A 72,089-nucleotide genomic window follows, 5' to 3' on the forward strand; every position below is an offset into this window, starting at 1 on the left:
GTTACGCATCTGGTGGAAGGGCGACGGTGTGGTGTACTACGAATTGCTTCTCCGAGGTGTAACCATCTCTGCTGTCATTTATTGTCAACAGGCGAGACGCTTTGCAGACGCAATCCCAGAACAACAATCAGGAAGACTGAGTGAAGTGTGCTACCCCACGGTAACGGCCGCCCACAATCCCTTAGACTGATAAATTCTGTACGGGAATTTGATTGGTAAGTCATTCCGTGCCCACCTTAGTCACCTCATCCTGCGCCCTCAGATTTTCACCTTCTTCGCTCTCTATCGAACGATCTTCAAGGAGCTTCCTTTCCGGATGAAAATGCGTTCTGAACATGGTTCGACGAGGTCTTCGCCTCAAAACCTCGTGCTTTCTAAAGTCGCGGAACCAAGAAGTTACGCGAGACTGCTTTAAATAGTGAAGGAGAATATCTTATTCATGACTATAGTCTGTGTTCTGTGTATCTGGAATGTAAAGTTAATGTACTGAGCAGTGTTGGGTTTGTGTCACTTTCCCGGAGTCATTTTAAGTCTCTTTTTATTGTCTACGATAATGATCGAAGCATACGACATGAACTGTCGTAGACAATAAAAAGGGACTTAAAATGTATCAGGGAAACAATTATAAGACCTGTAAGATCACCAATTACGTCCAATGCTGGGGTGCTTGCCAATATCGGAGAGCCCTGGCAGGAGGACTGCATAACTACCGCATTACTACAACCTACATCCATTTGAGCTTGCTACTTCGTTCGTGCCTCGGTCTCCCTCTACAGTGTTTAACTCCCTCCTTTCAATAATGATCTAAGCAGACGAAATGAATTAAAATTTGTGCTGTGGCCGGGACTCGAATCCGGGTCTTTTTGCTTGGTAGTCAGAAATGCTAACGATTACACCACTGGAGTACGATGGTCAGCATTGCTGCAGGAACTACCTAAGCTGAGTGCCCTCCCCAACACAAAATTCAATTCATTTTTCCGTTACATATTGTCACTCCTGCCAGGGCTCTCCGATATTGGCAAGCACCCCAGCATTGGACGTAATTGGTGATCTTACAGGTCTTATAATTGTTTCCCTGATACATTTTAAGTCCCTTTTTATTGTCTACGACAGTTCATGTCGTATGCTTCGATCATTATCGTAGACAATAAAAAGAGACTTAAAATGACTCCGGGAAACATTTAATCACACTTCACTTAATTATGAAACTACGTATTCCTTGATGCCACAGGATAAATCGTATCAGTCAATTCCTTCTCTAGTCGAGGCGTACCATGAAGACCTCTTCTTCCTGGCCCGATACAGTACCTCTTCATTTGTTGTCCGAACCACACACCTAACCTTCAAGAGATTCCTCGGAACTCCAACGTGTGAATTTAGGGAGACGGTATTTGAGGTAGACTGTGTGATCATTAATCGGCCTATATCTTTTAGTTAAGGTAGAGTTCAGGACACTATCATAGAAGAGAACAGGGTGAGGGCACACGTTTACTGTACAGGCAGTCATTTCTCCCTCCATAAAAGTGCAAATGGAATTTGTAGGGATATACATAGTGGTGCTAAGAAGTATGCTCCGCCACGCACTGTACTGTACCATGCTGTGCAAAACATAAGGACGAAAGTACCTTTAACATGATCCCACACTGCCAAGCAATATAGCTCGATGAAAGTATGACCTTATGTAGAAAGAACTGCTACAGTATAGAACAGAAGGTAACTGAAAGAAATACGCAGTGAAACGAAAAGACGTGGCACTTTTATTTAAAGACAAGAATTACGCTGAAGTCACCTAGATTCGTGATGATTTCCTCGGCATTATAAAGGCCTAATAGTGTGTGTCATCACCATGGACAGCAACGTATGCTCTGCAACTTGCTGTCAACCTGGCCACGATCGCTGCTGCATGTGGATGTGCACCAGTCCGTCTTCCCAACTCATCCCACACTAGCCCGATGGAATTTAAGCTGGGGCAATCGGCAGACCAGTCCTTTCTCCGAATATTTTGTCGTTCCAAGAGCACTCCCACCTTCGCTGTTCGATTCTATCGCAGACTGTCATCCATGAAAATGAATCGCGGCCAAAATGCGTCTCTGGAAGAACGCACACGGAGCAGGATTACGGTATCACAATAATGTAGTATACCGTTTTCAAATATTTGGAAGTCCGTACTTCCGCATAAAATGGCTTTCTCTCATTATAACGCCTGGACTGTCAAAGGAATCCTACTTAAATAATGCTAAACGCATCGTCATAGGGCTAAACGTGGGAACAGGTTATGACCTTATGACCATTGTGGAACAAGAGTGCTCTACGTTAAAATCCCTGCTCCAACCAATTGTAGCACGCCTCAAGAAGGACCCAAAACTACAAGAGGAGTTCAGTAAGCAATGTAGCCAACGTTCTTTCTCGCTCAGTTTCAGTTTAAAAAATGCAGAATTCGTAGTGGGACATAGCGGAATATTACTGCTTCAGCCCTTGTACTTTAATCAAAGTTCCAGTAGATGCGGCTCTATACGTAGCCAAACTGGTGTCAGTAACGGAGATGCACTCCAAACGATGGGCTGTCAGTTACTTTATTTTCTTTTAGAAAACCGGAGCATCGCAGTTACTCAAGGGCGCCTACAAAGTGTATACGGAGACCTGGCAGTGAACAAAAGCACGGTGAGTCGTTGGGCGAGGCGTCTGTCATCATCGCACCAAGACCACGCAAACATGTTCAATCTCACCCATGCCGGTCGGCCGCACACATCCTCGGAATGTTGAAGAGACGGCTTTAGCGTGTATATGCGCTTTTCATCTCCGTTTTATCAGTGTACTGAGCTATTTTGTTTTGGTTCCCGGAGAGGTGTGCTGAAGTACTGTGGCCTGGAGATTTCATTGTGTACCGGGGCTGCAGATGGGTGCCTGCAAGTAACCAAAAAATTAATTATGGTTAAGGGAGGTATATTCGTGACAGATTTACATCTACAACACTTTTGACACTCTAACATAAAAGCATTTTATTAATTTCTATGTCACATTAACAGAATTTGTTACGAAAAGACATTTAAAAATTTTCATTTTACGAGTGGAATATGAATGATGATTAAATATCACAGTCATTACTAGGTAATTTCGTGATATGCTTAGGTAATTTCATGACAGCTGTAAGGTAATTTCGTGATAGTTGTAAGATGCACCACGAAAATGCCTTCCTTTAACTCGCGTGACTAAAACCTTAAGACAACCCCTCGGGCCTCACCAGGTGTTAGCAAAAGACGTGAGTAGCATGGAGCAGTTCCACCTGTTAGTGTCGCTAGTGGTGTGTCTAGAAAGGATTCTTCAGTTCCAGGTTCACGTCATAGGCCCACAATCACGATGCTCAGTCAGAAAAGTCGGACTCTCTTTTTTCACTCTAAAAAGATACACTAGGAAAGAATTATCCGAATGGGACAGAGATCGGTAGACAGGATATATATGTACTGACAAAGAAATTATTATGGATTCAGAAGAATCGGATGATTTATTCAAGAGAGAGAGAGATTCTCAAACTCAGAAGACCCCAATAACGCGTTGGTCCACCTCACGCCCTCGTGTCCTTCTGATGGATATCGTGCCAAATTCTGCCCAACTGCAGCGATGGATCATCAAATTCATGAGATGATTGGAGGGCCCTGACTATAATGCCCGAAACGTTCTCAACTGGGGACAGATTGCACAAGCTTGCTAGCCAAAGTAGAGCTTAGCAAGTGCAAAGACAAGCAGTAGAAACTCTCGCCATGTGAAGGCGGTCGTTATCTTGCTGAAAACAAAGCCCACGATGGCTCGCCATGAGAGGCAACAAAGCGGGGCTTATAATATCGTCGACGAACGGCAGAACTGTAAAGATGCAGCTTTTGATTACCAAAGGTAGCCTGCTATGAAAAGAAATGGGACCCCAGAGCATCACTCCTGGCCCTATGGCGGACGACCGTGAGCTAGCTATTCTACCACTGTCCAGGGCGTCTCTAGACACGTCTTTGGTCTGGAATCTCATTGTCTTCAGTGTCCAGCTTCACATCGAAGTGAGCCCTGGTGATCAGCGAAGTGTCTTGAGGCGCTCTGGACAGCGGTGGGATGTCAACCCGATTCATGGCAAGCCATCAAGGGGTTAAATTTCGGAAATATTGTGCCCGCCCTCACACGGAAAGTGTTTCTAGTGCTTGCCTTCGTGCTTGTCAAACCGTACCTAAGCCAGAGAGATAGTCTGATCTCTCCCCAATTGAGAACCTTTGGAGCATTATGAGGTGGTCCCACAAATCATCTGGGGATTTTGACGATCTAATGCGCCAATTCTAAAAAATTTGGTACGATATTCCTCACGAGGACACCGAAAAACTCCATCAATTTGTACCAAACCGAATAACTGATTGCATAAGGGCCAGGGCTGGACCGACGCATTACTGGCTTGTTCAGTTTGTGAAGCTCTTTCTCTTGAATAAATCATCCAATGTTTCTGAAGCTGGAGTAATTTGTTTGTTTGTACATACACATTAGATCTACCGATTTCTACGTATAGCGTGGATTTTTCTTGTGTTAGAGTGTGTTATGAATTCAGTGACTCTGTGGTCTTCACGATCGTTACAAATTTGTCTGACGTTAGCTCGGGTGTAGAACAAATTCAAACCGAGTTTCTCTTCTCAACTTTCTTAGACTTCCTCGTTCAACTGTTTTTATATTAAACACAACAGGAAATGTCCGTTCTCATGAATATGTTGTATAAATATGCAGCAAAACGATGACTGCTCTTTTACTCATGTGATAATAACCTTGATGAACAGAAATGCAGAAATGGGGTATAAGCGTTTCTTGGTACTTACGTCTTAGAGTGCGGTTGCTCTTCAGGTTTGCCCGTTCCTCTTATTCAGCAAGTTGAAGTCCACAACTACCGGTAGGCGGTAAAGGATTTCTTATCCATTTATTCTGATTTGTAGCTATTGTTGATAAATATCTATCCAAATTCCGTTTCATTTGCACCAAATAATTACGAATCATTGCTCACATTTTGTCACCAACTACAGGTTTAGATGTCAATGGAAGACGTTCTAAATTGTTTTCCTCAACCACATTCAATTTTATCTCGTAAGGTAGCAGTTTTGTCTGTGATGGAAAGCACATTTAAACACTTACTTTGTAGACTAGCAATTGTCTTCTTGAGTGTTTGAAATAAATCAAAAGGGAAGCTAGCTCCGTGTTCCAAAGCTCGTCTCCTAAAGCATTCACAAACTTGATTTTGTTTTCTTGCTCAAATAACTACAGCACTGCATTCTCAAATTCATTCACCCCACTTCATCAGTGTGAGGAAGAGGTTCCAGTGCTGTGTTCATTTGTTTTGCATTGTGACTTTACTAGTCTCGCGACACGTTTTATGCTACTATGCGACACCCGGGGTGTCGAGATACCCTGTTTTTCAGGTATATATGCTGCTATCTCTTAATTGGACGCTGTTAGCAGACTCGACTGTAGATGCAGTTTTTGTAGAAGCGCCAAAATCATGACTGCTAGATTAGCAACATAATGAAAGGGAAAAAATAATGGTACGCATAACTTTCTAGATGACTCTCGTAAAAACGCGGAACGCGACGTGAAGTGACAATATACACTCCTGGAAATTGAAATAAGAACACCGTGAATTCATTGTCCCAGGAAGGGGAAACTTTATTGACACATTCCTGGGGTCAGATACATCACATGATCACACTGACAGAACCACAGGCACATAGACACAGGCAACAGAGCATGCACAATGTCGGCACTAGTACAGTGTATATCCACCTTTCGCAGCAATGCAGGCTGCTATTCTCCCATGGAGACGATCGTAGAGATGCTGGATGTAGTCTGCGGGACGGCTTGCCATGCCATTTCCACCTGGCGCCTCAGTTGGACCAGCGTTCGTGCTGGACGTGCAGACCGCGTGAGACGACGCTTCATCCAGTCCCAAACATGCTCAATGGGGGACAGATCCGGAGATCTTGCTGGCCAGGGTAGTTGACTTACACCTTCTAGAGCACGTTGGGTGGCACGGGATACATGCGGACGTGCATTGTCCTGTTGGAACAGCAAGTTCCCTTGCCGGTCTAGGAATGGTAGAACGATGGGTTCGATGACGGTTTGGATGTACCGTGCACTATTCAGTGTCCCCTCGACGATCACCAGTGGTGTACGGCCAGTGTAGGAAATCGCTCCCCACACCATGATGCCGGGTGTTGGCCCTGTGTGCCTCGGTCGTATGCAGTCCTGATTGTGGCGCTCACCTGCACGGCGCCAAACACGCATACGACCATCATTGGCACCAAGGCAGAAGCGACTCTCATCGCTGAAGACGACACGTCTCCATTCGTCCCTCCATTCACGCCTGTCGCGACACCACTGGAGGCGGGCTGCACGATGTTGGGGCGTGAGCGGAAGACGGCCTAACGGTGTGCGGGACCGTAGCCCAGCTTCATGGAGACGGTTGCGAATGGTCCTCGCCGATACCCCAGGAGCAACAGTGTCCCTAATTTGCTGGGAAGTGGCGGTGCGGTCCCCTACGGCACTGCGTAGGATCCTACGGTCTTGGCGTGCATCCGTGCGTCGCTGCGGTCCGGTTCCAGGTCGACGGGCACGTGCACCTTCCGCCGACCACTGGCGACAACATCGATGTACTGTGGAGACCTCACGCCCCACGTGTTGAGCAATTCGGCGGTACGTCCACCCGGCCTCCCGCATGCCCACTATACGCCCTCGCTCAAAGTCCGTCAACTGCACATGCGGTTCACGTCCACGCTGTCGCGGCATGCTACCAGTGTTAAAGACTGCGATGGAGCTCCGTATGCCACGGCAAACTGGCTGACACTGACGGCGGCGGTGCACAAATGCTGCGCAGCTAGCGCCATTCGACGGCCAACACCGCGGTTCCTGGTGTGTCCGCTGTGCCGTGCGTGTGATCATTGCTTGTACAGCCCTCTCGCAGTGTCCGGAGCAAGTATGGTGGGTCTGACACACCGGTGTCAATGTGTTCTTTTTTCCATTTCCAGGAGTGTAGATTAATTCCTCATTCATTCGTATGTAGTAGTTCTGTTTCAGCTGTTACACAGAGTGATTCAGCTGCCCCTAACGATGTCGCTTTACTCAACGCGTTTTAGGAGGAAGTACCATCAACAGCATACACTACTGGCCATTAAAATTACTACACCAAGAAGAAATGCAGATGATAAACCGGTATTCATTGGACAAATATATTGTACTAGAACTGACATGTGATTACATTTTCACGCAATTTGGGTGCATAGACCTTGAGAAATCAATACCCGGAACAACCACCTCTGGCCGTAATAACGGCCTTCATACGCCTGGGCATTGAGTCAAACAGAGCTTGGATGACGTGTACATGTACATCTGCCCATGCCGCTTCAACACGGTACCACAATTCATCAAGAGTAGTGACTTGGTATTGTGACGAGCCAGTTGCTCGGCTACCATTGACCAGACGTTTTCAATTGGTGAGAGATCTGGAGAATGTGCTGAACAAGGCAGCAGTCGAACATTTTCTGTATCCAGAAAGGCCCGTACAGAAGCTGCAACACGCGGTCGCGCATTATCCTGCTGAAATGTAGGGTTTCGCAGGGATAGAATGAAGGGTAGAACCACGGATCGTGACACATCTGAAATGTAACGTGCACTTTTCAAAGTGTCGTCAATGAGAACAAGAGGTGACCGAGACGTGTAACCAATGGCACCCCATACCATCACGCCGGGTGATACGCCAGTATGGCGATGACGAATACACGCTTCCAATGTGCGTTCACCGCGATGTCGCCAAACACGGATGCGACCATCATGATGCTGTAAACAGAACCTGGAGTCATCCGGAAAAATGACGTTCTGCCATTCGTGCACCTAGGTTCGTTGATGAGTACAACATCGCAGGCGTTCCTGTCTGTGATGCAGCGTCAAGGGTAACCGCAGCCATGGTCTCCAAGTGGATAGTCCATGCTGCTGCAAACGTCTTCGAACTGTTCGTGCAGATGGTTGTTGTCTTGCAAACGTCCCCACCTGTTGACTGGCTGCACGATCCGTTACAGCCATGCGGATAAGATGCCTGTTATCTCGACTGCTAGTGATGCGAGGCCGTTGGGATCCAGCACGGCATTCCATATTACCCTCCTGAACCCACCGATTCCATATTCCGCTAATAGTCATTGGATCACGATCAACGCGAGTAGCAGTGTCGCGATACGATAAACCGCAATCGCGATAGGCTACAATCCGACCTTTATCAAAGCCGGAATCGTGATGGTTCGCATTTCTCGTCCTTACACGAGGCATCACGACGACGTTTCACCAGGCAGCTGTTTGTGTGTGTAAGAAATCGGTTGGAAACTTTCCTCATGTCAGCACGTTGTAGGTGTCGCCACCGGCGCGAACCTTGTGTGAATGCTCTGAAAAGCTAATGATTTGCATATCACAGAATCTTCTTCCTATCGGTTAAATTTCGCATCTGTAGCACGTCATCTTCGTGGTGTAGCAATTTTAATGGCCAGCAGTATACCTAAAATAATGACCATTGGAGACCTGAGTGTGAGAGTGGCGGCGCGTTTCAAGGTCAGTTTTGTGCGTTTTCCTTGAACAACTCGAAAACTACGGCTTCTGGCTTAAACGTATCGCCGTACAAAATTTAACTACAGTAAATTTCCTGCAGAATGGTCCTGTTCACATTTTCTGTAAGCCTAGAAGCTCGTGCATATCAAGCAAGAGAATATTAAAACATCGCACGTGATTTTTGAAGGTGAGTTATAGCACTGTGGATTGCAGAAAGCGACATCGGTAGGGGCAGCTGAGTCATCTTGTATAGAATCTTAAACATCGCAGCCCACCAGTTGTCGTTGTCAAGCTGGCCCTGACTATTCCGTTCCCAAGACCAGTTATTGATTCTATTTTAGTGAATGTTTTATTCAGCTGCGCAAGACTTTGCAGTCACGTGATCAGAGTCACTGGTACGTTAGATTTGTACTGAAGCTCCATTCTGCCATACAGTATACACGAGGCAGAATCGACGTTGCCACCATCTTCCTTGCCTTAAAACATGACCACGTAAGATAGCCCCTACAAAGGGGCGGGTAGGGAATGATGCGTACAAATAACCATAGCTATAAGATCTGGAGCTATTTTAACTGAATTTTGCATGCCTGAGCATTACTATGTGAAAAAATATGCTGTGGGGATTAAAATACCTACGGGCAGCGTCGGGTTTCAAGTGGTGGAGAGAAGAGATTACATTTAAAAGTACCCCAAATGACTGATGTTAGTCGAATTCATAGCTTTCGGACTCCTCAGACCACAAGTAGCACTGACTTAAGGTTACGATTCGTGAAACAGAATTCTGCAGAAACTTTCCAAAATGTTTTTAAATTGATAGAATTCTCACCTGCGTAGTATATAGATGAAGTGACTGTCTCAGCGCGAGAATATCTACGAACAAAAACTGAACTGTCAATGCTGATAACAGCAGACCGTTGTCATGCAGTCAGAGCACTGATTGAGGAAGTCGTCTGATTGTAAAATCGTGTTGTGCGCTTTTCTGTTTGAAGGTAACTTTGCGCCTTCGTAATCGCACCGCGCAAATTGCAAACGGTGTTAAGTGGAAGTCCTTGTCGCAACTGTGTCCCCTCATTAATCACTGGCCATTACTTAGCTTAGCTGTCGCTTGCAGTAATTACGCTAGAGAACAGGCCCAGAGAAGGAGCTGATGAAATTTCTACTGCTACCCATTAGTCACAATGTACTACTTGTCGCAAAGTGGATCACTTGACATATATTACACTGCTTATTATTTCAAATGAGCTCTAATTGCAGCCACGTGCTTTCCAGAGCGACAGGCCGCATGAACTGCGGTTGTGGCGTGCTGTCACGGCGTTGAACCCAGGACTCCACGTGCCTCTCTCACAAGGTCGACCTACACGGTTGCACAAAACGTTTCCATCAGTATGGTGAGATGACAAAGGATTGATTACTCGCAAACTGTTGCAGATAGACGTAATTATAGTTTGACTATTGTAATGAAACTTTGTTTCGCAATCACTATCATCTGGATTTCCCACGTGTTGACGATCGCCACACGGCACGACTCGCTTACAAAGGTGCACATAAAAGGAACCGTTTGAGTAATGGAGCGCAAGTTCAGTCTTTAGTACGGCTCATTTCAAATTTGTTTTTTTGAGGTCATCAGTGTTGTGACTGGTTCAAATGGTTCAAATGGCTCTGAGCACTATGGGACTCAACTGCTGTGGTCATAAGTCCCCTAGAACTTAGAACTACTTAAACCTAACTAACCTAAGGACAGCACACAACACCCAGCCATCACGAGGCAGAGAAAATCCCTGACCCCGCCGGGAATCGAACCCGGGAACCCGGGCGTGGGAAGCGAGAACGCTACCGCACGACCACGAGATGCGGGCAGTTGTGACTGGTTTGGTGTGGTCCGCCACGAATTCCTCTCCTGTACCAACCTCTTCATATCAGAGTATTATGTTGACAATAAGGACAGGAAAAATATTCGCTACCAATGTCTCAACATGTGCATCAGGAGGGCGACAGAAAATGAATGTGTGGGAGATGCAGAGATCAACCCTCTGTGGTATGTATGTCCTACTCTTCACATAATTTTCATCGTCGACATTCAAGAAATGTTCAAAACAAACCATTAACTGGCACCACGAACGAATGAAAAATGGCGCGTCACAGTGATCACAAAGGCCGCACCATCAAGATCGAAGGCGAGCTCAGTTACGTATCCACTCCTAAACATGGCACACAGAATCATATTGGTGTGACGGGGTGATGAGAACTGATGGAATGTGACGGCATGCAACCGAATGCGAAAGTCTGGCCTTTAAGGCGCAGCTGCAGATAGTGCGATAATATGTTTTATAGGCAAGGAAAAAACAAAAACATCCAGAGGTTGAAGTTGTCCAGTAGTTCCAGATGGTATGATCTGCAATGCCACACACCTTTCAGTAGGGATGCTTTGCCCTAAAGGAGTACGATTTTTGTACGTTGATCAGGAATCAAGCAAAAGCAAGCTATTTCGACCAGCTATTGGCAAAAAGCAGTGCTCATGCCATAGACGTAGTTCTCTTACACCCATTTTCCCACTCTTGCTTGTTGTGACGTAAATATTTCCAACTTCCCTTGTAATATCAAGCACACGAGAAAGGGGGCGGAGCACCTCCAACTTCAAGCAACACAAAAAATTACTTTCCAGCCAATTTACCGTCCAGATTAACAGTCACCGTAGTTGTATACGAATGCGTTAAGGCGTTGATGTTAGCTGATCTTCAGACACACTCTCTTGGTACTTCCAATTTCCAGGGTTCCTTCTGTAAGCCTCCTCGAATGCCGATTGGTTGAAATTGAAAACTAATTTCTTACTGGACCATTAGATAAATTTTATTATGTCATCTACAAATTTTCAGTCCGACTCCACAGTTGGCTGTCCATCGTTACGTTGACACTTCTTCTGAAATTTCTTTACTTTACGTCGTCCACTGTTGTAGCACTGTCTGAAATCATGTTGCCATCCGCCGTTTTCCTTGAAATAACACTAATCGACGTAGCGAGTAGTTTGATGTCCATATGGTAGTAAGTCACTACCATGCACATCCTGCGGATTGTATCGACCATCTTTCGGAGTCCCAAACACAACTTTTTGTGACAAATGCGACTTGCCCTCCCTTAAATATCCATTGTTTTTGTTCCGCACCACACCGTCATACTGCTGAGGACTTATTGGAAATCTGTTCATAATAATTTTTTTACTATGATGCGGACGATTTTCCACGTACTTAATTACGTTACTACTTCTACAACGATTGTCCTTTACTGCGTTTCACTGGAGACGGTGTTTGTAGCTCCTTGTCCGACTGTATGCTTAGAAATCTGTTTCAATATCACTTTCACTTGTTACGCACGTACCGCGGCATTCTACTCATCATGTAGGTTGTCCGCACAGTCGAGCATACAACGAAATCGCACATTCCAATGACTCATCTTGCAGAAAGGCTAATATTTCGTCTACCACTTTCTTACCGCTCTCAGAAATTCCTTGGGTTAATTTATGACGAAATGTCAATTACGTCAACCGTTGTTGTAGATATATTGCTTGAAAAACGAGAAAGCACCAGGACCAGACCATACGAAGTCCAAAACATTGAGCTAGGTCTCACAGAAAATTCCCCCTTATTTACTAAATTTAATAAACGACACATGATCCTCGAACGTGTGCCAGTCATCTCGAAAACAGCTAACACAGTGCTTATTAAAACCAGACACCAATAAGGATCCATCAGTACCATGTTCAAAAGTCTTCATATATATATAATCAGTTCATGATATCCAATATTACAGATTTATTCTTTCTGATGGACAAACGTCCAGATCTCCACTCTCAAAATTCTGCCATCTCTCTCCCCACATGCATCACTGCGGGCGGCTGATCTCTAACTGCGCAACCCCACGCGCTGTTCACATCCAACTGCCCGACACTACAATAGCAGATATTACAACAATGCAAACCAGCCACAGACTTCACACAGCACAGTCAGTGATTTTCATATAGAGTCCTACGTGGCGTTACTAACATAAAAACCTAAAAAGCCTACTTACATAGCCCCCATGCTCCCCACAAAAACTTTACAAATTGTTTTGTGCAATGACCAATAATGATTTGATAAAATTTTTCATAATTACAATAACAAAGATATCAGATGCACACACTTATTGATGCAATGTTGGTCAAAAGCAAAAATTGTTCTCATAAAGACAGTCCTGATCATTCATCACAATAGTAATTACAGTTTTCTTTTTTTTCTCAAAGTCTGAGCAGCAAAAGAAAATGCGCACGGGAGTAGTGGATTTTCAAGGAGTGTTGAAGAAGTAGCGTTGTCCTTCCATCGGAAAGACAATGCTGACTCTTGACATGCAGACAGGTAATGGGCCACAACAGAGCAAACCCACAGCAGAGTCAGTCGAAGTTTTGAAGAATATTGCTAGGTATGTTATCACATAGCAGACCGGCTGTAGTCCTGGTAGAGAGTATGGTATTGGCGGGCCATCAAAGGTGCAGACCCACTGCAGTCCTTGTAGAAATAATGGTATTGGTGGGCCATGAAAGGTGCAGACCCACTGTAGTCCTTGTGGAGATGGCCAGCAGCCATCTGTGGCGACTGTGCGGGTGCACAATCACCATCGAAGAGTCTTGCGGACAATATAACAAGTCCATAAACCACCACTTGTGCACTCACAAACTTTTTGGATAAAACTTTCAGGACTGACGGAGAAGGTGAAATCTAGCAATCTGAGGTAAGAGAACCTGATCTGTAAACTACAGAGTCGTAAGTTAAAATCGAAAATTGTTCTGATACCTCCGACAGTGGACCTCTGTTACTGCAAGCTCTTTGCTGTCCACGTTTTGAGAGATAGTAGTGTGGACCAAAACAAGAAAAATGTCTTAGTAAACATGGGCTCTAGAGTGCATACCTGAGCACTTACTCATCTTCGCTGCTGCGAAACACATTTCTTCTACTGATCAAGTGCTCACAGCTCGTAGGGCATGCACTACAGAGACCATGTTTACCAGATATTTTTTTCTTGTTTTAGTCCATATTACCTACTCGAAAAATATGAGAAACAAAGAGCTTGCAGTAATAGATGTCCACTGTCGGAGTACCAGAACGACTTTCACTTGTAAATTCTGACTCGGTCATTTCCGGACCAGCGTCCCTTACTGGATTCTCTCGAAATTACGTCTATATCTCTGTTTTGTTCCGTTAAGAACGACGCGTTGTGTTCTATCTGCAAGGAAGTCCTGAGGCCTGTCACTAATCTGGTCATTTATTCGGTAAGCTCGTATTTTGTGCGCTGACGTTGATGTGTTTACAAATTGTATGTGAGGTACTATCAGGAAGCAGTGTCCTCCCGGGGGTTTTAAAAAGTGGGGAAAAGAGCCAGTTCCAACGTGTGTCCTTACGACCGAGGAAAAAGCCAATCACATGCTGGTTACAGCGCTGCTTGCCTTAAAGGCCGGTATGTTTAGCAATTACTTGGAGTGACTCTGGGTGTTTCGATGACAGTCAACAGCTGGTAAACTTGTGGCTCTAGGCGGATAGTTTTTCGGCAGTTTTATGTTTCTGTAGACGGTACTCGTGGTTCAGTAGGGGGGGGGGGGGGGAGGGGGGGGAAGAGGCACACGTGCTGCGTGAGGTAAGTTAGGGCTCTTTTAGTAGATGGATAATTTGGAAAGGCTACCTGGAACGACTGGCGTGTAACCAACATTCTTCCCGTCGGAAGTCCTCGGTAAGTGTGCAGTGCTAATAACAAGATGGAAGAGGGTACAATACAATAGGAGGACTTGTATGGGCTGGAACAATATAAATAGGATGTTTTGTTAGGGGGGTGGGAACCAAATTGCTTTAATTTGAGCAGACCGCTTAGTTAGTACCCGCAGGCTGTTCTCCAAAGAGCTCCAAAGTCGTATTTTGTGGCACCCTAGAAGAAGGCTACCTAAAACGTTTTAACAGCTTGTAATGGGATTTGTTGGGATTTTTGAGTAGCAATCAGAGAGCTGCAGAGCTCACATTACTGGAGTAGGAGCTGTTGTCGTTTAGTCCACTACCGCAGGTCAAAGTGGGGCCGACGAAGCTTCTAAACGCCATGCCACAATAATCGCGTGTAGGAAATGGAGTTGGGACCGCCAATTAAGGATCAGTCCTCCGACGATGTGATAACTAGGTCGCTCCTCGCCTTGAGCCAGTGAACCATTTTAGAGGGCATTTCTTCGACTATTCGAGGGATAAAATACTATGTACATGCACAGAGTATGTGCCTGTTCAGGACAGACTCAGGTGCGACTACAACAGGGTGGACCAAAGCGGCGTACCTTGCGACCATGTTCTGTAAGAGCAACCAAGCTTGCTGTGTGCCGTCGGCCTGAGCTGATTCTAATGATTCTTCTAGACTGCTCTCAGTAGACAGCAAGTGTTGCCTTCCCGAAGTACGTATTTGGCTACACGTAGACAAACAGGTGACCATAGGAGTTTGTGCCATTACTTACTTGTAGAACATATTTGGTCTACAGACCCCTACACTTTCAATTGTCAAATGTACTGAAATATTACATGTATTTGCTCAGAACTGCATTAGTTACTACATTATGATAGTGTTTTTATATCAGCATAGTCGTAAGTATTCACATATCCTTGAAAAACAATCTTTGAAAAACAGTCTTTGTACAGCTATGAAATCTGATTAAACTGTGTAGAGTATCTGTTTACTATTAAGTTATCTGACGATGGCCTAGGAAGATAAAAGCCTGTTCGCAACGAGCTGTTGAATAAATATTGTTGTGGAACGTTATACTGTGTACACAAGTTTTTAATGTGTCTGTTCCTCCAAAAACCGACGGAATATTCCGTAAATACTAAATACAGAGGGGACCAAAAAAATGTTTCCACTGTTTAAAAGTCCATATCTGGCAAACTAACAGACGGAGTTGTTTCATCTTTGGTAGTGTAACAGTTTGTAGTTCCGGCAATCGCCACACGAGCGTTGTATTAAGTTGTTTTGTTTTGTCAGATGACAGTTGCCAGGTAGTCAGTGTTTTGTTCTTAGTTGCACCTAGTTACTCGAGTAAACATGGCTGGCGCAAGGCTTACATTCGATGAAAGGAAGTCAGTTTTGAAGTGGTATTTTAAGTACGAAAACATTAATGACGTTCAACGGCAATGGCGAAATGAGTATCAAACAGAGCCACCGACACGTTTAACGATTCCTCGCATTCGAGACAAATTTGAAGCCGAAGGCTGTGTTAAAGATGTACACAAACAACGATCTGGACGACCTGTAAGAGTAACGAGTCCATCTAACTCCCGTCGTGTGCTACAATTTACTCACTCACCACAGAAGTCTGTGAGACAGTGCGCCCTTCAAACTGGAGTGAGTCGCCCAAGTGTTCGGCGAATTTTGAAGACAGCAAAGTGGAAGTGCCACATCCCACGATTGCTACACGCAATGAACGAGGACGACCCAGATCGTAGAATGGAGTACTGCGAGTGGTTTACTAACACGGTGCGCAACGATGAACGAGTTTGCAGAGATGATTGTGTGGTCTGATGAGGCACAGTTCAAACTCAATGGAACAGTAAATCGCCACAATTGCATCTACTGGGCCGCCGAAAATCCGAACGTCCATGTAGACAAAGCTGTGAATTTGCCAAGAGTAAATGTTTGGCCATTCTTCTTTGACGGCACAGTTACGTTACCGATGAGGTGTACCTTCAGAAGCTTCAGACATCCATTTTACATGCCATCCTAGACTTGTATGAAGACGGAAGAGTTTACTTCCAACAAGATGGTGCCCCAGCCCACTACCAAAATCGTGTTCGAGCGTATCTCGACGAAAATCTACCAGGAAGAAGGATAGGCCGTAGAGGTGCTGTGGAGTATCCACCACGTTCCCCAGAGCTAACGTCTCTGGATTTTTAACTGTGGGGAAAACTACAGGACATCGTTTATTGACAAAAGCCACGCACATTCGATGAACTTGGAGAATCCATTGTACCTTCATGTGCAAATATCCAACTGAACACGCTGCAGTCAGTAGTTCGTGCTGCAGTTCGGCGGAATCGTTGGTGTGTGGATGTTAATGGTGACCATTTCGAACACCTACAGTGATATCCTGAAGTTGGACTTTCAGCTACACGTTCACCAAAACTGAGACAACTCCGTCAATTAGTTCGCAAGTTATGGACTTTTAAACAGTGGATAAATTTTCTGGACCCCTCTGAACATAAAAATTTATTTAGAAGTAACCACTTAGTGTCGGCCGCGGTGGCCGAGCGGTTCTAGGCGCTCAGTCCGAAACCGCGCGACTGCTACGGTCGCAGTTTCGAATCCTGCCTCGGGCATGGATGCGTGTGTTGTCCTTAGGTTAGTTAGGTTTAAGTAGTTCTAAGTTGTAGGGGACTGATCACCACAGAAGTTAAGTCCCATATTGCTCAGAGCCATTTGAACCATTTAACCACTTAGCTTCCTCTCCATTTTGATCATTCATTTAGCAGTAACGATCGTCAAACACAGTAAGGAGAAATCTACACGTATTATTTCTACCAGTTTAGATTTGCCGGGGAAAATATTTCCCTCCCTTACTTTTGTAGGTACAAAATTTGTGAAATTACAATGTATTTCGACTACGACAGCAATAATTAGGTGGAGACAACACACGCTAAGTGGACTGTACCTGGCTCGTAATACAGTGTGTAGGCGTTTGTGATGATTTGCATTCGCTTTTACTTTACACACACTTAAGAAACTTGTTTGTGTACATCGACAGTAGAGTACAAGCTTGCATAACAGACTATTATGAACATCAAAGTTGCGTTGGTTAAAAGAAGCTTCACGATTCTTTAGTTAGCGCTCCTCGGGCAGTCTCTGAGGACCGAGAACAACGCTTTCACGTGCACTCACTCACTGATGTTATTTGCTTTGCGATTGCCGGTGCTACGACGGATTATTTTATGACATTTCACTCGCAGCTGGCGTTGTTTCAGCTGCTATTTTAAACCTTTTTTACACAGATTGTACGCATGACTACCTGTAGTATGTTTCACGTTTCTCCGCCACATGCTGTTCCCAGGTTAGCTTGGCTAGCGTCCATGCGTCTGAAGTAAATTTTATTGATTCACTGTACTGGCATAACTGCTCTTCTTGCAATTTTCTTGAATTTCTTTCCTTTGATTTGTCAGTGTTGAGTACAGAGTGGTCAGAGAGAGTCTGAAAAGCTTGTAAGGGTGATGCAGGTTAAGCCGTGGTGAGACATAATGGTTAAGAAAAAAATTCGATAACTGCCTCCGTTTCCAAGATAATTAGGGTTGAAGTTAGTCAATCAGGCTGAAGAGCGCAAATTTAAGCGGCCCGCCGGAGAAGGTGTCGCGAAATGTGTTCTTCGTTTGGTTTCCTAAAACCGAACAATTGAGCGAAACAAAAGTCGGACACGGGACGGTAGTAGGGATCGAACCCGAGCCGAAGTCTGAGCAGTCGCGTGTGCTGTCGTCAACGCTATGAGAACAACTGGCACTAATTGCGTCTGGCGGGCTGCCTGAATTTGCGAGCGCAACGGCGTGATTGGCTAACTTCAACGCTAACGCTAATTAACTGGGAAACGGGGACGCTTATGGATTTTTTCCTTAATAATTGTTTGTCAGCACAGACTTACGAGCAACACCCTTCCACGCTTACCAGACTCTTTCTGACAACCCTTCGTATTTATGGTCAACACAGTTCGCTACAATGCGTAACAGCCGAAACTGGACAACAGCAGAAAACGCTTACACCACTACAAGGCTCTTCCTTTTATTATTTCCCGAGGTGTTTCTTCTGCCCCTCCTCCCCCCCCCCCCCCCCCATCGCTTGCTGCAGGCGTCACTAGAGAGGAATGTTAGCTCCGTTAGCAGCCACACACATGACGCACATCAGCCACCTGCCCCCAGCTACTACCGTCAGAGGAGGGACGCCAGAAGAATCTCCGGTCCGCTCAGCTTAATCAGATGATAATTGCTGCTTGTATCCGGAATGCAGCACATCTGTTCTTTCTCCTGATATTAAGCGATGTTAATGTCCCTAACACTGGCTGCAGGCACATATATGTGTCTCTTATCACATCCTGAATACCAGCATTCCCGGCACAATACCGCTTGTAAGTTCCTGTCTACATTAAATCGTTTAGGTTTTTTTTTATTTTAAAGACAAAGGCTGAAGAGTACAAAGAAGTAATAACAGGTGATTTATGAGGTTTTTCCTGCCAGAGAGAGCATTCCATTAAATTTTGGGCGAACGTCCGGGAGAGAAACACCTTCTCCAGCGACGTTACATCTGTGAGCATTATGACCATTTTCTAGTCTACTCGATGACTGAGTTCCCAGTGTCCAGATATGTCTATTTGTGCGTTTTCAAGCCAAAACCAAGTAATTCAGTGCGGTAGTAAAATATGCATGCACCACATAAAATACAGCCGCTGTAACAGATGTATGAATCGAGTGGTGGAGGAAAAGTTTCGTCCGGTGAACTAGGCAGAAAATAGGGATTATTATTTATTAGCACGCTGCTTGTGTAATAGAGAAACGATGATTGATCTGAAGAATCGCTTGTTGCAGTAAAAGGTAACTAGGTGCCAGTGTTGTAAGACATGGTGTGTGTCAAACCACATATTATTGCTTTTTTTTTTTACCATTGTCCTGACTGGTTTTATGCACTTTGCCACGATTTCCTCTCCCCTGGGTCAACATCTTTATCTCAGAATAGCATTCGCGCCCAAAGTCATTTGCTGCATACATTCCAGTCTCTCTCTCTCTCTCTCTCTCTCTCTCTCTCTCTCTCTCTCTCTCTCTCTACCTCACAGCTTTTACCTTCTGTAGCCGGCCCTTGGTGGCCGAGCGGTTCTAGGCGCTTCATTCTGGAACCGCGCGACCGCTACGGTCGCAGGTTCGAATCCTGCCTCGGGCATGGATGTGTGTGATGTCCTTAGGTTACTTAGGTTTGAGTAGTTCTAAGTTCTAGAGGACTGATGACCTCAGATGTTAAGTCCCATAGTGCTCAGAGCCATTGTAACAATTTTTTTTGTTTTTGCACTCCATCATCAGGCCAGAAGTGGCCCATCGGAACCATCCGACCGCCGTATCATACTCAGCTGAGGATGCGGGTAGGAGGGCCGTGTGGTCAGCACATCGCTCTCCCGGTCGTTACGATGGTTTTCTTTGACCGGAGGCGCTACTATTCGTTCGAGTAGCTTCTCAGTTGGCATCACGAGGCTGAGTGCACCCTGAAAAACAGCACAGCGCATGGCGGCCACGCCCGACAGCGCTTAACTTCGGTGATTTGACGGGAACCAGTGTATCCACTGTGACAAGGCCGTTACCCCGTACCTCCCATTACTTTGAGTCAAATGTACCTAGTGGAATGACCACGACACCGAAATTAGAAAAGTATACGGTCTCGCATATACATTTAGAAATATTTCTTCTTATCGGATACCATGCACAGGTGGAAAATGGAGAAGTCATAGTGGTTCACGAGATACCCTCCACAATACACCACTGTTTCGGAGCGCACCGGTCAGCGCACATTGTTGAACATGTGGCTCCGTAGTAGACGACTCCTAACTGCCCCTATGTTAACAACACCGTCCTTTACGAATGGAGTGAATACGGGGTCATTGAGATTGGACCGTGGATCAATGTAAACCAACTGTATGTCAAATGAGTTACTTTTAGTGTTCCACCAGTTCAGTTGTTGCTTCTGGATAAGCCATCATCCAGACGAACGCACCATGGACGCAGTTCTTTGGGGGCAGTATTACGCCATGGAGGGAGGGCGTTTACCTGTAGTTCAGTGAGACCTCTGTCAGTAATCGAGGACACCATGACACCTGTGGATTACATGAAAATTACTGCCGACCATCTGTATGTCCTTCTTGCGATGGCATCTTCCAGCAGCACAACTGCCAATGTCACAAAACGAAAATCGTGCTATAGTGATTTCAGGAGCGTAGTAACGATGTTTTGACTATCAAATTTACCTGCACTGACCCCGACAGGACACAGCTGGGACGGAGTCCTGTACCATCTACGCACCCGTAAACCACTTGCTCTTATAAAGAAATGATAATTAATCGAAACCCTGAGCTGCCAACAGCTCAACGGGGACAGCTGAAAATGTGTGCCCCGACCGGGACTCGAACAAAGTACCTCCTGCTTACATGGCATACGCTCCATCCATCTGAGGGCACACAGGATAGCGCGACTGTACGGACATACCCCTTACACGCTTCCCGCGAGACCCACATTCCCAACTGTCCACAATCTAAATACGTAATGTCCCTGATAGATATTTGCCCATCCACTCATTAATCGAGCACCCTAAGGTGACGGTTCTCGTAAGAGTTCGGGAAACTGCACGGTCATCAACCGTATCTGGTCTTTCGAGAACAGTTATTGTCTTCATATATATAGTTAAAAGGCTACTCAGCCATTGACTTTCGTCTGTGCGAATGCGCACAGGTTGCCAGAACTCTTACGTTAACCGTCACCTTAGTGTGCGAGAGTAATGACTGGATAGGCAAATACCTATTAGGTACATTACGTATGTAGATTGTGGACAGTCGGGAATGTGGGTCTCACGCGAAGCGTGCAACGGATAAGTCCCTGCAGTTGAGCTATCCTCTTTTCCTCGGTGGCTCAGATGGATGGAGCGTCAGCCATGTAAGCATCCAGTTTTATGTTAAAGTTGAAACAGGCCGACGGGGAGTATTCCCAAGGGCACAAGTTTCTCGCTACCGCCAATAATTTTTGGAAGGTTGAGAACACGTTGAAGATGAACCTCGCTCAGGGAGACCTTCAAGTTCAAAAATCGGCGAGAAGGTCGAGCATGTGCCATTGTGAGTTTGTTTCTCCAGGACAAACTGTGAACCAGGTCTTCACAAAGATGTCCTTGAAAGGCTAGGGAAAATGGTGAATCCAGAGAGACTGGGCACTGAAGACAAGTGGATGTTACAGCATGACAACGCCCCACGTCATATAGTCACTTCCATCACGGAACCTTTCACCTCCAAAGACATACCTGTTGTTCCACAGCCCCCTACTCACATGAGCCCTGGTGACTCTTTATTTCCCCGACATGAAAAAAAAACATATCATAAAATAACGTCATATTGAGACTGGAGAACATTAAAAAAAAATGTGACCGATGTGTTAAACGCCTTACCAGTTGAGGCCCTTCAGCGATGCTACGAATACTGGAAACAATAGCTCCGCCGGTGTATAGCTTCCGAAGGGAACTACTTTTAAGGGGAAAAATATGGTTGTTGCAAAAAAATAAAAACTTTGGTAGATAAAAAATCAGTCTCATTACTTTTCTCACATACTACGTACCTCCGGAAACCTGCCAGGGACTTACGGTCTGTTGCTGTTATTCTTGAGGTCTTGAGCCCCATGACTGATTCGATGTAGCTTTACAAGCTGACCTGTTCCGCCGAAATAGCTTCTTCTCTGCATAATTACTGCGCTATTCGTACATTTGAACCTGATTCAAGTGATGGTCTCTGTCTACAAACCCTTACATCTGTCCCCATCAGTAAATTAACAATTCTTTGATTCCTCAGAACGTATGTTGGCAACCTATCTCTTCATTTAGTCAGGTAGTGCAGTAAACCTCTTTTCGCCTCAGTCTGATTCGATAACTCTTCGTTAAGTATACGATCTATATAACCAAAACAGGTTTCTGCGTCAGTCGCTTCTAATTTTGTCAACGCGCGTTTCGAACACACGACCATCTTCAGGTGGACATATGTTTAGTTACATTGCTGGTTTTAGTTAAGAGCAGAGATACCTTTCCACAGCAGCAGAGCAAGGGCATTGTAGGTTAAGTTGCGTCTTTTGCTGACGATAAAAATTGTTTTCTTAGAAAAGATACTTTTAAAGTTAAAAAAAAACACATGAATTTATGACAGTGAATTGTACTTACAGGGACAGTAGAATTATAAAAATCCTGCGTACTGCTATTTTCTGGATGCCCTGTCGAATGCACATTATACATAGCACGTGACATTTTCTTTATTTGCAATGCGTGTACCAAACCTTCATTGGTGGTCTCACAGCAGCTGCAAGTAACGGAGAAGATCACGAACATGTCGCCACCTAGTTATTGTTGTGTCACCATCGCCGATAGAGTACAAGAAACCGAAATGCGTCCAGCCAACCTGTATCCACCGGGAAAATGTCTCCGCCTCTTTAGAAAAATATTGTTACGGAAGTATGAATTTGAGAGTTCAGATCTCCAGTGTTGCCTTAAAAGCCCTGCCGGGAGCGAGTCTGCTCGGTGGTCTAATCGGCGTCAAAGCCCTTTTTCCTCCCCTATACGTTACACAAAACGGTCCGTGGTGAACTTCTTAGTATAATTTGCCGGGCGGAAGCAATACGTATCTCCCTACAGCGAATCAGTGCCCCTGGAAGGATCCCAGATAAAATGTACCTGGCCTCAGATGCTACGCGGTCGGCCTTTGAATATTAATGAGGACAACCTCCGAATTCAAAACTGCAGCCGTAACAAATCGTGTCCCGGACGTGTACCACGACAGCGCATTCCAGTCAGTGTGTGTGTGTGTGTGTGTGTGTGTGTGTGTGTGTGTGCGCGTGCGTGCGTGCGTTTGTCTCCAGGTTTCTCCATTCCGGCGGATGTCAGCTGGCGTGAAGGAGGTGCTCTTGGGGCCGATAAAACCTGTACAAAAGTGTTATTCTCCTTACCGTAAATCTGTAAGGCCGTAATTGGGCAGTTTATTCAACGCTTGCCCGAACCATATTTCGCGTTTTCTTCTTGTTTCGTGGTCCCAACTACCTCCTTCATTACGATTCCCCCAGACATTGCATTCGTGCGTGGTAACCTTTTTTTCTGTTATTTATGCATTCGACATTTACTCTCTTTCCTTTTTCTTTTATTTCAGGTCTTCTCCTCTGTCATTCTGCATGCTTATCTGACTGTGAATTCGACAGCAACAGACTGCGGAGGGGTGGATATATATGAGTGCTCTGTCGTGGTTACAGCGCGGAATGTACGAGTAAATTGTTTGGGTGTCAAGAATACTTGGCACAGCATTCAGCTTTACTAAGAAGACGGTGTGCGGGCGAATAATAATTGAAACGCCAACTTTTCTTTATTCGGACATCGAATTTGTTATAAAGACATTAAATTACTTGAAATGAGATCAAAGTTTCTAGCAACGACGTGCTCCTCCAAAACATTCTCAGTTCACTAGTTTTATCACACCTGGGTACGATTTTGGGCTTTCGACGAAACCTCCATCGTCTTCATCAGATCAACTGGGTATCGTGGACATAGTTGTGGTCACCATTTATAGCCCACAGACGGCTTACGACTAGAATTGTAAAGTACCGTAGACTACCGTAAGTAAGTGAAGCTACCGTAGTTTTCCTAGTAGCTTTGGCGAGTCAAAATTATAACCGCCCTACTTCCACACCTATTGGGCGTTACCAAATTTCGATCGCATTTCTTGAGTATGCGGTCGGTTTTTACTAGATTCCACTAGAAACCAGAAACGGTAAGGCTCTAGAAATGGAGTTAGAATATATAAAGGGTCGCATAACCTAGGTAACATTGCTGTTCTACATCATTCTCCTCCTGTCCATCACTTAAGAATAAACAGTATTTATAGCCAAACTCAAATTATCAGTGATTAATTGCAGTTTTATTCGAAAATTGTTGTTTGGTAACGTGAAACAGAGGGGCATTGCAGTAAAATTAAAAAATATATATATGTATAATGTAGCGCTAGAAAACACAATTTCCTAAAAAAAAAAAAGGTAAACTTAGGAAAAACGCAAAATAACTAAATATGAAACATCGCTTCAAAAACTTCGTTGAGCTTATATAAAACACGAGTCTGTTATTGCTAAACAACTTTCGCACTTATCAATAATAAGAGGCAGCTTTTCCCTTTGATCGTGATGAAGAAAATTCTGCCGAGTACAAAAGCAACAATAATTTTGTCGATTTTGTATGTTAGTGCGTATAAACTTGTAAACTGTACTGCATCAAAAGTAATTGCTTTAGTTACATAAAAGTACAGAAGTAACGTGGTCAACTAAATCTTTAACTTACAATTTATATTTCTTATGGATATAAAATACAGAATCGACTACCACTGAACGATGTGCGGTTGTAATTATGTGCAAAAAAATAAACAAATAAAGAAAAAATAGAAGTCTTCGGGTTTCAGTTTCTCCCTCACGAATTCATCTGTGTTTCTTTTCGTAGGAATGCTACCAAAACTGCTGGTAATCCTACCATTTACTGCGTCATTTATGTACTGGACATAAACTACCGAATCATAGTTTCGGTAAAGAGGAATTTTATTTATGAACGGTTGGCAACATAATGTCATGCTGCCATATTGTGTCCATCGCTGCACCGGTTGTGCCAGAGCTCTTGTAGGAAGTAAACAAATCAGTATATTTTCCTGTGTGTTGTCAGTGTCTAGAGCTCGCATCCACGCATTACTAAAGATTATAGCTGGTGTTTCAGTTGAAGCTGTTTTGGAACATTCTAATGTCTACTGTTCCTTTAGCAACAGAAACGCAGTATTTTGTCCCCTATTTGTAATATGCCTTTGGTGCTGGATACACTGGACGATGGAGTTGCTTCCGCAGTCATCTTATGAACTCCAAATTCGCGGCGATCGGAAAATCTTTCGTGTTGTTGTTCCCAAAATCCTACCTATTTTACTACATGTAGCAACGCAGAAGGGAAAAAACATTACGTATATCGTTACTTTATTGTTCAGCATTTTCGTTTCTGGGAGAGCTCCAACTTTACAGTGAGGCGGCAAAAGTCATGGGAAACCTCCTAATATCGTGTGGGGCCTCCTTTTTCCCGGAGTAGTGTAGGAACTCGACGTGGCGTGGACTCAAAAAGTCGTTGAAAGTCTCCTGCAGAAATGTTGGCCCATGCTGCTTCTATGGCCGTCCATAACTGGGACAGTGTGACCGGTGCAGAATTTCGTGCACGAACTGTCATCCCTCTATGTCCGATAAACGCTCGATAGGATTCACGTAGGGCGTTTTCAGCAGCCACATCATTCGCTCAAATCGTCCAGAATGTTCCTCAAACAAATCGCGAACAGTTGTGGCCCGGTGATATGTCGCATTTTTATCTACAAAAATTCCATCGTCGTTCAAATGACTCGGAGCACTATGGGACTTAACACCTGAGGTCATCAGTCCCCTAGAACTTAGAACTACTTTACCTAACTAACCTAAGGACATTGCACACATCCATGCCCGCGGCAGGATTCGAACCTGCGACCGTAGCGGTAGCGCGGTTCCATCGTTGTTCGCTGCAAATGGTCTGCAAGTAGCTAAACGTAATTATTTTCAGTCAATGATGAGACCCAGTCCATTCCTTGTAAACACAGCACACACAAATACAGAGCTACGACTAGCTTGCACAGTGTCTTGTTGACAACTTCAGTCCATAGCTTCGTGTGCTCTGTAACACTCTCCAACCCTATCATTGGCTCTTACCAACTTAAACTGGGACTCTTCTGACCACTGTTTTCCAGTCGTTTAGATTCCCACCGTTATGGTCACGAGCCCAGGAGAAGCGAATGGGGCGATGTCGTGCTGTTAGTAAAGGTCGTCTGCTGCCATAGCCCATTAACGCCAAATTTCTCCTCATTGTCCTAACGGATACGTTCGTCGTGAGTCCCACATTGACATCTGCGGTTAATTCAAGCAGTGTTGCTTTGTTAGCACTGTCGACTCTACGCAAACGCCGCTGCTCTCGGCCGTTAACTGAAGGCCATCTACCACTGCGTTGTCCATAGTCAGACAGACTTTCTGCAATTTGGTATTCTCGGTACACTCATGGCACTGTTGATCTCAAAGTACTAACTTCCGTAACGCTTTTTGAAGTGGAATGTCCCATGCGTCTCACCCCATCTGTCATTCCCGCCGTGCGGCTATAATCAGGTCGGGAACCTTTTGACATGAATCACCTGACTCCAAATGACAGTTCAACCGCTGCACCGCCTTTCAATAACTTGTGTATTCGATACTACCGCTATCTGTATAAGAGCACAGTGCTCATATACGACTTTTGTCCCCTTATTGTATATCTCGAATCCCATAGCTATTTTTTCGGAACACGTACTATAGCTGACTAATCTCGAAATCCAGGTGGTACATGCCACAAACAGGTGTAGCTTAATATCGTGTTTAGAAAAGCTCTCTCTGGACAGCGTGGTGAAAACTCTGTGCGCTGAGTTATAAATCAGTGTGTGTCGGTTAGCTGTAATCAGACCGGTCGAACCAACCATCCCCACTGCGTTCGACCAAATCAACTAAATTCCCAGTTTTCATTCTCTCTCTCTTTGTCTCAACAGCGAACTCAATGTTCGGTTGCGTGCTATTCGTGTAACGGATGAGCCGCTCTAGTGCTCTGGCGTCATGTAGCCAGACAGTAAATAGTCTCTGTATGCCCATCTTTACACAAACTGGTGCGGAACCTCAGCTGTTCAGTACAGAATGTCGAATCAAAGCATCTTCCTCCGTCTAAATTTCCAAACTGGTTTTTAATGAGTAACGACTTTAAGCGATATATTGCGCCGTCTTCAGACCCCCTGACCGACGTGTAGGGCCGGCCGGAGTGGCCGAGCGGTTCTAGGCGCTACAGTCTGGAGCCGCGCGACCGCTACGGTCGCAAGTTCGAATCCTGCCTCGGGTATGGATGTGTGTGATGTCCTTAGGCTAGTTAGGTTTAAGTAGTTCTAAGTTCTAGGGGACTGATGACCACAGAAGTTCCATAGTGCTCAGAGCCATTTTTTTCGACGTGTAGGAATACTTCTGCAGTCAAAATAGCGGTAAGCTTTCGACGACTGGTATCTAGATTTTTGGCACAGTGATCACTTCTGTCATCACCTGCCAAAAGTGGTTGCCCGATAAAAAACAATTTGGAAATTTAGACGGCTGACAGGTGTTGTGGTTTGATACTCTTCCACACCGTAAACATGATGGTAGTGATAAAACGAAAATGGGCGAAATGGAGCAATATTTAATGTGCATTCCCAAAAAGCATCCATAAATAAGTTGGCCACTGCTGGTTACAGTGGAGAATCCATGCCCATTCCGTGCGTTGTTAAATAAAATTTACCGCCATACAAGAAGTAGGTCGCCGTCAAAGTGAGACGAAACAACTCCACATGTTCAGGAAGAAAGTGGTCTGCTAGCAAGTTTAACGTCTCTTTCACAGGAACTTTTGTGAACAGAGATATCACACCCAGAAAGACTGAAAAATCGCTTGGACCAATTCCGATTTGTTTGTCAATGAACATCTCCGAGTATGTAATGTGAGGTTCGCTGCATCCAGCGATTGGAGACACTAGCCTTGTTACATATTCGGCTAGCCCCTAGGTGAGAGAACCAATAGCACTATCGATAGGTCTCAATGAAACGCCTTCTTTGTGGATGTTTGGTACGCTTTACAGCCTGCGAGGCCTGGGAACTCGATGTCTCAGGTTGTTCACGATACTGTCAACTAGACAAGAGTTCCTCAAGTGCACAGCCGTTTATCTCCTATATGGCAGACTACTGTCACATCTTAGGCATTTCATGCAGTAAGTAAACCGTTAATGTAGATTATTTGTTTATAGGAAAGTAAGTTACAACTAGATGGAGCGTTTAATATTATCTGAAAGGTCTTATCTTGCATAATCGAAGATGGTTAAGACGTATCCATGCAGCATCTCTCTATAAGTGGCAGGCAGACAACATTACTGGTCTAGTTACCGACTTTCAGAGACGATCCACTTTTTATTGTGGAATATAGGGCAACTAACACATTGGTTTATTCTCTATGGCTGTTACATGTTTTATGAAGCTGAAGTGTTTCTCCAAGATTACTCCACTATATTTGATGGATATAGCTCAAGGAATGCTTTCATTTAATAACAACAAATGTGTTTGTAAATCATATCAGTTTTTGTAAAAATGATGCTTCGTTTTTGCTCACATTCATTTTGAGCCGTTATACTGTGAATCATGTTTCCAGCGATACTAGAGCTCGTCGTAGTTCAGTGTGGATGTTCGTTACATTGTAGTAGGTATGGTATATCTCTGTATCGTCTCCGGAGGAAGATCTTATTACAGGATCCGAGTCTCGCATGTCAGATAAATACACTGTTCTGCAAAACGGAACCATGAGTTAGAGTAAGTATAACAATATATTAACTACTCGGTGGAAATGTACGGAACTGCGGGAGCATGTTGCCAGGAGTCTCCATACCGTGCACAAAGAGGTGGACGTCAAATGGCGTTAGGTCGACGTTACTATAGCGTAACACGGGGGAGTTGAAGGAACGGTTTAAGACAGTGTGTGTCAAACAAAGAGCAGCAGTTACAATCTACTGTGATGATGATCTTCGTCGTATTATGGCCGGGAGACAACGTCTGGATGGCTTCACATATGGAATAGTCATCAGGAAACAAGAAAGAAGCGTCACGAGTGCAGCCCAGGAGTCTTGCAGTGCTCACAGCAATGTTTCACGTGCATGGGGTGCGTACTGTAACCACACGTACCGATACCCGAGGGAGTGGAGGTGGTCGAACAAGGTCAGCTACGAAACTTCCTGGCATATTAAAACTGTGTGCCGGACCGAGACTCGAACTCGGGACCTTTGCCTTTCGCGGGCAAGTGCTCTACCATCTGAGCTACCGAAGCACGACTCGCGCCCGGTCCTCACAGCTTCACTTCTGCCAGTATCTCGTCTCCTACCTTCCAAACTTTACAGAAGCTCTTCTGCGAACCTAGCAGAACTAGCACTCCTGAAAGAAAGAATACTGCGGAGACATGGCTTAGCCACAGCCTGGGGCATGTTCCCAGAATGAGATTTTCACTCTGCAGTGGAGTGTGCGCTGATATGAAACTTCCTGGCAGATTAAAACTGTGTGCCCGACCGAGACTCGAACTCGGGACCTTTGCCTTTCACGGGCAAGTGCTCTACCATCTGAGCTACCGAAGCACGACTCACGCCCGGTACTCACAGCTTCACTTCTGCCAGTATCTCGTCTCCTACCTTCCAAACTTTACAGAAGCTCCTCTGCGAAGAGCACTTGCCCGTGAAAGGCAAAGGTCCCGAGTTCGAGTCTCGGTCGGGCACACAGTTTTAATCTGCCAGGAAGTTTCATATCAGCGCACACTCCGCTGCAGAGTGAAAATCTCATTCGAGGTCAGCTACAACAGCAGACGACCGCCAGATCGTGCAACAGGCAACGAGGGACCTGCGTCAAACAGCGGGCGCAGCTGTAACAACATTACTGGTCCAGTTACCGACTTTCAGAGACGATCTACTTTTTATTGTGTTAAGTCGGCGATTGCATTGGGGTGGTCTCCTTGTCCGACGACCAGGACGTTGTGTTCCGTTGACACAAGCACGTCGGTCGTACCGTTTGCGATGGTTCCAAGAGCATAGGCACTGCACCAACGAGGATCTCGTGCCCTTTCGGATGAGAGATCCAAACTGAGTAGTGATTCTGGACGCATCCTCATACGCCGAGAGGTGGGAACACACAATGCATCCAGCAACATTGTGCGGCACGATTATTTGGGTCGTCCGGGTGTTACGGTGTGGGGAGACATAATATTCCATAGGCGTCCAGATCTCCGAACCTTTCAACATGGCACTCACACACTTGTCAATGTTGTTGTGACACAGTACTCCTTCCCATGTCCGTCTTTTCAGGGTTGCATTGGGCCACATCGAACGTCGAACGGGCGGTGGAGATCTCAGAACGGGAGAACATTCGGCAAAGTGACTGGCCCTCTCGTCCCCCCCCCCCCCACCCCGCCCCCACCCCCAGCGTAAACCCCATCGAGCAAGTGTGGGATGCCCTGGGGAGGCGCACTGCAGCTCGTCCACATGAACCAACGACCATCCATCAGTTGGTCTACCACGCTGGTGGAGGTGGAACGTCCTACCGCAAGAATTCCTTATCAACTTCGTGACCAGCGTAGGAGCACGTTGCAAAGTAAGCACCGCAGTACATGGTGACGACACACCCTATCAAGAAACATGTACAGGGGACCATCACAAATCGCAGTGACTTGTAAGGGGTTCACCACCCCGGTGGAGCAAATGTAATCTCGATGTATTGCTCACCTGCTAGAACGAAAATTCACAGATGCTGCTTGAGACATAAAATATTTTTGCCCCTGTTAAAACAGAGCTACAATAGAGTCGCAAGTCAGAGCAGTCTCTGGCGCAGTTGCAGTCGCTCGCTGCTACAGTGCAGTTGTAGTCTGTCGCTGGTATAGTGCAGTTTATAGGTTGTTGAAGTCACAGTGCAGAAAAAAATATAAAATTTTATTATATGGAACTGAATAATAATTGCGATCAACCGCAGAGCTAAAGGATACCATGGAGTGAGTTGATGATGATGAACAAATGATTAATTGTTAATATGATGAAAAATCAACAGTGTAATTAAGTCAACCATCTATTGTAAGGTAAATTTTATTATTTTTGTTGGCATGCGCATAATTAAGTCACTTGTCTGAGATGTTATTATGAATTTGTTTCAATCTTTTTCTTTTGTGATTCGTCAGCACCAGTTGACCCATATTTGTAATATATTCACTTTTCCCGTGTAATGGATTGCAAATCTTTATCAATAACGTAAAAATGTTCAGATTATAATTATTATTACCAATCAACTATAAAAGTATAATTTCCCCTTAAATCATTGCCAGTCCCGATCCAGTCATTTATCTAAATCAAAATATTTTAGAATTATTGTCACATTATAGTCATGTGCTCTTTAGTAAATCAGACGACCAGCTGTGCAGCCGTGTCACTAAGTAAAGTCAGTTTTTCTCGTAATTCAGATCTTAGACAAATGTTATCCGGTATTAGTAGATGGACCAGCATTGCACTAAGCTGTACCATTTACGAGCAGATATATAGACAGCGTTATCCGGCGACACCATCACGAGGTAAGAATTTCTCAGTTTATTTCTCACGGACAGATTGACACTGATTTGACAGGGCCATGGCGTAGCGCTGCTTACGTCAAAATTTATCAGTTTTTATGAGTTAAGATTTATCAGTTTCCATTCACCAGAATTTAACTATCCAAATGTAATCATTTCTTTTGGCAACGGCCTTGCCGCAGTGTATACACCGGTTCCCGTGAGATCACCGAAGTTAAGCGCTGTTGGGCGGGGTTGGCACTTGGATGGGTGACCATCCAGGACGCCATGCGCTGTTGCCATTTTTCGGGGTGCACTCAGCCTCGTGATGCCAATTGAGGAGCTACTCGACCGAATAGTAGCGGCTCCGGTCAAGAATACCATCATAACGACAGGGAGAGCGGTGTGCTGACCCCACGCCCCTCCTATCCGCATTCTCCACTGAGGATGACACGACGGTCGGATGGTCTCGGTAGGCCACTCGTGGCCTAAAGACGGAGTGCTTTTAAGTGCTTCAATTTTTTTTTTGTTTACATGGGAAGGTTACAGACTGCATTGTAATTATTGTCTTTGAAGAAAAGTTTCATTTCTCATCGTCAATTCCCATTGCTTTGAGTTACCTTCTGCTGTATACAGTAGCAGCACTTTCTACGTATAGTCGAAATTTCATCGAACTATGATACGTGGCAGTGACATGCGATGCGAAAGTTACTTTCGTTCCTTATCTTTGCGCACCATTGTGAATATTAAACAGCGTCGCTCTGAACAGGAGAAATTGCTTTTTAGCTGCTATCAAAGGAGCAATGGTATCGCAGTACCATGACTTTTTCACCCATCTACAAAGGATGGTCAGTCTGCCATCATTTGGATACAGAACGAATGGGTGATCTTACAGTCAGAAACTACAGAAACAAAAGCAAAGCAAAAAAAAGTAAACGGAAAAGTTGCTGTCAGCAGAGCACAAACATGAAAATGGATCCAGCTACAGCGTGTGGCGTTATCAGGCCAACGGGAGACCACAGACAGTGCCGGACGCACATAGATTTCTCAACTGGCCGACGGCGAAACAGAAACGAAGGCTGGCATTTCAACGACAGGAAGTCTCTAGAGGCGTTGGACAACTAGTTAAACCATAGATTTAAGGAAAGCATCCACATGAAGTGACTCTATGACATTGCAGGGAAAGTTAAATTAAGAATACCGGATGTGCGTTTGAACAACATTCCTTCCGAATATGGTATCAGTTTCTCGACGCCCTTGCTATAGTACTCTGCAGCAAAAAATGTGGCGTACTTGTGACGTTTTTCATTTCGTTTATTTGGTTTTTGACAAACTCGAGGTGACGAATCACCTGCTGCCTTTCATTTCGTGACCTTCGGCCGACGTTTGTCTGACGGTTCGTCTGACGTTTCGGCATCACGACTGGCTAGCCTTCTCAAAGATTCGTCCTCCATTGGTTGTGGAAAACCGGAGTCGAACCGCGGCCGGAAGTTATTTTAGGTACTCTCCGCGTAAATGTCCACCGGTGAAGTTTCCCTGGTCACGAATGCCTCACTAGTTCCCAAAACTCTAGGTCATTGCGCAAGTACAGCTGTGAGGGCGGGTCGTGGATCGTGTCTGGACGGTTCACTCGACAGAATAACTGTCCCCAGAAGGCAAAGGTTCCGGTTTCGAGTACCGGTCCGGGTCCCAACTGTAATCTGCACCCCACGCCGCTGCAGAGCGAAAATTAATTCGAAGTACTATAGCCATTTAGCTTGTTACAAGGTAGACATAGACATCTGGCGAATAGCGTTGAGAATGCAATAATAAGCAGATGAATAAAAGATGGTTTTCCAAACTTCGCTAATGCAGTGATTGAGCTACTGTAAAAAACACAATTGATTAACAATATGTGAAAAAATTAAAAGAAAACATAGTAGTCTGCGTTGTCTACACGGCCGCACAAATTATGGGTGTGACAGTAGACACCTGGGTTGAGAGAAATTTATTTATAAAAGGTATTGTTCCAATCTGTCGGCACATCCATTTCTCATTCGACTGAGGGTAGTAACACAATTTAAATATCATCTTAATCAGCTTCTGTAATTCGAACCTTGTCTGTTTAGTGTTATTTTTGTCTTTCTTTTACGAAACTGTTCTGCCGCGCCACAAATATTATTGCAATCTTCTTTTCCTGAATACGCATTATATTTCTCGACAATTTAGGTATAAATACACGTAGCCGCCCCCCCCCCCCCCCACACACACACACACACACTGTGAAATCGCACTGATTTCTTTAAACCAGGACAAATGTTGGGACCGTTGAATCCTTCGAGCTTCTGTCAACGACACAAGATAATAGTGTTTCTTTTACGTAGGAGACACGAGTTTAAGCGCGTTAGACATTAAGCTCTTTCACAAAAGTCTTTAAAGGCTCAATCAACGCCAAAAACATTTGTCTCCATTGAGAAAACCATGCATCTGTTTCGAACGTGTACGGTGATTTAATAATACACAGTATTATACTTCAAAATAGGAACCACAACAATCGAGCAAAGTACAGGGAGTTTCAACAAACATGCCGGTTTCAAATATTGGGCCCGCAGAATCGCAGAGTGAATTTGATAACGTTTAGTACAGTTGGCGATGTCGTGGCTGTAACTTCAACCACACAGTGCCAGCAAGACTTGCAACAAGTTCACACAGCAGTTTAGGAATTCTTTACAATATGGTATGCATTCGGATATAGCAGCCCTCACTATCTTTCTGTACACGATTAGTTACCATTTTCGCTGTCCTTAAATGTGTCTCATTATGACATCCGTTATTTTACGCACACCCGACACGTAGTTATAGTAGTCGCAGAATAATCGTTAGTCGCAGAATAATCGTTAGTCGCTCCGTTACATGGGCCATAGATCATATTGATGCTGATAGTGTAATGTGGACCTCGTAATTATCTTGACTCTTAGACATTCAAATATGATAACCGAAAATGCTGGTCTGAATACAAATAAGGAATGAACGTAATTAGTCGGGGTAAACTGAGGGGCTGAGCGGTTGAAGCAGACATCAGACAGACGGAAGGAAGACTTTGTTTACTTCCCAACAGTTTCTTTCTTCAAGGTTATCCAATGCAGAAAACTCTCTCTCTCTCTCTCTCTCTCTCTCTCTCTCTCTCTCTCTCTCTCTCACACACACACACACACACACACACACACACAAGGCTGGATATTCTGCTTTCTGCACTAGTTGGACCTAAAGGGGGACACTAGCACTGATTATATGCCTGTCGACCTTCAAAGCTTGAAGTATATTCCTTGCATTAACAGATTCGCGTATTCGTCTGGTAATATGAAGTCCATTCTATGAATGTAGCCGCTGACTATTGCTGTTCTATAGCGAAACGATAGCTTAGAATTTTAATTTAGTTCATTGCGACTTATGCATGTCTAAGATAAACTTTTGGATGGGCAGCTAAAAGTAGTTACCGTCCTATCAGAACGATATAAGCTCTTACGAGCTTATGTACATATATTTTGAATTAACATTGTCATATTATGTTTCAGTTTGACCACACTTTAAAATGGGGTACACTGTGGCTTAACCAAAGAAAACTGGTGAAGTCTGTACATGAAGCAACATTAAGGAAGTGTGAAATGAATAATGCATTCTTCTGAGAACGTAAATTTTTTTAGACAGTAGGCTATACGTGTCAGTGAATGCACTAGGAGAAGGAGTTGTAACGTGTATCTACTCGCATCTGCTGTATTCTTTTCCAAACATTTAATTTCGATTTCTAGCCCTTCAACGAGTATTAAGACTGTATATGCAAATGCTTTTCTTTGTTGGAAACAGATACCAAAGTAGCGTAGTACTGAAAATGGCTCAAATGGCTCTGAGCACTATGGGACTTAACTTCTGAGGTCATCAGTCCCCTAGAACTTAGACCTACTTAAACCTAACCAACCTAAGGACATCACACACATCCATGCCCGAGGCAGGATTCGAACTTGCGACCGTAGCGGTCGCGCGGTTCCGGACTGTAGCACTTAGAGCCGCTCGGCCACCCAGGCCTGCAGCGTAGTACTGACAATTTGTTCCTCAACCATTACGTGTATTCGGTGGACACTTTGCCTCACATGCTTTGCTTATAATAAACTTCATCGTAGACCAGTGAAGTTCGACAGTGTTACATGTATCTCAAATTATTTAAACAACTGACCACACGAAGGATGTGCTTCCACGCTGCTTATAATTGTACTTAATTACTCGTCAGTTTTCCGATACATTAATATATAAAAATAAGGTTGTGTCCTTGTACCTGTTTACGCGTTACTCGTTCATGCAACAACTACTGGTTCCATAAAACTAAAATTAAGGCAACCATTTTTATAATTTTAGCAGCTAAACCGTTCTTCTAAGGTCATTTTCTCAAAATAATGCCGATTTCTAAGGTAACTAACTACGAAATAATTCACATGCTTTTGTCGTGCGTCCTACGTTTTTCCACAGCAGATTTAGATGTAAAGCGACTTAAAGGATTATCCACTCGATCTTTCGAGGGTAATGCTATATCATGCACCTAATTTGTCATTTACACACACTCTATAGGTTCCGAGTATTCAGAGGGAACACTGCGAGAGAATGATCATCAGTTGAAGCTACCCGATGTAAGACGTGACAGCAGTTCAGAAAACAAGATTCATCATCTATAGCATACAGATCGAGAAATGATACCTTAACTTGCAGAGACGATGAGAGAGAGAGAGAGAGAGAGAGAGAGAGAGAGAGAGAGAGAGACTGGGTGAAATACTAAAACAGACGCCGTATGCGATCACGATTCGAGATATTTGTAGGAGATACACACGAAAGCATAGAAAGCTAACAGGAACGTATCAACAGTTTACGTACAACTTAACCGTTAGTAAAAAAGTTTTTCGTATGAAAAGTACATTCTGTTAACGCAGTATTCAGTTAATTGTAAAAGTAGGTCTTGAACGCAAGTGATAATATTTCGATCCAGAATGGTGAACAAAATGTAAGATGTAAACTGGTAGCCGGCCGCGGTGACCGAGCGGTTCTAGGCGCTTCAGTCCGGAACCGCGGGACTGCTACGGTCGCAGGTTCGAATCCTGCCTCGGGCATGGATGTGTGTGATGTCCATAGGTTAGTTAGGTTTAAGTAGTTCTAAGTTCTAGGGGACTGACGACCACAGCAGTTGAGTCCCATACTGCTCAGAGCCATTTGTAAAGTGGTAAACAAAGAATCAACAAATTCTTTGAAACGATTTTTCTTTACTGCTCCATATAGGTGCGTATATGATGAAATTGGATGAAATGTGAAATTAGACAGAAGGAAACTCGATAATTATTGCTGTCTTATCCACTGTTTGTAGTCAGTTGCTATAAAATGTTCAACTACACAATTCAACTGTACAAGCTCTTCTCACTCAGCTTGTGCCAAGAATACGTTTTTAGGTGTTGGAGGAACGCCACTTAAAACATGCACCAGTACTGTTGATTCTATGAAACAACGTTTTGTTCCTGATATATTCCACTAGTTTGCCTTAACTAAAATAAAAATATGTTGTCGTTTGTTAAATAAAGTCAATCCCTCTAACGATTACGGTACATATTACGTTTCAGTCTATGTTCCGTGCACACCACTTACCATGATGGTGCTGTTCACCTGCTTTTAAGAGACTAAACATGTATGGTCATTTGTTTCTTACCCCTCCCCCTCCCACCCCCCTCCTGTCGGGCGGTATTTGTGTACCTCATTTGTCCACATCTAGAGTAAATCACATGTCCAAGTGTTTTCTAAATGTCTGCGTAGCGTTTATTTGAGACGTGATTCGGGTACCAGCCCGTCATGTATCTTGTGGGGTGCGGGAAACCACCCAAAAATCACATCTTGGCTGGTAGGCGTACCAGCCGTCCTGGTTAATTCGCGACGCTATTTCGATGTTAGGCAAGTTCGCCTCCCCACGCTTCGGAAACGGTGCTTTAAAGCGCGTGGCTATTCGTACTGGTAGCCATTTCGAGTAGAGAAACGTTTCAGAGAAATCTGTGGTGACAGTCCTTCGCGTGTATTTACAGATACGTAGCTTTCTAGGTATGTTTCTCTTTTAATGAATTCATATTCTTAAAATAACACTCATGGCAGTGTTGAAAATCGATTAGAAATACACGAAACACTGGAGACAAAACGCTAATCCGTATTCTGCATCCATCAATGTGTCTCAGCGCTCTTGTAGTATCCCTAAGACGTCAGCACACATGAAAAACTCTTCGTCACGTGAACTCCAAAGAGAAATTTCATTACTTGTTTCTAACTGAAGAATTTTTTAAACAAGTAATTGCATCTTGCGGCTAAAATTATTTCGTTATCCAGACAGGTTTTTTTTCTTTGTCATATCAGGCGTCTTAATTTTGGTTTCAAATTAATCAACGGCTGCTTTTGCTCATGAGCTGTGTCCTATGAAACGCTATCTAACATCACTATATATGAGTAAAAACCATGACAGTGTTGGAAACACATCGAATCGGACAGGCTATAATGACCCAACGGTACCTTCCGGCCGCCGTGTCATCCTCATCCAAGGGCTTCACTGGAATGTTAAACACTAATGAAATAAATTTGATCTGTTGCATAGAAACGTCCATCTTCGCTAGAGCTGGTGACTCAGCGAAAAACGTACCGTAACGACTGAACAACGTGAAACGCATTTGGATAATGAAGACAAAAAAAATTGAGTTCTTTGAATTCTGTGAATAACTATTCAAGTAGAAAAAAAAATCCGCAGCAAATCAGTAATATTAAGCGTAACATAGATGATCCTGCATATACAGGAACATTTTGTAAAGGAAAAATCCCAATTACAGTTGAATTCGCCATCGGTGCTTGACATAACATGCTAATAAACATAAATACCAAGTTCTTGCCGTTCTGCTACAGGGTTAACCTATGTATTCAGTAACCCGTTTCCGGCTTCTTGCACTATCGTCAGGTGGTGACCGTTGCAATCATAGACAGATTAACATGCTGCTGATCCATTTCTAAGATTATGCATAAGATAGAGCAAACCGAAACAGTGACTCTGATGTTAGGTATAGGTTTCAGAGCTGTGGCAGTTGCGTTGCCTGAGAAAAAGAGTCGTTGAGTACTGCGCAAGACAGATTCGATCTATGTTGAGAATGTTTTAAGGGGAAACCATGCATATGAGTAACAGTGTCACATTCTTCGTACTCACAGACAGGTAGGAACCTGACTGCCGTAAAATAACAGAAATCCAGTCGCTTATGGCAAAGAATACGACATTAATTTTGAGTGAACACACGCAGTTTCATTTTTCCTCCGTGTTGAATTAGCGTCCATCATCGCCCACAAAAGAGACCTGGATAATTACAACAGGCAGTTCATATTTTCCTCAAAATGTAACGAAAAGTCGCAACTTCAGTTTCACCTAATGCCTTCGTGAGTTCCCCGTGCCTGTGGTTGTGAGCTTTTATCCGATGACCGCCTACGAAACCGAAAATCGGTTAGAGCCTAAATAAAAATATTTGCGAGCTGTCAAAAATAAGTTACATTATTTTTTATTTGTTAAATCAGCTTTTGAACAGTGAATTATATTTTCGCATTACAACTGTGGAAACGCTTAAGAATGCCGTAGCTTGTTTCGCTTGTTATCATTTTCTTTTTATAAAAGAATCGCCTCGGCGATTAAATAAGCAAGAATTGACATTTTTTTCAGTATTCGATGACCATGTGCGTCAGAAGGTATTTTCAGCCTGGCAATAGGCCCTTATCGCAAAATTGCTAAGCAGAAGATTGTTAAATTATGTTGTTATTTACAATATATAACAAATTTAAATGAGAAGTAGAAATAACGTTACATGCCACTGATAATGCTTAACAAGTAAGGGAAACAGTGATGACAGACCGTTAAAAGCTTTTTATTTTGTTGCAGACGCGGTCGCCAAATAGCCTACAATGAAGGTAATGATGATTCTATTAGCAATCTTTTTCTTCTCTGCTGCCTCTGAAAGGATGGGGTGAGTTTTTTTAACATGTAAAATTTAATCTAACAAATTTCACCATTTCAGCCTGTTACGTCACAATAACACGAAACAAAAGTCAGTTAAAAATAATTGTGTACGTCTAAACATACTTAAACGACAGTATGGAAATGTCGCTGTACTTCTTGGGTAGCTTGTTTGTACGTGATGCATACCAAGGAGACACTCCATTACTTTTTTTCCCTGGCCACGTTCTTTTAATCTTAACCACAAATAAATCTCGGATGATATTTGAGTTTTAAGTCATAACTCATTCGCCCTATTCACCCAATTTGTTACATTGTTGATAATTCTGTTTCGACAATCTTTGTTCGTCTTGTTTGAAACAGGATGCGAAGGGTGATTTAGCCATGAGGGGACGACAGATGATACACGCTAAACGATGACCTTGTTTCACCTTTTTACCATCTTTTGTAGAACCAATTTCCACAGATGGTACGCTGCCAAAAATCTGTTTCACGTATTAGGAGTTTACCCCTCGCGGATTACGTCTGTACGCTAGCATCATTTGACCGTGAATTGCTAATAATTCGAAGCGGGTTATAAAGCCAGTCGTGTACCTGATGGTAAAAAAATATTCTGAAAAAACTGCGTTTACAAGACGGTCATTGTCTTCCCATTAGGCAGTCTGGCCATCCTGTAATTACGTTAAGACCGTATTTGGGGTTTCTAGATCAGTTAGTCGCAGACGATTTTGCAGCACCGCTTGATGTTAGCCACATCAGCACTACAGAACGGGTTTTGGAAATTATAGATTCCGGATTTCCTATTCCACAATCGATTTTCCCGCCCATGTGAACTCTCGACCGTTTTTGAAACTTTGAACCGTTGTCAGGTTCCGTCTTGATTTTTAAAAAAAAATCTCTGCTGATCTGCACAGAGAGAGTTTTTTGTGGAAAGAAAGAGGAGAAGAATTATCAGAGTGAAGTGCTGTGCTAGTGGAAATGTCGTAAGGCTGAGAGCAGAAGTTCAGCTTTAATACCAGCAAAGCAAGCTCACAAGCTTGTAAGCACCAGTTTAGACGATTATTACTTTATACAAAGTGAGAAAGTGCCAGAACTGTTTCCGAGTTCAAAGTTCAGCGTCCAGTATGTGAATTAAAATGGTATACACGTAAATATGTATACACGATGTTTGGCTGTTACTGTTATTAACGGAAGGCGCGGTTGTAGGACAATGGAAAAAGCAAATAATTCCAATAAAAATAGGTCCCGCATCCAATGGTTTTCCCGATACGGCGCATGCACAAAAATTACTGTAATACCAATGCTACAACAGTGTTAATGACTATTTCCAACCACCGAAAATGTCATAATTTACTAAGTGCCGAACTTACCTCGCTCGAGTGTATCATTATTTCTGATATTTACGTACTAGTAAATAGTGCTTTGACGATATGTGTACCGTTCGAGGCTCGCACAATACCACGGCATTCCAGGTCTGTAAAATAACAGAAATCCAGTCGCTTATGGCAAAGAATACGAGACTAACATGAAGTGAAAAAACTCAGTTCCATTTTTCTCTCGTGTTAAATTAGCGTCCATCAACGCCCACAAAAGAGAACTTGGTAATTACAACAGGCACGTCATATTTTCCTCAAAATGTAACGAAAAGTCGCACCTTCAGTTTCCGAATGCCTTTGTCAGTTCCACGTGCCCGTGGTTGTGGATCAGTAATCAGCAAAAATAGCGTTTGATAGCGTCTTTCGAATTAAAACCGTATAATACAGAATTTGTAAGGATATGAAATGGAATGATCACATGGGATCAGTCGTAGGCAAGGTAGGCGGTACTTTCTGACTCATTGGCGGGATACTGGGAAAACACAATAGGTCTGCAAAGGACGCTAGTTACAGATCAGTTGTGTGAACGTTCCATCTTCAAATACTGCTCACGTGTCTGTGACCCATACCAGACAGGAGTAGTAGGGGACACTGAACATGTTCGAAGAAGAGTGGCACGAATGCCCACAAGTTTTGTTTGACTCACGTGACATGTTGAAAAATCTGAATGGGCAAGCTGTTGAGGACTGACGCACACTATCCCCCAAAAGTATGCTTACGAAATTTCACGCACAAGTATTAAGCGATGCACGTTCACACGTTTTTCACGCTTCCTACGTATCGCTCCCGTAGCGATCGTGGAAACAGGAACAGATCAATTTAAACAGTAATTCTACCCTCTACTACATACGCCATTGGGTCAGAAAGAAACTATAGTGTCTGACAACAGGCTAAATACCCTCCGCCATGCAATTCACAGTGGTTTACAGAGAATGTGTGTACATGTAGAAGTAGATTTAACGTTTGGTGTTTATATACACGAAAAAGCAAAGAGGGCAAGAAGGTGATATTCACGTTCATGCAAGAATCATTATTTCAGTTTTAAAAATAACGTATTGTGGGTCTAGCTATAAGCAAACATGGTTTTTAGGAAAATCCCAGATAACAAGAAGTATATAATATCCAAGAAAAATTCATTTACATTTAATTCAAATACAATATTTTCCCAAACAATCTTCGTTAAAATGAAACTTGTATGTGCCCTCACAGTCCAACTGATTTGCCCCTACATTGCATGCTACTGAACCCACTTTTAACTCCAATCTGCCAGAATTCATTTAAGCATTCTTTTCTGTTTCTTAGCCGTTTTGCCGACAGAAATGCGACACCTGTCGACGGAGCGTTAATGGAAATTTGACGCCAGCAAAGTATTGTACTGCCAACTACCAAAGAGCATTTTTAGGTACAAAAAATGTAAAATATAAAACACTGACCATTATCATATATCATTCCATCGTGAGGCCAGCCTCTGACAAAATCGTGTTTACCTCTTTATTTTGTGATAGTCAACCGTATTTCGTCGTTCTTTGCAATTTCAAAAAGAAAAAATAAGAAAAAGTAAAATGTCCTTACAACATGTTACAACTTAAACTTTTTATCTTGGTCGAATTTTTATTAACGAGTCTAGCCATAGATATTCCTTTCGTCACGTTTCCACGTTAATACAGAGCCGTTGAAGTCGCTTACAAGGGAAATTACATGTTACTGCGATGTTAATCGCAGCCTACAATAAACAACCAATGCTAATTGTCGATCGTTAGCGTCTGACGGTTGTAGTCTACAGGTAATTACCGTTGCTTCGGAGTTTTAAATAATTCATCTTTCACTGTTGTCGCAACTTTTCAAATTTATTAGTACTGTTTCGTAATACGTAGACTGTGTTGGAAAAGTTACTTTGACAGTTCACTTAGACTATGGTTAAAGTAAGCCAAATTCAGACTTGAATCCATTTTCAAATTGTAAATAAGTAATGCGATGCACCGTACCTTGATTCAGACGAACACGTTACACTGGCGAAAATGTGTGAAATACTGGATTTCACCGCCCCGTTCAAGGTATAATTTTCTAAGCCTTAAATTAGGGAAATCCTTCGCTACATGGAACGGTTAGCAACAGTCCAAGCAATATTCGACCCTGGTGCATGTCTTGATTTACTTTTCAAGGCAAAAGATCAAATAAGATGGTCTTTTTTCTAAAATCACATGCGAGAGACACATAAGAAGATGGTAATACGAAAATAGCAATTTTACCTTTTCTGAATACGTAATAAGGAATGGACATGAGCCATCTAACTTGCCACACCCTTGGAGATTGTTGGAATAGAGTCTTACAACGCAAAACCTGCAACATTATGAGAAAAATTAAGCCCATGAAGAGCCCTCACAGTGAATAAAAAAGTAGGCTAATAAATGAGCAAATCAATATGAGTAACAACTTACTCTTCATATTAAGCACTAAAACAGTAACAAACAGCAAGATACAATAACCAGACTAGGACATTAATTTAGAGCCCCATCATAGACATTATATATTACCAGTTCTCCAGAGGAATTCTCACCACACACGGTAACACACGCACATACATACAGATCAAGCAAACATCTAACTGCACGCGGATATCAAAACAGAGACAAAAGATGAACGGAAAACACACAGTGACAGGTGGGAAACACCATGTATGTACAAAGACACAGAGCCAGCACTCTGTGATTGACTGAACGAGAAGTGTTTAATTCAAATGTATTCAAATACGAAAATCAGAAATCCTAATGTACACAGGCCAACTAACATGTAAACCTACCCAAGGGAAAGACTTCTATTTTGATCGTCTTTGAATATGTTGTATCGCTCAGCAAAATAAGAGAGAGACTTTTTTTACACGTGTCAATACGGCCGTTAAGGGCGCGAGACACCCCCTTGAAAAAAATTAATATTTATGAATAAGTTCCTTTGAAGCGGTAACATATATAGAAAAAGAACTTAAAATGCACGTGACCAAGGTGCAACTTGATTTGTCAAAAAAGTTATTTTTTTTAAATCCCCGCAATTTTCTTTTTTATTTCGACAGTTGATTAGTAGATCAACGTATAGAATCGGTAATGCCGAATTCAGGCACAAATGATGAAGTGATACTCCGGAGACGCGTTCGCTAGAAATAAGCTACAAACATGTGCGCAAGCGCCCCCGGTATGTGTCCGCTTCAGTGCAGATTGCGATATTGGGTTGTTCAATACATGTTCCCAGATAAACCTATTCTGAAAGTATATACAGGGTATATCATAATTAGTGGCGTAAACGCAGACAGTTGAAAGAATACGATACTAGAAGCAAAAAAGTCTCAGCAAACATAGGGTCAAAAATGCGTACCTTAAGAGCTACAGCAATTTTTCATCTTCTATACCGTGAAGCAACTCTCTTCTACTGCAAGCTCTTTGCTTCCCACATTTTGTGAACTGGTAGTATGGAGCAAAATACGAAAAAGAAGTCCAGTAAACATGTGCTCTAAAATGCATTCCTTACGAGCTGTGAACGCGTGCTCATCTTCGCTACTTGGAAACACAACTCTTTTAATGAACAATTGCTCATAACTTTTAAGGTACATGCAGTTCAGAGCAATTGTTTACTTTACATTATTTCTTGTTTTGGTCTATACTACTACTTCTCTAAGTGTGGAAAGCCAATAGCTTGCAGCAGAAGATATTTGATTTACAGTATCGAAGATGAAAAAATTTCTCGTAGCTCGTACGGTATGCATCGTCGATCCTACGCTTACTGAGACTTTTTTGCTTCTAATATCGTGTAATTTCAACGGTATGCGTTTACGCCATTTATTATGGTGCACCCCGTATAAAATACATTGGGTTGTAAACGTTTTCCTCGGGCCCGCGTACGGTAATACAGAGATATTTCTAGCTTATTTCTCACAACGAAAAACAAAATAGTTGGAGAGGGTATGGATTTGCGAGACAATGACTTTTTTCGATAAATGTGGGCGAACCGTTATAATGCACATTAAAACCGTAAACCCTCAATTCGAAGTTTTTTTTATATCTGTTACCGTTTCAACGGCCTTCATTCAGAAACGTTAAACTCAGTTTTTCTCATCGGGGTGTTGGACTCCCTTAACACTCGTATTGATATGTAAAAAAAAGAAAAAAAAAGGAAAAAAAAAAGAAAAAAAAATTTGCTTCTCTTATTTTGCTCTACGCTGCAAGATATTTAGAGCCGATCAAAATATAAGTGTATCCCTCGGGTAGGTTTACTTCTAAATGCAAATGCAGAATAACACACATGGAATAATAAGACTACAAAATCGACAGTAGGACTAAATAGTAATTTAACCTTACGAAACTTGCGCATCAAAATTTGTTCCTTACGTAACAATTAGAGAATATTTTTTTAAAAAATGGAATACATCAAGTTATCGGAACTAATTATGTAACAATTGTTGCACACGTAAGACAAACATGGGTTACAGACCACTGAAGATTAGTTCATTAATTTAAAGAAAGTGAAAAGAGTATGGCACAAAACGTACAATCCTTTAGCTACGCAGACCGACGGAGAACATCCGCAAGAACAACGAAGAGCGATTAAATTATAATATCTCTCCTGACGCCTGATAACACGAAAGGAAAGGAAAGGAAAGTGCATTCTGATCGTTTGGTGAATACTCCGGAGACGGCGTCGCGGGAGCAGTGGATCGAGCCGGTGCGGCCATGTCGGCTGCGCCCACGCGGCCAGACCCCCGCCATCTGCCGGCATGGCGGCCGCGCCGCCTCCGCTGCCATTGGCTGGTTCGCGGCCGCTCGCCGCGCTGCGTCGTGGCCCGTCTTCCATCTTAGCGACGCCACTGCACGCTCCGTACGAGCTACGCCGTTCTCGCTAATCTACAACTACACACAAATACCGTAACTCCCACCTACCAATACGAGTCGACACCGCCTGGAAAATACTATTACTAAAGAAACGTGTATATGCGTTTATTTGGTGCTCGTGGCAATCCCTGTTCTTCCAGTCAAAAAACCTCATAATTTATATAATCAGGAATTACATTTTACCTGGAAAAATTTAATTTGCCCATCCGAAAATAAACTCCGATAAATGTTCATTAATTATGCCATAAATATTTGGAGAAGATAGAAAGAAGGAATTATTCTTGAAAAATCAAGTTCGCCAAGATCGCTAGTAATCCTTTTTATTATTGTTACCGATTTGGAGATATCTACGTATTACCGAATTTGAAAGTTACAAAAACAAATATCGCAAGGGAAGGTTTGTCAAATATATACGAATACACACAAGCTCTGTGTACACTACTAAAAAAACTTACGATGTTCCTTGTAACATCATTTTTACAGCACTAGAAGTCAAATGCTGATTTTGCGTCAAACTGTGATAAAAATGGCAGGTAACACAAACATGTCACAAATAAAATATCTCACAATTAAAACATAAAACAAGTTGAACTGATGTGTTAGCATACACTAACCACTTAACGCCACAATGGCGGCTTAGGTAGTATAATTTTTCACAGTGAAGTAAATATACACTTGTTTATATAGTGGTGTCCGATAATCGATAGATTTCGATACATGTGCCTCACTGCAATTATGTTCTCTCCCCAATCTCATTATCATTATTATTAACATGAATTACGTAACATTTTAAATGGTAGGTTTAAAATAACATTACATTTTTAAAAACTGCAGTTAATTTTTTAAATCTAAAATTTCGATTATCACCCTAGACATGTAAACTTGTAATAACTGCTGTTCAATGGCGTTTTTAAAAAATAAGTTTACAATTAACATAGTTCAGATTATTCATCGACAATGAACCATATCAAAAGCGCTGACAGAAAAAGGTCATGAAGGTAACTATATGCAATATAATATAACCCACAGGCCTGAAACATACAAAATCACTCCATGAAAAACTATAAGGTTTACATAATTCTATTGTTCGCGCCACATAAAATGAACTACACTAACTCATATGCGCGACTGATGCGGTGTTCTTGGTCTACGTACAGCGTATTCATTGAACAGTTACAGTTTAATGTGTCAGTGTAACCCCATACTGGATTACTGCAAAATGTTGTTGAGCTCTCGGTATAGTTCCCGAGGTTCACATGAGAGCCTATCCACTCACTCTCAAATGTATACAGTATTTATGTGAAAGTGGATACGTCTGAGCCACCTTCACTTTGGATGTCTGTTTTTGTAACTTTCAGATTCGATAAGGACAGCGTGGATCCGTTGATACCGCTAACCGAAATGAAAAGTTTCACTGGCGATATTGGCAAACTTGATTTTCCAAGAATAATGTAAACCTTAAACCTTCGATCATACCCAACGATTGATGTAATATAGAATATGTAAAAGAAAGAAGACTGGTTTCAAAAATGTTCGGCCAGAGAGTCAATATATGATTCGTAAATTGAGGAGCAACAAGGAGATCTAAGAAAAAGCTAAGGTTATAAGAGACGCAATGAGAAAACGTTGAATGACTTCTATGGCTACTTAAAAACATTGGATAATAAGAGGCTGACAAAAAAAAATTCTACATCTGTGACAAAAATCCAAAAACCGAAACTTAATACAAGCTGAGAAAGAAAAAATGGTTCATATGGCTCTGAGCACTATGGGACTCAACATCTGAGGTCATCGGTCCCCTAGAACGTAGAACTACTTAAACCTAACTAACCTAAGGACGTCACACACATCCATTCCCGAGGCAGGATTCGAACCTGCGACCGTAGCAGTCACGCGGTTCCGAACTGAAGTGCCTAGAACCGCACGGCCACCGCGGCCGGCAGCTGAGAAAGTTTTACCGGGGCTAGGAATAAACATAGAAACGAGCATGAATTGAGAGAAAAGGCTCAGGACTCAAGTGTTTCCAGAAGAAAACACACAAGAAAAGGACACAGACTAGGAATGCAGAAGCATTGGAATGCCAAAATTAGAAAATAACATGATCTCCTCAGTCAGCTGTTTCATGTGGTTCTTAGTTGGTCAGATTCAAATAATAAATATTGTAGCCATTCTGCCTCGGTTGCTACTTTAATCATGTTTATCGTGTAGACAGACAAAATGTTTCGAGCTGATTGTTTATTTTGTTTCTAACCAAACATATTTCGATTATTCATACTGGGCATCGTCAGTTGTCTACAACATAAAATAAATTACGTAATTATACATACTGCTAAGTGACCTGTACTGTTTCTGTATTGTTTTCTTGACAGCATACGGAAGATACATAGAAACAATAGAATAATGAAAGGAAATGATAAAGCAGAAGCAAGTAAGATAATTGGAATACTTAGTTAATTTAAAACTGCTGCCACGAAACATTATAAACCAGCTAACAAAATACGAACTATGATATAATTTTGTTTATAGACCACTGATTCTCGCCTAGTATAAATAGGCGAAACATAGTTAATTAGAAACCAAATAAACGTATAACTACAAAAGGCGAATGTTTTCTTATCTTCGTGATAACCTTCTTAATCAACATTTTTCTGGAAGCGAAATGAGTCGCTTAAGGCCTAACACTTATTTTATATCGTGAACGGTTCAAAATAGCGATTATGATCATAGCCAGAGCTGCACGTCAATATGTTGCATGGTTAAAATTACCAACTCTTCTGTTGACCTGGTTACTAAAAAGGATTACACATTTTTATGGAACGATGTAGGCCACTTCTTTCCATGTAGGCCTATATATACATGTTTCTTTAAATTCCTTCTCTGCTGCTACCAGTAAATGCGTATTTAAATCACAATCCTCGTTTCGTTATATTGATAGTCAGTGGAGTGCGATGAAAAATATTTACAACTTTGGATTACTTTCTAGATCTAAAACATTACGCTACCGGTATGAAGGATGTTAAGGCGTGAGTTTTTAATCTCGGCATTTCAAATCCTATCCAGTATTTTTTATAAGGAACTGTCTTTAAATCGAGGTAGCAAACCAGAGTTGTAAATGTGTTTCATTGCAGATAGCTGAAGATGCTTCATATAAATTACAGGAGCTGCGTTTGGTTTATAGCTTGTGAATAAGTTTTTTCTATTAATTGCGCTAACGAAATCTGAATACCTCCAATCATTGTAAAGCAACAAATTAAGGCCAGTTCTGTAATATTTTCTGATAATGCTGTAGACAATTTTTTAAAAATCATTTTCGAGAAATGTGTTAAACGTTTAAGGCAAGCCGTTTAAACACCATCACGCGCAAGAACATGTTCTGTTAAGGTAAGTATTTCACTTCGCCCTTATATAACCAGCGATCCATCTCCGCAGGGCTAGCACTAATTGCCAACGGTGGACAACTTTTTTAATATACATAATTCACAAATTTTCTTCCTGAATCAGTTTATTTATTAATGAGTACAATATCAAAATTCCTGCAGTAATTCCTAAGATTAGTCATAACAGGCAGAAAAATACGGCGAGGAACTCAAATTTGTAATATGTATATGTACATGGTGTTCAAAACGTAACGCGAATTTTGTACTTCCACATGTTTATTAGTCCCATTTTGATCACTTTTTCATTGTTGTGATGGTAAACGCTTCTAAAAAGTATCTGCACGGGGTTAGCCGCATAAGATATTTCGTGTGTTTTCACTGTCAATAAGTCACTTGTATTTTGTTAGTATCGGCAATAATTTATTTCGCTTAGGGGAATTTGTACTACATTTTGCTATAAGAAAGGTAGGAAGTGAAGTAAAGCTTCAGAAATTTTAAATACTGTTTTTTTGGTGAGTGCGCTTGATTGAAACATGAGTTTAAAAACTCGACAAATTCGGTAAAATGTGACTGTTGTTTCGACTATGTTCTTCAATTTTAACGTCAGAGTGAACCGTAAGCTCATGTCACAAGGCTCAACAATCACTACAGTATACTTCTTAGAACGTCAACGTCGTTTGTGTGAAAAATCCTGAAAATCTCGCCCAAATCTCCGGCACCACGAGAATTCACCAGCACATATTTCATTGATGATTCGTGATATTTTTAATGTTGCCCTAGCCTGCACATTCGCCAGGCGTGTGACTTTTTTCTGGTCCCAAAAATTAAAAAAAAAACCGTGAAGGGCCATTCATTTTACAAGCAGAAAAAAGATGAAAAATGCGCTGCTGAGAGACCTGAAAGCTCTTCCAAAGTTCTAACACCAGAATTGTTTCGAGGTTTGCAAAACACGCTGCCATTATTGAATAGTATGTAATGTCAATAACATTGATGTGCAAGAATAAATAAAATTCTTTCCAAAAACAAAAATTTCAGATATATTTGTAGCACACCCCGTATAGCCCGTTATGGTTTTTTTTTTTTTTTTTTTTTTTTTTTTTTTTTGTCTGGAGGAATAGGAATTTGACGATTAGCAAATAAACACCAATAAGTTCTCGTTAATTAATACTGTTTTTCAAATTGAATGGGTTGCATATGAGAAAACATTTTATTTATTTTTTCGACGGTCCACGCTAGCGTAATGAAGATTGCTGTAAATGGCTGTATGCAACGGGTCACGATATTTTGTTGCATGAGTAACGCTTATCAACTACTGTATCAACTGAGGTATTGAAGCCAAGGCATTTCTTATATTATAATATACTTTTTTATTGGATTCGGAAAGGTGGAAAAATCTAGTGCAGTAATTCAACATTTGTAAATTCTGAGTGGAAAATTTTCACAAAATTTTCTCAGAAATGTATGTAAAGTGACAGAGAAGGCAGCCGAAACATAGCCTAGTGAGGCTCTCGTGCCAGGCTTCGGAGTTCCATACAGCAAGCATATGGGCCTACTCTACTGAGACAAAACATAATTCCTCTTGGCTCTACTTTATACGGCGTGATAGTGGGATAGCTTCTAGTGCTGTAAATGGCACTACATGCTAACTAGTCGCGTATCCGCAGGCGCGTAGGGAAAATACTTCAACTGTGCAGGTGTTGCACATTTGTTGCGTAATAATGGGTACTGATCAGTAATATTGACAGTCTGGGAGCTGTATTGACGGTTGGTGTGATATATTGATGGAGATCGCAGAGCCTTAAAAATATGAAGACCGCTCAAGGAGAGTATTGCGCAATTAACGATAGTTTCTTTCGACACCGAGTGAAATTCAATTCAATCCACACGAATTTCTGCGAAGAAGTGAAGAAAGATCACCGGATGTGCTGGAGGATGAATATCAAAGCATGTAGCCGTACTTTGAGAAATGAAATACGTGACTTTAAATAAAACGCCAGGTGCTCAGTTGCCCACAAAAGCTAAGGAAACGGAAGATCATGGTGTCATCACATTAAACAGAACTTTCTTTTATTTGTAGGAGTTTTCAGAATTGGCAAGTACGATCACGTTAGCTATCCAGTGAGCAAACGTGTTTGTTTTGCTTGTAACAGCTTAATTTCATGGAAGCTTTCAGTCAATAAATAGTAAATAATCGTTTTATTTCGTTTGCAACAGTTGTCATTCTAGAAAAATGTATAGAAATATTTACTATCAAAAACAGCCTTGATCACATTTTATTTCTTACGGTGGCCGGTTTCGACCACTACTGCGGTCATCTTCAGACCAATGAGTAAGAATCTCCTTCTGCTGGAGAATATATAGAAAACAGCAAGCGTACTTGATAAATAACAGTTCACGCCTTTAATTTGTTAAGAAGTTGTTGTTTACGAGCCTCTGCTGCAATGAATGAGCCCCCGGTCGATTGAAATGTTTGCTGTAAGCTTTTTAGACCTCCGTTCTGCATAATTTCTGCTTGTGTTGAACCACGCAAACAATTCGGTCGCAATATATGCCACTTGTACGTCATCGGACGCCGATATGTTGTTCATGAAGACAGAGTTCTAACTGACGCGTCCCGGCTATAAATACTGCGCAGTAATATTGTGTCGTTCTTGGTCTCGCTTTTTCACGCAGTATAGTGACACAACATTATTGCGCAATAAACATTGAGTGTGTGCAGGCCCCGTGAGTTCCGGTTATTAAATGAACAGCTGTTGTGGAAGCAAATAAACAGCCGAGTCGGGTGACCTTGCTTTTCAACTTTAACACATTTTCCATACACTTCTACAAAAAGTTTCGACGTCAAGTACTAACGAGCGCTGTGTCACCGTGGTCATCTCTGAAACAGCTCCAGAAAACTGTTAAAAATCAGTCGTACAATATAAAAAAAACTACGCTTGTTTCTCAGCTGAAACAACAGTGAAGCACATTAACCACGGAATAAAATTAATGGAAACGGAAATGCCGTGTGACTAGGGCCTCCCGTCGGGTAGACGGTTAGCCTGGTGCAAGGCTTTCGAGTTGACGCCACTTCGGCGACTTGCATGTCGATGGGGATGAAATTATGATGATGATGATGATGATGATGATGATGATGATGATAAGGACAACACAACACCCAGTCCCCGAGCAGCGAAAATCTCCGGCCCCCGCCGGGTATAGAATCCGGGCCGTTAGGCATGACATTCCGTCGATCTGACCTCTCAGCTCCCAGGGGCGGACTATAAAATGTAGTGAATGAAGTAACAGAACAAACTGGCCTGCAAGTGGCTTTTGGAAGAAAAGGCACACGTAATATCAAATACCATGGATAATACAACCTAGTTGAAAAAACAAATACGGAATAATAAAACCCTATCCTAGTCATTGGGCTTGATAAATAAGTCATGATAGAATGGTAAAAAAATTGAACATAGCTTTCACAACCACATGAAACGCTTTTTATTATAAATGAAACTCCTCCAGCTGTACTTAAGATTTTATATTTATTTGGCTACTAGTTTCGACGTTGCGTCGACGCCATCTTCAGGCCCGTACACTTTGATCAAATCAATGGTGTGTGGCTGAGTACTAGAAGTTCGCGGTGAGACCAACACGTGCTCCACATGGATGGCGGGCAGTATACGTTGGAAACAATTTCTTTTTTTAAGTACCATCATTCTTCATCGTGTATCTGTAATGAAGCCAATGTTGTTTGTATGCATCCGGTTGTGTTGTTCTCTAAGGGAGAGGTTTATTAGCACAATTAGAAACATCAGGAAAAATATCTTACATAATATACCGGCTGTAGCTTATAAATCGTAATCTACATAGAACACACGAAACATGAAATATATTTTAGAATAGAATTACAGACAATCCGCAAACGTTGAGTACCGTTTTATGGCACGTACGAAGAACGAATAATGCCTAATAAAACGAAATCAGCTTCAACGCATTGACTCAAAACGGAAAACCCAAATAACGTGCTACATGAATGGTACTAAATTACATGACCTCACCGCTTGCTGAACGAAACGACAGGCAGTACACTAGAGTTGCTTAGACTTCTAAGAGAAAGTGGTTTGAAAAATATCACGCACTATACGCTTCTGATAAATATTTTTATCTTCTTCTACTCTTTCTAAAATCAACGCATCACTTTTTTCCTGATATAACGTACACAGTTAATGTTCAGTGCTTCGTATCATAGCGAACGACATAATTAGTCGTAGCTGTAAGAAGATTGCAGTCTTTTTCTGCGACCTTACTTCTACAGTCTCGTGAACAATAGTATCGGACTGCTTTAAGTAAATACCTTTGAAGATAAACAGCCCATGTGGTCATTGTTTCCATAAATAACTTTCTTGTGGCGATATATGTGCAGTGAAGTACAAACGTCTTGCAGCAATTTAACCGCGGACAAACACTGAAACAGATTATCGCAGTATGCGGATATTTTATAACACTACAGTTGGTTTTACACCGAGGCTCCTGTGAATTACCCAGTTATTTTACAGTACGTTATCCTTGATATTGGAGCGCACCTGTAACCCATGACTAAAATTGGTAAAACCCTGAAGGTGGATCGTTAGCACTGAAATGCAGCAAGTAAATAGAAGAGCGAAATACCGGCAATAGAACGCTTCTTTTTTTTAAGAAATTAAGAGAACATTTACACTTATTTTACGGCAAAGAATAATTATAAATGACTCCACTCGTCTATTCAACACTTCAGTACTGCTCCTTCAATTACGAATAATATAGAAAGGAAATTTCGACTGAATTAATTTTTCGTAGGTGTTTAGTTGCCGACAAACGTATTCTCGGCTGAAGTTTAGGACGAGTTAATTGGAGACACCTGAGAAAGTAACCACACCGCCACAGCGAAGCGTGCAAGAGATCAGAATATTGGATTGTGGATGTTGCCTGAAGAATGACTTCGCCAGATTCAAGCACAAGAATCACCAGCCTCGAAGTAACGCAACCGATTCCGTTCCCCAATCGCAAGGAGAAAAACTAACCTCTGGAGATGCGATCTCGGTGTGGAGTCTCTGTGCTGATTGTATGGAGCACAGCAGACTTTTCGGTTTCACTTCGGCCGCCTCTCGTGTACCGAGCAGGAAAAAGCAACCGCTACTATCAGTGTTCTTGACTCTTATAAGCTGTGTAAGATTTTTAGTGTTTGTATTATATTCTTAGCCAAGATACGTATAATTTTTATATGTTGTTAGCTTCAGGCATGAGAAACAATTGACGTGTCCTTCTTGAAATAAACATTTCGTACTTCGGGTACCTGATTCAGAATGAAATGCAATAACGTTTAACGCTATTTATGTTTAGAATGAGTTACTACTCCTTAAAGTTTGAAGTAAGTGATGTTTCTACCTCTGGAAATAATTTATACGGGGCGAATCACATGAGACGTTTCAGTCCTCTGAAATGGGAGACGCTGTATACGCATTTCTTATTTGTTAAGGTCAAGGTTACAAAGGTACACAATATTTCGCACTTTTCCCGCTACTTATTTAGAGAAACACATAGCAAAATGATTTTTTAACTGAACCTTAGTCTAATTTTTGGTTCCAGAACTAACAACCTAAGACAATTTTTTATGCGTGTAGCTTCCTGTTCATACGATCTACCCGTACTGTAAATTTCTCCCAAAAATTTAGTTCGGAGTGGTTTCAGTAGAAAATCAAGACAGAAAACTGTATCTGATATGTTAAATATGAAACGTACGTACATTTAAAGTCTCTTAAAGCACATTATGATAGACAGAGATTAGGGCACTTATCCATCTAAAAAGGTAAAGCGAAATAAGACGACAAAGAAGTAGTACATTGTAAAACACGCATAATTTTATCGAAGTTACAAACAATGTCCCCGTTTCGAATTACAATTACAGCAACGGTTTTAACTCTCCATTGTTTGAAACCATCAACGTGATCTGAATTGCTCAACAGGTGTCGTAACGTTGGCACTGTTTGCATATTCCTGTGAAACAGTGAACTCTGCGAAACTACTGCCTATTCCTAAATCAATCTTTTAACATTTTACTTAGTGTGAGTGCAGGAGGGAGCAGTAAAGGAGGTTAATTTGGGAGGGAGAATTACCATATACAATCGATACTTAAAAAAATTAATTGAAATATTGTAAATTTTTGATTTCTGTCGTTTGTGGCCAATAAATTTTCCTCACGGCCGAAAATAAATTTACCTTTCTGACTAATACGCAGTCTACGCATTGAAATCGTGTATATTACTACTATATGGTTAAAAACGACACGTTAGGGCTGTTAAATAAATAAAACACTGACAACGGGTGAAGGGGTAGGAAACACTAATTCAGGCCTAGTTCTGGAAACGTCGATTACTGGGGGGGGGGGGGAGGGGGGGGGAGAGGGAGGTAGCGTATCAAGCGTATCGGAAAAGAAATGTAGGTTGCAATTAAAATCTGCGATTAATTTTAAGTTTCGCTAATTTAATGAAACCTGACACTTTGACAACAAACCTAGTACGAAGAAGAAAAAATAGTTAATTCTTATAACGAAGTCAGTCGATGTTTGACTGGTATTAGTGTAAAAGAAATGACAATTAATGAATGAGAGACGCAGAAGAGAAAACGAATTGGCAAAGGATGCCATTTAAATGGCGCCTGTAAGTGCATTTCATTTGTTTGTACACCACAACGATTGTGTGCTTACACGTACATCTTACTCAGCGCAAACCGAAATTCCCATGGGGGATATAACGAGCAATCACCATGGTACACAATGGATATTTTGTGGGATAGAAAATGTGCGTAACTTGCTTGACAAATATGGAAGACAGGAGAGTTTTCGCTTTCAATTAGGCTACTCCCCTCCTTCCTCCCTCTCTCCCTTCGATAGACATTGTATTTATAAATCGGGTCAAACATAGGAAACCATGTAAACATAAATCTGGGTAGCTAGTCGTGAATTTCAACCAGTGTCCTCCAAAGAACAAGTCCAGTGTCTTTCACCTGGCTTGGTACTAACTCTGATTGAAACGTGATGGTGTCGTTTTAGTCCAACGTCAGTCAAGAGATGCACAAAGAAATTTTCGTGTGTCTCAGTGTGTGCAAGACATATCTGAATTTTCTGTCGCTTGAGAGTGAAATAGAGCAAATTTAGATAACAAAAAGAGCTTACCAATTAATTTAATACTTTGCAAGTAAATGACCTTTCTTACTTACTTACTTGCTCAAGGGTACTGACATTCATCTAGCAAAATAATTCGACTTTTCATTTAAAATGATACCGTACAAAAACAGATCCAAACAACAACAAGCGCATATCCGCTTCATGCGACACTGCTGCGGCAGAGGCTTAGGAAACTGTATTTTACCAAATAACAGAAAAGCTGTATAAAAACATGAATTTCCCAGTGTTTTGGTCTAGAGATATTTAAATTGCGGGTATGAAGCCAAACAACAGAAATTACTGTGTGCCTGGTAACTTACCACCGAAATGCATTTTGCCCAGTAAAGGAATATATAGTGGAGACCCTTTTAGGTGTTCCGTGTCTGCGTACAACAGAGGATAATGACTTCTTAGCAGTGTAGAAGGTTACCACTAGATGCGCCATTACAGAAACAGCTCTGCAAGCATTCCTTCGTTGTTTCATGAATTCCAGCGATAAACAATGACACGTTTCTTTGCATGCGCTCTGCTCTTGATAAAGCAGGTAACGTTTATCAGCGGACTCTTACAAATACACCAGCAATGTTTCTGCTACGAACGTGTTGGCACGAGCATTGAAAATAACCGACCAACCGTGGAACACACACTCGAACGCCTCCAGATCTGAAAACTTTGTTACAACACCGCGAAAGACGTTCTAATTGTTGTGACAAACTGCAGTTCGCACAGATTTATCTGCTGCTAAGTTTAACATCAAAGAAAGTTTCTCTCGTGAAGGACAGAGAGGCTGTTTTGGAGAATACTAAACAGAAATTTAACTCAATCTATTGGAAAATATATGAAGCCAAGTACTAAGTTAGAAGCTTACATCTGTAAATAGCCTCACCTTTTCATAATTTACATTACAACTGCTACCAGTTGCATCTAGCGATAGGTAGTACTATTTTTGCTAAATTGAGAGAAAGATTTGACTTTTAATGGTCCGTCGGTGTAGAGGTCATTAGGAGCGGACCATAAGTTAGTATGCACAGAACGGATTCTTAAAGCAGAATTCATTCTAGATTACCTGTAGATCGGCCAACAGTTACTCACTGGCGGACAATCATTGATCACTTATTTTGTTATCCAGGTACGACTGGAGAGTTTCGGGCGCGCACACACACACACACACACACACACACACACACACACACACACACACACCCTTGAGGAATTACATCCTCTCTTTCGACGTTCTCCAAGTAACATAACTATGACCAGATTGAGAAACACTAGTTTGGTTTTATTCCTTTGTTGTGCCAGCGTTCGGGAATCGTGCACGTGCACAAAACATTGCAGGCTGGCTACTTGTATTAGCATTAAGAAATCAAGAACTGAATTATTTCGAACGGCCCTGAAGGGTGGACGATAAACAGTTCAGACTGAGAGAGAGAGTAGAAGTTTTTGAAATGTAATGCTACAGAAGAAAGTTGAAAATTAGATGGGTAGACCGAGTAATCAATTTGGTGGAACTGAATCGAATTGCAGAAAAGGAGACCTTTATGGCATACATAACATGACTAAAGGAAGCGATCGGTTGCTAGGACACATCTTCAGGTATCGATGAATCGTCAGTCTATTACAGGACGGGGGAGGGGGGGGGGTTGTAGAGGGTGCTAAGGCTTTAAAACAGCAAGCAGGTTCAAATGATTGTAGGTTCAGAAGCTATGATGAGATGCATATCGGAAAGACAAAAAATTGGTGAATGTTTGCAGAATGTAGTGCTGTTTGTTGTCTTCGGTCTAGGACTGCATAACTACTGCATTACTGCAACCTACATCCTTTTGAGCCTGATCTTGTTTAACTCCCACACTTCGCTCCAACTTCAAACTATGTACTCCTAGAAATCGTAGAACAAGTCGTGTTAGCCAATCGCTTCTTTAATCTAAGCGTATCGAGAAGACCTTTGCTTTCCCGCTCGAATCCGTACCTCTTCATGTGTTACCCGCACTACAAACCTAATCTTCTACAATGTTTGTGTTTCGAAAACCTTTTATCTCTGTTACCCATCTGCAGTTTCTGCCATCGTCGGTTACCTTGCTGCCCAAATGACAAAACTCACAGTGCCCTAATCTAATGCCTTCATCACTTTCTTTACTCTGACTACACTCCATCACGCGTTTTAGTTTCGTTGATGTTCATCATATATAATCCGTTCAAGACACCATTAAATTACATACTACGATTTTTTTTTTATTTGCACGGAGGCTATATGCGGCAGTCAGTCAAAATCTGAAACATTCAGTATACGCTGTAACGTAGTGTGTTTTTACTTTGTCCTACACTTCACTAACAGAATTCTTAAGCAACTGAGATAAAACTCTACATGATTGTTCTGAGGCCATCTATAAATCAGTTCAAAATGTCGTATACCTTTGGTCTCTTCATCTTATCCGTTGAAGAAGAAAGCATTTGAAATAAAATTGGAATGTATCGTAGACAGAAACAGTGCAAAATAAATTAATAGCACGCAGTATCTCAGCTTTTCTTACTCGAGCATTTGCTTCCATACCAAACGAAAACACTGCTCTCGATTTCAGTGCCGCATAGGCCTATTTCCTGACGGATGAACTAACAAAACATAAAATTTTGCGTGTAATGCGGCGCGTCACATTATCTTTGAAACTATATGATGTCTCAAGAGTATAGAGATTAAAAATGGACGGACGTCATTATTGCATCTTTTTTGGGATTCAAAAGCAATGATTTTGCGGAGCCACAGTTAGTGAAATGCTGGGAAACGAGCGTTATGTTAACAGACCCTTGATAGACGCAAAAGTGTGTTCTTCCGTAACTGTTTCCAATTCGCAAACATATTTTCAGTCAATGTGAAAGGAAAGCGAAAAATGATTTGAGATTTATATGTGAAAATGTTTCAACCGGGCATTAAGCTCAGCACGCAATAAAAAAGTTCCGCGACGGCGTGTTGCGTAAGTCAGGCACGAAGAACAGCTGTTAACCGAAAGCAACAGGCGGAACTGAAAGTAGCAGACGAAGATAGTGACAAATAAAAAGTAACAAGCTCTCTCCTAATGAAAGTGTGACCTTTCTGCGTCAGAGAGAAGAGGAGTAGGCCTATAAAGCCATTTAGTGTGAGTTGTGTGCAAATGTAATGAATATTAAGCTGCGGCTGATCTACTTGCTGGGACCATAAATAATATGGAAGGAAACATAACTCTGACGTCTTGTCACTGTGTCCTTCGGAAATTGCCGAGTCGGATGTAGATCAGCTGGCTGGGAATCGTTCTCGGGCAGCGTTCAGCTACTGGTACAGAGGTCATAAGCTATCATTAATCACTACCTCGCTGGCGCTGAGAACACGTGTTTTTCGATACGGACCCAGTTGCGAAATGCAGTAGTTTGGGGAGACGGAATATTCCAGACACCGATATTACTTCTGTATTTACTCAGAATGCTTGTATTGTCTCGAACAACTCAAGTCACAATTTCAAATGAAAGCCATTAAATTCATGTTACGTAATTCAAGCAGTGCTGGAAGGAAGGAAAACCGTAGTGACCAAGGAGAAGCCACGGGGCATGACAGGGTTGAGTTTTCGGTCCACTGCTATCTGTCATGAATGTGTCTTACGTCCTACCTTTCATTAAGAGGACTCGATATTTTTTGCAAACGGTACTAGTGTCGTAGTAGGTCGTATTAAGAAAACAGCAACGGAAGATATTGTTGATGTTGTCTTCCAACGAATTATTAAGTGATTTCCTAAAATTGTTCCGTACGCTGAGTAGTGCTGGCAACATGCCTCTTCACACCGGCTTCAAATGACGCCATGGGTGAGGGCGACATGGCGGTCGGACGGTCGCTCCCAATTAGCGTGGGCCACAACGCGGAGTTCCGCTTTATTTGCTCTCTGGGAATGGACTCTTCGTAAATTTTAAGAAAACAAGCTATTTTCTATCATAGACTTCTACCAAGAATGTATGTAGCAGATGAAGAGGAGTCAGTAAGCAGGGTACAATGTTCCAAATTTTTGGGTGTACATGTTGATGAAAACTTGAACTGGACGAAGTATGTCACTGGGTGGAGCAAATAATTCATTTCGCTTCTTTTGCTCATCGTATAATTGTTAGTCTTTTAAACAAACAAATAGAGAGTAGGACTGAAGAATAATAACTTACGTTCATTAATGTTGAAATTAATCACGTATACACATCCTATAAATATATTTTCCCCATATCATTTCCATAAAAAATCTTTTAAATTATCTATGGAACGTAACATTTACGACACCTGTTTTTTTAACTAAGTGCCGTTTTGAAGTGAAAATAAAATAAATTGACTTTTCGACAACCTGTAATATAGTCTACTATTCTGTAGAATTCCCACCAGTATTAAGGCACTCGCATCCGCCAACTGGTTTTGAATATCATCCTCGTAGAAATCTGCCACCTGAGCATAACATTCGATCATTTAAATGTTGTGTAAGAACTCCATAAAGCATACTGCTTCACACTTAAGGAATCTCATCACATAACGTCGAAATCGTAAAGCGTCTGCTCTCTCACACTTTTTCACCTGCATTTTGCACCAGATCATCAGTAATGACTGAAGGTCACCGGTTTCGTTCTTTATCCTGTAGATTTGTACGACCACCTTTAAAAGCTCTCACCCATTTCCGTACCACCCCATCACTCGTAAGTGTCAAAAATATGCTTTACGCAATTATTACAGAACGTTTATATTATCCGAATCTATGCTAAGGCGACAGATTTATAAGAGGATGGTATTCAAAGTTGGTCTTCACGATAAGTGCCTCAGTAATCGTGGGAAGTAAATTAGTGCACGGGCTTTCATGTAAAACTAGAATTGCTAAGAAAAGTCAATTTGTTTTGTTTTCATTTCGAAGCGGTAGGTCTACTTATTTACCAAGAACACGCCTCGTAATATCGCGAGGAAAGCTACGGTAAAGCATTCCAAATGTGGCTAACGTATTATCCCAAAGCTTTTGCAACTTGGTTGTTGTTGTACAGTGTACAAAATAAGTAGTAGGCCAAAAGGAACTTGAGACGAGGAAGCTAAGAGATGCTGCTGGCGAGGGATGAAATACAGGCGGAATTCTTACTTTAAAATCTTCAACATGACAGCAGTCAGCAACTGTAGAATTATGGATGCAGTGGGAATTATAAACCCAACGCGTTGCACGTCGAAAGCTCATTAGAATAAACATTTGACTTTCAACTGGTTGGCTGTAAGAGTCCCATTGTATCCGGAGCTCTTACTAGCAGAGGGGGGAAAAAGTAGTTAACGTAAGAGAGAAGCCAGAAGGTGGAAAATGGTAAAGGAGAATAAAGATTAGAATATACAGGACCGAATTGTAGGGCAAATAAATTTATGGCACAGTTTGGCTAAAAGAAGGGATCGGTTGATAGAACACACACTGGGGCATCGAGGAATCGTTAGTTCACTAATGGAGGAACGTGTGCGAGTTAAAAATAACAGAGGGAGACCAAACCTTGAGTACACTAAGCAGGTTAAAGTGGTAGTAGGTTGCAGCAGTTATACACGTGAAGGAAAGAGTTGCAGAAGGTAGGCTAGCGTGGTAAGCTGCAACATACGAGTCTCTGAACTGAAAACTGTACCAGTCAACACCATCACAGCCATCACAACAGTACAATAAGATATACAGTGGCTAGAAATACAGTTGCTTAAACGGCGAAAGGAAACGAAAGATCATTTAGTGTTTGTCTAGTATGTTAATAATGTGCCAAAAGGAGCACATATGGTATATACTCTGGAATCTCTTGTTTCGTCGTATAACATATTTATTACACAGTATTCATTAACTAAGCTCGTGGCTTCGAATTTTACGCCGATTGCAGATAATTATCTTCATTTTTCTGTTTTTTTGTCGTTACCAACACGGTCCTCCTTCAGGACGATCTACGTTTCTTGTCGCAATGTGTCAAGGATCAAGATATTTCCATCATAGAAGCTGAATTGCGGATAGCAAGGCCAGAAAACAAATTAATTTATACCATCCGAATGGCGCATGAATCCTGTTGTAAAGGGTTTAGAAACCGTACGTAAGACGTGATTTGGTAAATTAATATTTTAAGAAATATTGATCTGCTCGTATAGAGCAACGCGACAGGAGTTAACTGGTGAGACAGGGTGCTGAGTGAGATCAGGATAGAACTGGCGTGGAGATTTAACGTCCAGCCGACCAGCCCGAGTGTGATATTTAGGCGGCTTTCCACGCTCGTTTATGCAAATGCTGGGCCGCTCCCCAGTTTCCGCCTCAGAAAATACGATACACCAACGGTTGAAAGAAGATATTAGGCCGAAAAAGAGTTGAAATAATTTACAGACAGAGACGCTTACGACACCCCTTTCTTAGGTTAACTGATGACTGTAACGACATAAAGGATATCTAGGAACGTACAAATTTCCCAAATGCGAAAAAAAACAGCGTAATAAACGCTGGGGAAAAGGGAGGCATTTTTATAAATATAGTTATTTTCCAGTTATAAATTTGATTCTTCATCAATTGCATCACCTTAACGTAGCCGGTGTTTATAATTAAAGTGCAGCTGGTCACAGAGGTCCGGTTTGGGCTGTAATTATCGTATGACAGCGAAACTTGGTAGTTACGCTAATGAGTTAATGTGGAACCGATTTACACTAGAAAAACAGTTAGTTCCAGTTGCAGCCACCAGATACAAATCTGGCCTTGTACACAATGTTTATATCTATGCTGTCATTTGCTAAGCCATGACGTGAATGAATAGTACGGCTGTCTACAAGAGAGACCGTGCGCTGTTAGTGGAACTCCTATGTAACGGCAGGAATAACAGTGCTGCACTGAGGGAGTATCGCCGACTGGAAGATCTGAGGACAGGCCTGATATCGTTAAACGGTTTACAGAAGAGGGTTATAAAATTCGAAAACATGGGTGAGTTTGATATGGCACCTAGAAGACGAAGACGTTCTGCCGCCATGGAAGTCGTTGACGAGGTTGTCATTGCTGTAACTGACAGGATTGGCCATTACATGGTCAACACTACGGAAAGATTTGCAGTCTATTTTACACCGGTATCCTTGCAATATTCAGATGGTGCAGTGACTAAAACTTCACGATCCGCAGCGAAGTCTTGCATTTGCTCCTCGGCTTCTGGTGCGGATCGATGTTGATGACATGTGGCTGGGCAATATTCTGTGGAGTGCGATACACTTTTAACACTATAGAGTGCAGTGAGTACGCAGGACTGCCGAATTTGGGAATTTGGGGTAATGTTAAAGCGCCTGTCGTGCTCGAAGAGCGACTGCACTAGCCCCATGTGACTGTATTGTGCGGATTCACAGGCATTTTCATTCTCGGTCCGCCCTTCATTGGAGATAATACACCCAAAGGGGCTGTCAGTTGTACCGCACGTTATCGAGACCACCTTGTACAGCATTTGATTCCTGCTTTGGAAGACTGCAGTTGAGGAAACCACTGTTTTCGTGAAGGGTGGGGCAACACCTCTTGTCGCTCGCTTAATGCAACCTTCCATGAGCCGGCCGTTGTGGCCGAGTGGTTCAAGGCGCTACAGTCCGGAACTGAGCTGCTGCTACGGTCGAAGGTTTGAATCCTGCCTCGGGCATGGATGCGTGTGATGTCCTTAGGTTAGTTAAGTTTAAGTAGTTGTAATTCTAGGGGACTGACGACCTCAGATGTTAAGTCCCATAGTGCTCAGAGCCGTTTGAACCTGATCTCTTCCCATGCGATTATCACGACTTCGGTCCCATAAAAAAAGGCCTTGAAGGGTCGACCAGTGCGTGCAACAGTCAGTTACGGACTTCCCCCCGCAACAGGACGCCGTGTCTTACGAAATGGGTCTCTTCAACTTGTGCGTCGGTGGGATCATTGCCTCAACGATCACAGCGATTTTGCCTAGTTTGCATACCGGTTCTGGACTGTTCTGCCTATGAACAGACACTTTTTGATGACCCCTTATAAGTCACTCTAAAACCTTTGGAATCCTGTAATAGTAACTGCGATACAACCAATGTATTTAAATGTGGATTTGTTGTGTTGTTTGATAGTCTATCGCATTATCGGACCATTTTTCTTTTTTTTTTAGGGGAAAATTATTAAATCTGCAAGTTAATTTTATATTCTGCAGCCCTCTCAGATCACCTGAGTGTCAGTCGTTTTCAGCAAAAAGGTGCACCATAACGTTGGACCAGGGCGGTACGAGATGTTCTGCACAGACATTTTCAGAAGGGTGGATTGGTTGGTGGAGTCAAATTCCGTGGACAGTTCACACGATGCTTCGGCCCTGCACTTTCTCGAATAAGGATTAGCCAAGGATAAAGATTTCCTGTCGCCTGTAAACGACATCAGTGATTTTATGACGCGAATCGTTGAATTTATGAATGACATTCGCTGAAAATTGCGTGTATGTTACTGTGTTGAGTTGCTGGTATGCGTTACAGCAGTGCAGTAGCTTTCGAGACACCTGTAGACGAAGTGAGCTCGTGTTTCGTCTCCCAGTCGACTACGAACGCTTGTCATGAACGTCTGGCAGAGAAATAATCTCGAGCAACATTGTACAGCTCATCTGTGACGACAAAAGCGTGACAACCTGTTAACGCTATGACATTAGTCCTCTTGCACTCAGAGATACTTTCTATCGCCTTAGCACTTTCACTCACGTACAGCATTTGGGGAACGGACTCTGAGGCGTTTAGATAAGACGGGGAGGTGATCAACACGCCTCAACGATCCAAAAAAAGAGAAACAACTTTCTGCTGTCCTGGGGTCTCCTACCGCTATGAGAAGATTATAGAAGCCATCAGCGTTGTCACAGCTGATTAGGGTTAAGGCGAGGAATTATTACTCTCCCTCCGGATAGCTCGTATTCGGCTGTTATTAAGCACTGTGTTCCACTCTTTTTATTTATGGAAGGGCAGGCACAGAAGCGTCATGAGACTTTTCTTTCGCCTCTTCCGTGTTGTAGTCTTCAGTCCGAGGAAGTGTTCCATTCAGCTTTCAACTATAGTCTACATCTACATCTATACTCCGCAAGCCACTGTACGGTGAGTGGCGGAGGGTACTCTGTACCACTACTACTCGTTTCCTTTCCTGGTTCACTCGCAAATACGAGGGAAGAACAACAGCCTAAACGCCCCGAAATGAGTCCTAATTTTACGTCTCTTATCTTCGTGGTCCTCACGATGTGTTTGTAGGATCAATATTTTGTAAGCTTAACACACCGGTTCTCTAAATTTCCTCAGTAGCGTTTCCCGAAAACAACGCCGCCTATCCTCCACAGATAAGATTACAGAAGCCATCAGCCACCGAAGCATCTCCGTAACACGTGCATGTTGTTCCAACCTACCGGCAACAAATCTAGCAGCCTGTTCCTCAATTGCTTCCTTGTCTTCCTTTAGTCCGACCTAGTGCGGATCCCAAACTCTCGTGCCGGCCGCTGTGGCCGAGTGGTTCTAGGTGCTTCAGTCTGGAACCGCGCGACCGCTGTGGCCGAGTGGTTCTAGGTGCTTCAGTCTGGAACCGCGCGACCGCTACGGTCGCAGGTTCGAATCCCACCTCGGGCATGGATGTGTGTGATGTCCTTAGGTTAGTTAGGTTTAAGTAGTTCTAAGTTCTAGGGGACTGTTGACCTCAGAAGTTAAGTCCCAAAGTGCTCAGAGCCATTTTTGAACCAAACTCTCGTGCAGTACTAAATAATAGGTCGCACTAGCGTCCACTTCGCTGTCTCCTTTACAGATGAACCAAACTTTTCTAAAGTTCTTCGAATAAACTGAAGTCGACCATTCGCTTTTCCTACAAATATCCTCAAATGGTGGTTACAGTTCACATAGCTTTTCGGCGTCGCTCCTAGATATTTAATCCATGTGAATGTGTCAAACAGCACACCACTATTGCCGTATTGGAACATTACGGGTTTGTTTTTCGTACTCATCCGCTTTGACTTCGATTTTTCTACATTTAGAGCTACCTGCCATTCACCACCACCAACTATGGGTTTTGCCTTAGTCGTCTTGTATCTCCCTACAGTCACTCAACTTCGACTCCTTATCGTACATCACAAAAATGGCTCTGAGCACTATGGGACTCAACATCTGTGGTCATCAGTCCCCTAGAACTTAGAACTACTTAAACCTAACTAACCTAAGGACATCACACAACACCCATGCCCGAGGCAGGATTCGAACCTGCGACCATAGCAGTCGCGCGGTTCCGGACTGAGCGCCTAGAACCGCTAGACCACTGCGGCCGGCGTACATCATAGCATCATCAGCAAACAACAGCAGACTGTTGTCCACCCTGTACACGAAATTATGTATGTAGTCCCTCAATGTCTCTAGAAGAACTTCTGTGAAGTTTGGAAGTGAGGAGTGGTGTAAGCAGAGCTGCGAGGCCGGATTGTCAATCTTTCCCAGACAGGTCACTCGGCAGAACACTTGGGTGGGAAGTACCTCTTCCGAACCCCTGGCCGACAAACAGTTTCAAATCAGCTCTCGTTTCTTTGTTGGGAGTGAGGAAGCAAATGTACACGGAAGCGCCAACGAAACTGGTACAGGCATGCATATTCAAATACAGAGATACGTAAACAGGCAGAACACGGCGCTGCGGCCGGCACCGCCTATATAAGAGAACAAGTGTCTGGTACAGATGTTAGATCGCTTACTGCTGCTAAAATGGCAGGTTACCAATATTTGAGTGAGTTTTGAACGTGGTCTTATAGTCGGCGCACGAGCAATGGGACACAGCATCTACGAGGTAGCGATGAAGTGGGGATTTTCCCGCACGACAATTTCACGAGTGTACCGTGAATATCAAGAATCCAGTAAAACATCAGATCTCCGACATCGCTATGGCCGGAAAACGATACTGCCAGAACAGGATCATCGACGACTGAAGAGAACCGTACGGCGTGGCAGAAGTGCAGCTCTTAAGAAATTGCTGCAGATTCCAGTGCTGGGCCATCAACAAGTGTCAGTGTGCGAAGCATTCAACCAAACATCATCGATATTGGCTTTCGGAGTCGAAGGCCCATTCGTGTATCCTTGATGACTGCACCAAACAAAGCTTTACGCCTCGCCTGGGCCCGTCGACACCGATATTGGGCTGTTGATGAGTGGAAACATGTTGCAGGTCGGACGAGTATCATTTCAAATTGTATCGAGCGGATGGACGTTTACGGGTCTGGAGACATCCCCATGAGTCCATGGACCCTGCATGTCAGTAGGGGACTGTTCAAGCTGTAATGGTAGGGGCGTGTGCAGGTGGAGTGATATGGGACCTTTAATACGTCTAGATACGACTCTTACCGGTGATACATACGTAAGCATCCTGTCTGATCACCTGCATCCTTTCATGTCCATTGTGCATTCCGCCGGACTTCAGCAATTCCAGCAGGACAGTGTGACATCCCACACGTCCAGTATTGCTGCAAAGTGACTCGATGAAAACACTTCTGAGTTTAAACAGTTCCACTGGCCTCCAACTCCCCAGACCTGAACATTATTGGGCACATCTGGGATGCTTTGCAACGTGCTCTTCAGAAGAGATCTCCATCCCCTCATCTCTTATACATTTGTGGACAGCACCTGCACTATTTTTTTATATTTCTGTGTGCTTTGTATGTGTTCGGTGCATATTCTGTATTACATTGTACGTTGGTCCTGTTTAGGGGGGGATAGCTGTATGGTGTATTAATGTATTAAATACCAAATGCGAAGCAATTGCAGGAAAAATAAAGAAAATTGGACGACTATCACCCGAAAGCGACTATTGGGCTCAATACGGAGCAATCTCAGCACAAACAACGCCACGGGAGGCTACGTAAACAAAATCGCTGTAGTGGAAGTTAAAAAACACAGATCCTTGGTTACCGCTAAGTATGCAAATGTCCTGCGGTTCGACTAACCTTTTACAGTATTTCTACCACTGGCCTAGCTATTTATAGCGAACACTGCGAACATAGTAGAATTTAAACTATCTTCTTCACACCGTCAAGTGTGATCAAAGATTTAAGGTGAGCCTATCGACATTGGAAAAGGAAAAGTAACATCTATAAACTATGAAAGAATTTTATATTAGACACAAAGGCATCTTTCCTAGGAGGGGATCGTTTCCTCTAAGACTTTAATGCTTCCTGTGACACATCTAGAAATTTTATATTGATTGTAATGAGCTTGGTAAAGAAACAATGTTTTTTCCTTTGCCTTCACACCCCCTGTATTTGACGGTTACAAAGTCATTTTAGCGTGTACTGTAAAAGCAATTAGTGACCTGTTTCTCTTCTCCACAATCTCCCACATCTCTCCTTACCGGTACATACCAAGTAGGAGGCCGTAAGTCGAACCCAGAACCTTGACAACCGCGAGCAATTGTCTTCATGTCTGAATTAACCGGGAACCACTCAATCGTGCCTTGACAGCGACGACAATAATAACATCGTAACGGATGTTACGGTTTGCTTCAAGCATGAAGATTCTTTTTCCGACATACGTTATTTGATCAAATATATAGCGATAGCGTTCAGCAGGCACTGATATGGGGTGTGTCCACTTTTCGCCTTTGTGACGGCTTCGGTTCGGCTGGGGACACTTTTAGTGAGATGACTGAACGTCTGGTGGTGACGTTGGACGCTTGGGGTTGCAGCCGATGTCGACGTTATAACTCATACCATTGGCTTCAGGTAAGGACCCTGAGCAGAACAGTCCAATTCAGAAATGTTATTGTCCTCAAACCATTGCTTCAGATATACTGCTCTATCACCTGGTTCAACGTCATCCTGATACAAGCAATCATAGCCTCCACATTATTCCTCTACTGTACGCAGTACATAGTGGTGTAAAATGTCTTCATATCCTTCTGGATTTAGTGTTTCCTAATCGTGATGTGGAGACCCCACCCTAACCCTGAAAAACGCACCCATACCGTAACATCACCTCCTTCGTAGCTCACCGTTGGTACTAAACTTGATGGTAGGTAACATTCTCTAGGAATTCGCCAAACCCAAATCATTCCATAGAAACTGCACAGGATATAGCGTGATTTCCAGCCGTCCACTGTGCAGTGGCGTCGCTCTATGCTGCACCTTTGCGCTGAGTACAGAAATGAGTGGCTTATGAGGAGCCGCTCGACCACTTTACCCCTTTCCTTTCAACTCCCTCCGCACAGTCATTGAGCTAATTGGACTGCTGGTAGCACTTAGAAACTCACGAGCGGCTCCTTCCGCTGAGTACGACCGATTTTTACAACCACGATTTTCAGTACCTGACAGTCCCTCTCCATCAATATATGAGATCTACCTGGTGTTGGTCTAGCTATGATTGTTCCTTCGCATTTCCAATTCACAGTCACATCACCAACAGTCGACTTGGGAAGCTTTAGGTGGACTGAAATGTTCCTATGTAAGTCTGCAGGCTAGCAGTGTTCTAGCAGTAGTTGACACCAAAACATCCTGAGGAGGATCCCAGCAGAGGGGTCGAAACGTCGAACATTTTAGAAGAAACATGACGCGGCCTAACAACCCAGAAGATTTTAACTGCAGTGAAATGTTCCTGATGGTTTTGTTAGTCAGGTGATATCCGATGCCTAGCCCACGTTCGAAGTTACTGCCCTCTCCTCACCGACCCAGTCTACTGCTGCTGTTTCTCTGCTGACAACACATCATCCCCTACCTCTATTTACACTGACATGACAGAAGTAACGGCATACCTCCCAATATCGTCTCGGATCTCCTTTTGTCCTGTGCAGCGCAGCGACTCGACATGGCACGGACTCAATAAGTCGTTGGAATTCCCCTGAAGAATAATTGAGCCGACCTGCCTCTATAGCCGGCCACGATTGCGAAATCGTTGCCGGTGCAGGATGATGTGCACGAACTGAGCTCTAGGTTACGTCCAATAAAAGTTCGATGACTAGCCAAATTATTCGCTCAAACTGTCCATAATGTTCTGTGAACCCGTCACGAACAACTGTGGCCGGTAACATGGCGCAGTATCATCCTTAAAAATTCCATCGTAGCTTGGGAACATAACCTCCACTGCAAATGGTCTCCAAGTTGCCGAACAAAACTATTTCCAGTCAATGATAGGTTCAGTTGGATCAGAGGACCCAGTGCGCATCATGTAAATATACCCCACACCATTATGGGGCCACCACCAGGTTTCACAGTGCCTTGTTGACAACTCCGGTCCTGGCATCGTGAGGTCCATGTCACACTCGAACCTCACCATTACCTCTTACCAACTGAAATCAGGATTCATCTCACTGGGCTACAGTTTTCCAGAACTCTAGGTTCCAACCGAAGTGGCCACGGGCCTAGGAGAGGCTTTCCTGGCGATGTCGTCCCTTTACCAAAGGCACTCACTCCCGTCAGTCTTCTGCTGCCATACTCCATTAACCAACAGTTCCGCCGCGCCCTCCTAACGGATATGTTGGACGAACGTCCCACTTCGGTTACTGCTGTTATTTCATGCAGTGTTGCTTGTCTGCTAGTACTGACAACTCTCCTGGAACGTCGCTGCTCTCGGTCGTTAAGTGAAGGCCTTCGGCCACTGCGTTGCCCGTGATGAGAGTTAATGCCTGGAGTGTCATACACTCGGCACGTTCTTGGCACTGTGGATTTCCGAATATTAAAATCCCTAACGTGTTAATGCCCTTCGTGTGGTCATAATCACGTCGGAAACCTTTTCACATGAATCGTTTGAGTACAAATGACAGCTGCAGCCAATGCACTGCCCTTCTATTCCTTGTGTAAGCGATACTGACGTCATCTGTATATGTGCGTATCGAACTTTTCACGTCAATGTATACTGCTGGGTCCGCATCTCAAGACTCTCATTGTTTAGTTTCGCACTATACAGGATGTGGGGATGCTTTTGATCAGGTAGTGTATTATAGGGTTATTACTGTTCCAAGTGAATTGTCACTTAGTATGGGGAAGAACTCGTCTCAGTGTTTTCGAATGAATCAGCAATCTCCTAAATCGATTTATGCAAGTTATTGGAATATAACACTCGTTAAGAACCTAACTTGCGACCTCAGCACTGCTTTACACCACTAAGTAATAAGATGAAGGATTTAGGATATGGTCTAGATTCAGAAAACCAGAAACAAACTTGATACAAAGTATCGCCTCAAGTGCTACTACTATACCACACGGATGTTAGTATAACAAGAAGTTGATACTTGGCATCAAGCTTGTATTTGATAATCTCTTCGCGTTCATCACGTCCCTGCAGCAAGTGGATTCTTGTTATTTAGGGATGGGGAGCAGTGCTAAGGGTGTGCTCCTTTAATATAAATGATCTAAGAGAGATCTGAATAGCACTCGTTCAGAATACGGGCCAAATTTTCAAAAACTGCACCATATCACGGTCACTATCGACTTTCCGCTATCGTCACTAGCTATATTAACGTTCCTCGCCTCCCTCCCTTTCTCATCTCGAGCTTTGCTCCTTGACCTCCCACCAATATTCGTCCAGACTTTTTGATGCATTCGGAGCACTTAAGACTTCGCTCTCTGCATCTCTGTTTCAGAGTCAACCGGCAATTTAGTTGGCAAAGCGAAGCTGTTGGCACCTTCCGTATGCCAGATTCCCAGCGTGTGGGAGACACGGAATTCTTGCACAGGCGCACACCGCTA

General features: G+C 42.7%; 1 pseudogene; it reads left to right on the forward strand.

The window, feature by feature from the left end:
- Positions 1–31,762: 31,762 nt before the first annotated feature.
- Positions 31,763–31,880, forward strand: LOC124719313 (annotated as a pseudogene).
- The last annotated feature ends 40,209 nt before the right edge of the window (positions 31,881–72,089 follow it).

This window comes from Schistocerca piceifrons, chromosome 10, assembly GCF_021461385.2.
Source record: "Schistocerca piceifrons isolate TAMUIC-IGC-003096 chromosome 10, iqSchPice1.1, whole genome shotgun sequence".
NCBI lineage: Eukaryota > Metazoa > Arthropoda > Insecta > Orthoptera > Acrididae > Schistocerca > Schistocerca piceifrons.